General features: G+C 39.0%; 3 protein-coding genes, 1 non-coding gene and 1 pseudogene across 7 annotated transcripts; 2 read left to right on the top strand and 3 right to left on the bottom strand.

Moving 5' to 3' along the window:
* The first annotated feature begins 4,172 nt into the window (after positions 1-4,172).
* LOC105033767 (uncharacterized) lies at positions 4,173-16,696 on the top strand. Of its 3 annotated transcripts, XM_010908682.4 has the most exons (10): positions 4,175-4,800; positions 4,884-4,961; positions 9,773-9,887; positions 10,224-10,450; positions 10,629-10,731; positions 12,062-12,162; positions 12,265-12,439; positions 15,797-15,967; positions 16,041-16,141; positions 16,231-16,696. In XM_010908682.4, the coding sequence occupies exons 1-10, from the start codon at positions 4,501-4,503 to the stop codon at positions 16,297-16,299; spliced, it is 1,440 nt and encodes a 479-aa protein (XP_010906984.1). In that variant the 5' UTR covers positions 4,175-4,500; the 3' UTR covers positions 16,300-16,696. The 3 variants fall into 3 exon arrangements, with proteins under 3 accessions (XP_010906980.1, XP_010906984.1, XP_010906979.1); XM_010908678.4 differs by having other exon boundaries at positions 4,173-4,800; positions 9,773-10,450; positions 15,797-15,962; XM_010908677.4 differs by having other exon boundaries at positions 9,773-10,450.
* Positions 16,697-17,960: 1,264 nt separating this feature from the next.
* Positions 17,961-27,772, bottom strand: LOC105033766 (uncharacterized). The gene is made up of 5 exons (XR_012142073.1): positions 27,183-27,772; positions 26,625-26,774; positions 18,701-18,796; positions 18,443-18,598; positions 17,961-18,349 (listed from the first exon to the last, which is right to left on the bottom strand). It is a non-coding gene; the product is annotated as an uncharacterized protein (transcript).
* Positions 27,773-29,299: 1,527 nt separating this feature from the next.
* Positions 29,300-50,973, bottom strand: LOC105033764 (uncharacterized). 2 transcript variants are annotated; one of them, XM_010908675.4, is made up of 5 exons: positions 50,804-50,973; positions 49,870-50,712; positions 34,406-34,514; positions 32,056-32,191; positions 29,300-29,761 (listed from the first exon to the last, which is right to left on the bottom strand). In XM_010908675.4, exons 1-5 carry the CDS (start codon positions 50,971-50,973, stop codon positions 29,637-29,639), a joined length of 1,383 nt encoding a protein of 460 aa, XP_010906977.2. In that variant the 3' UTR covers positions 29,300-29,636. The 2 variants fall into 2 exon arrangements, with proteins under 2 accessions (XP_010906977.2, XP_073115419.1); XM_073259318.1 differs by lacking the exon at positions 32,056-32,191.
* Positions 50,974-51,303: 330 nt separating this feature from the next.
* Positions 51,304-52,573, bottom strand: LOC105033765 (uncharacterized; annotated as a pseudogene).
* Positions 52,574-59,510: 6,937 nt separating this feature from the next.
* On the top strand, positions 59,511-61,214 carry LOC105033763 (heavy metal-associated isoprenylated plant protein 21). Its single transcript, XM_010908673.3, has 3 exons — positions 59,511-59,661; positions 59,832-59,907; positions 60,743-61,214. Exons 1-3 carry the CDS (start codon positions 59,575-59,577, stop codon positions 61,033-61,035), a joined length of 456 nt encoding a protein of 151 aa, XP_010906975.1. The 5' UTR covers positions 59,511-59,574; the 3' UTR covers positions 61,036-61,214.
* Positions 61,215-62,594: the final 1,380 nt, after the last annotated feature.

The raw sequence follows: 62,594 nt of genomic DNA, 5'->3' as shown, positions 1-62,594 counted from the left end.
GACTCTGCTTCTGCCTTCGCTATGTCGGCGTCGGCCTGGGCGATTGACAGATCCTCCTCAGCTTTGGCGAGCTTCTCCAGGCTGACCCGAAGCTGCTCGCGCTCGCCTTCGAGTTCAGCGGCGACGCCATCCCGCTCGCACCGCAGACGATGCACGGTCCGGCCCTTACGTTTGGCTTCTTTTCTGGCCGACCTTAGCTCGGACCCGAGGCGGGAGACTTCGTCCACCAACTTGGCCTCCCGGTCGGCCGACTGCTTCAAGTGGTAGACCAGTATTGTCCGGTCGGCTTCGGCCGCCGCCGACCTTTCTTTCCAAGCCGCCCGGACGTTCCCGAACCTCCGGTATCCGGCTTCAAGCTCCGACATGGTGTAGATCAGCTGCCGACGCAAGCGTTTCGTCAGGAAAACAAAGTAACGAGAATACTAAGGAAAAAGGAGGCGAACAGGACTTACCTCGACCATGGTCGGATAGAATGAAGACAACATCTCGGTCACTTGCCGAACTTTAGCGCCTCCACGTCGGCTGGGAGGAGGATTCCCTGGCACAGCCTCCTGGCCAGGTTTGGTCGGCCAACGCCGACGCACCTTCGGGGAACCGTGCGCTGGGCGGACGGTGCGACTCCCCGACCTCGTGTCGTCTGCGGGATCCATCGGGGCCTTCCCCCGATCGGCCGCCCCGACCGACGGAACCGGCAGGGAGGGGATGCTCGAGTTTGAACCGGCACCCCCCGTAGCGGCCGCAGACGCCGTCGGATGGTGTTCGGTTTCCCGAACGTCATCCGGCTCTACCGCTGCGGCGAGGCCGCCGATGTCCCTTCGGCTGCGTCTTCCACCGGACCTCTCCTCCAGATGCGCTGCTGGAGCCGCGAGCGCTATCACCGGCTCCGACTGGTCGGTCGCCGACGCTTCGACGGTCGGCGCGTGGAGTGGGCTTCTTCGGTGGATGCGAAGGTCCTGCCCCCGATGCCGGCCTCTTCCTTGCTGCATACTGCGAATCTCGCGTCGGTTGGCCGCATCCTTGGAGGTGTCCCTGCGATACCACAGAAGTGTTAATCTAAGAACCGGAATAAGGACCGAATGAAAAGAGGACCGGGGGATCGGGTGATACCTAGTCGGGGGACCAAGCTCAGGCCGGCGTCATAGAGAGCTTGTTCGGTAACAAGCTCCCTCTGCTTCGGAACCGACATATCTTTAAGTCGGTGGAAGTCCTCCGGTCGTCCGCCTCCACCCGGCTTTGTCGTTTGCTTCGGTTCGGGGCACGCCCTAGTGGGAGGGGAAGCCCCAAGGAGATGGACATGAGATGAAGAAAAATTGGTTTTCCACCGTGGATGGACGATGGAAGATCAGTGATGAAGGAGAGACCCTTCCGGGGGTTGAAGAGCCACCACCCTCGGGCTTTAGGGTGGGGTCGGAGCACAAAAAATGCTCCGGAAGAGCGAGATACGAGGGTTGGTCGGCAGAAGCTGACACAACAACGCGAAGCTGATTATCAGTCGGACAGAGTTCAGTGCCAATTGCGCCGGACAAAGTCCGTAATAATCCAGCAGATTCCGGACGAACTCCGGAATCGGGAGCCGAAGACCCGCGCGAAGATCTTCGACGTACAGCGCCAGCTGGCCCGGCAGAGGATTGTTAACTCGACCACCGGCCCCTGGGGCGGAAAGTTGAAACTGCTCCGGGATGCGATACTGCTCCCGAAGCCGATCAACGTTCGGCCCCGAAAGCGAGGAACCTCAGCTTCCGGAGTCGACCGAGAGTCATCGGTCGGATTTCCCGACCGAGCCCCCCGTGATGGATTTCTGGCCATCACACCAGAACCGAACAAGAAGCAAAGAAGAAGAAGAAGGAGAGGAAGAAGAAGGAGAGGAAGAAGAAGAAGAGGAAGAAAAAAGGGAAGACCACGAACCGGAAATGAACCCTTTGGGGAGCGGGAGGAGAGACGACTGCCGGCGACGACGGAGAAATCGCCCGGACAGAGTCTCTGCAGCAAAAACGTCAAGATGGGGCTCTGAGTGCAGATGTCCTATATATATAGGGCCGTCCGACGGCCAAGATGCCCCCGCGCCGGCCAATGTTTCCCGGATGTGCGACACGTGGCAGCCTCCGGGCCCTCCCTTTGGCCCGATGATTCGGCGCACCCATCCGGACGGCCGCATCGCCTCCATTTAATGCGAGGGGCGCCGGCCCAACCACCTCCGACACGTGGCGAAAGGGGCCGCGGTTCCGAATTAACGCGCCGCGGCGATTCGCGTTCCCGATGGGACACCTGACAGTGCACCGCGCTCCCAGAATCGACGTTGGGCGACGGTTTGCGTTCCCCAGAAGGCGCCGGATATCCGATCGCCTGACACCGAATCGTCCGGCACCCGACCTCCTGACGCCGACGTGACACCTGGCGCCGATGAGACGGGACGTCTGACGACGACGAGACGGGACGTCTGACGACGACAAGACGGGACGTCTGATACCGACGTTACATCCGATGTCAGCGAATCGCTCGGCATTCATGAAGCGTCTGACATCGTATCCACTCACGGTACGGTCAGAATTGGGCACACAGTGATTCTACTCCTAGTCGCCCAGCGTTGCTGTCCGAGCAATAGCATCGGCCAGCTCACCGTCCGACTCAGGAGTGGAGGGGGCAACTGTTGGGAAAATACCCACCGACAGCCGGAGAGACCGACCGATCGCCGTTCAGCCGACCGATCGATCGACGGGCGCCATCACCGGCCAATTAACGGCCCATAATCGACTGAGGATGTGTCGGTCGGGCATACTTTTCCTGTTTTCCCGATCGACTGAACCAGGGAGTCTGATGGCCGACTCACGTAAGACTCGCTGACCAACAAAGGGCCCGAATCTCCATCCGACGCCACACAGCTGGCCACCGACCTAGGGTCGGTCGACTCCTCCGATCGCCGTACAGCCATCAGAGCGTGTCAGTCCTGACAGCAACATGCGACACTGCTACCTAGGGGCATTATCCCGCCTAGGGCATTGTCAACCCTAGTGATTTGACAGCCCTACGGCGATATGACACTTTTACGGCGACTCTGACAGTCTACAGTGAGTTGACAATTCCTCAATTGTCCGCACCATTAATGGCGGCGCCATACCATGCTCCATTATATAAATCGGGGAAGGCAACAGTGCAGGGGAGGTCCACTTTTCGACTTTGAAACCACAGGCTTGCTCCCCTCTCTCTCTCTCTCTCGATTGAGCTCTCTGTCTTCATTTCACTGTTGCCCAACCACCTCTCTGACTTGACCGTCGGAGGGTCCCCGTCGGAGCCGCCTCCGGTCAGTGTGGACTTTCCTTTTTGCAGGTGCTCATTTTCCGATGATCAGGCGACGAGGGGATTGGCCGCAACAACACTCATTTATCTTGAGAGGAGCATGGTTCATCTTATTTTAAAATATTAAGCTCTAACTTTAGCATAAAAACAAGTTCTGCTAGGGTTGGCAATATATAATATAACTTGTCAAGCCGGCTCACGATCAATATGGTTTAAGTGGATTCATATTTAGAATAAATAGGATCAAATCATAAGTTGGTCGATTTGATTTAATTTATTTATTAAATAGATTCGATTCATATTCGTGATCAAAATATGTTTTAACTCATTTTGATTTGTTTAGTAATTAGGTTAGATCATGACCCGAGTTATGCGGATCAAGTTAGGTTGTCGGTCCATATTTGAAGTTAAATTTGTGCCCCATCTAATAAGTTATAGTTGGGGACAGATATTTATGCATTTGATCTATTTTTACCTATCATTGCTATCCTTATACATTTCATGTCCTAAGTGATTTTGCTTTTTTTAGCTGCAATTTTGAATTTCATTTATCGCTAGCTTATCTTTTCACTATTCATTATGTTAGATTTGCTTTTTTTTTATACAAAATTAATTTTAGATATCACAAGTCTTTCGCAAGCAAAACCCACTATGACGGCTCGATGCTTGGATTCAACTCCTTGATTCCACGCGGCAGTGAGGGATTGGTTTTGGTGGAGTAGTTAGGAGGTAGGTGACGATTAGTGGTCAGATAATTTCCAGAACATCACTGTAGCATCCATCGAAAGTGAAATTAATAACAAAAATAAAAAATTAATATCTCCAAAATGAAATATTTTTATTTAGTAATTTATATAGAATAGGAGCTTCAGCCACTTTTCTAACAAGCATCGAAGATACATTTGAACAAACACATGACCGGTGTTCGTGGATGCATCCACAGCCAATACTTTTCTTCTCCATTATTCTGTTCCCCGTGTCTTGCTGCAGCTTCCGGTCTTTGTCTATTCGCGGGCAAAAGCCCTTCGCCATCACCAGTTATAACATGATCTCCACTTGGAAGGGAAAGGGCGAGCGAAGAGGAAAACGTGGGGGAATAGTGCTTATATAGTTTCCAAGAAACTAAACCAGGAATAGCAGCAGCCATTCACCAAGAAAAAAAAAAAAAACAAGAAATAGCAGCACAAGAGAAGGCGATCAGAGGCGATGGTGTTCCTCCTCCACCCCGCCGACGTGCGCTCCACCCTGGCGGCGGTGGCCACGGCCTCCTATCACGTCTCGATCCCGCCATGGGGCGGCGGGAGGAGAGGCGGGCCAGCGGTGTATCGCCCTGTCTCGGCCCGGGCGGATCCCTCTCCGAGGCCGCTCTCCGCCTCGCTGGAGGCCGCCTTCGCCGTGAAGGAGGACAAGAAGCCCGCCGTCTGCACGGCTGACGAGCTGCACTACGTGCCGGTCCCGGGCACCGAGTGGAGGCTCGCCCTCTGGCGTTATACCCCCTCCCCTGAGGTCCCTCTGCTCCCAGTCCCTTCGTCCTCTCTCTCTGTCTCTGTTTTTCTCTTTTCTTGATATCGATTGATGGGGATTTTCAGGCGCCGTCGAGGAACCATCCTTTGATGCTTTTGTCGGGGGTAGGGACGAACGCGATTGGGTTTGATCTCTCTCCTGGGGTGAGTTTTCCATTTATTGATGATTTTAGTAATTTTAGAGGATATTTTGGGTGAAAAATTCCATTTGTCTGGTTAATTACTTATTTTTAGGTTTTAACAACTTCTTGACCACTCTGTCAAGACATGATCTACTTATATAATTGATCAAACCATACCTGTTTGAGTGGTCGCAGATTCTTGCTTTTCCCATAGTTCGCCATTCTTTCTTGTTGTCATGTGTTCATTTCATTACGAAGCTACAAATATGTCCTGGAAATTCTATGATGCATGGGGTTCCCATGCCATAATTGTGGTAAAAGACATCAACGACGAAGTGTCTTTTTATTTCATGAGAAGAAAGGTTCAAGTTCTTGTAAGGGGCCGGATTGTTCGACTGTGATTTTATTGGAGAGAGACTATATCAAAGTCGAGAAAAAAATGCATGTTTTCTTGCTGATTTCTGGGTTTCTTGATTAAACTATGAACACATGGTTGATATGGAAACATAGGCTGGACATGATTTGGCCAATATGTCTTCATCTATGTGTCTGAGAGATGATTCATGGTGGCATTGAAAGTTCAGAGGGATAATTTCACTATATCAGCAACGAAATTTGTATTTTCTTTTAATCCTCGTAGAGTTTATTTTTTGTGGTCTTCAATTCAGCTTCTTGGATGGGAAACAAATTCCTGAGATAATTGCTTAAGAAAAACCCATGGGTGAGAAATCTAAAGAGAAAATTACATGAGGAGAGATTATGCATGGGTGCTGGTTTGAACTCAGAGTATCTCAGTAATGAAGAAATATATAGAAAAGGAGAAGATGGATCACTTCAAGGGGATCCGAACCTCCTAATGACCACTTTGAGAGTGGTTAACCTCAAACATGCTTCTATCCTTTTATTCTTTGAATCAAATTACCTGCCATTATTTATAGAAATTCATGGTCTGATACATAAGAAAAGTAGAGACATAAGACCCTAAATAACCTGCCCAAAATCTCATAATTTTTGAAACATCAAAATATAATTAAAAAAGGGAAAATAGAGGAAGGTGTCATTACTACCCCCTTGAATCCAACCTTATTCTCAATGTTCCAAATTTTCAGTACACTTAAAATAAATAACCTTATAACTAATATAAGTCCATAATGAATTTTCCTGAATAAAAAATGGCAAGATTAAACATACTTCATGCATCTTCAAATATGTTGTCTTTGATCCTTTAGTTTGGAGAACATTAGTCAAGAAACTGAAGTAGATTCTTGTTATCAATTGAGGTGGTTGAATGTATCACCCCAAAACTACTAGGACCACCATTTCCTAGACTACAATGGAGATATTTACCATTCTCTGAACCAGCAAACCTATGGTTTGCTGTTTTGTTAGAAGTTGGAGGGTAAAAAGATTTGGGAATGCTCTTGTTTGCTGGAGTTGCCAAGAGGTTGACAGATGTAATGCCTTAAATGTTTCTAGAAGGAAGTAACATTGGTGAATGAAACTCCAACTTTTTGGACTAGCATTGTTGTTGGACATTTTGGGATGCTGGTGTGTAACATGGAGATCCAAAAGTAAATGGTTTGTGGAAGTCTCTGTGTTAATTATATCAAGAAAAGTGTTCTATTTCTGGTTGGAATGAACTTCAAAATAATACAGCAAATCCATCTCAACTTGGTAGGCTTTTTTCTGAGCTGATTATTTCCGGTCTTCCTTTATCGCAGAAGGTTGGCCTTTGATCTTTGCTCCTGGTGCATCTTTCGTACATCTGCTACATCATAGATTGGCGTTTGATCTTTGCTTCTGGTGCATCTTTCATACATCTCTTACATCATGCAAAGATAAATTGTTTGGGTAAAGTGGTGAAAAGCTTTGAGGTGTCGATGGATGTGTGCATGTTAGATAACACAGTCTTCAATAAATTTGGCTGAAATTTTGTTTTGGATGCCTGATGACTCCCATTTATCTGGGCATTTTATGTGGGAATTTTGACAAGCTATCTTTTTAATGAAAGTGTTCTTGCTTGAAGAGACCCCAGTGGGTTTGATTTCCATGGAATCTAGTGATTCAAAGGTAAAAGAGAATGAGAGGGAACAATTATGTGATATTTGAAGAAAAATGGTTCTACAGAACTCTGCAGGTGTGAGGGAGATGACTTGGTTGTTACATTTATGACCTTTGAGGAGCTGACTTGGAATGGGCCTTATTTGGGCTTGAAGGGTTGATATAATCCCTTGTTCTCTTGGGCTTACTACTTATCTGGGACTTTATAATTGCTATCATATTTCGGTCCTTTGGTTGATCTTGGTTAACTGATGGGGGGTCTTGAGGAAGCCACGGTTTCAAATTCAATTTATACAAGCATTTGTATTAGAGGTAGTAAGGTAAACATACTAGTCACACTATTATGATTGACCCTAAAGCTAAAAGGCAATGCTTTATCAGTCACACTATTAGAAGTGGCCTTGGCTTGGGTTTGCCTTTTATCCTGGCATGAACTCAAAACATTATCGAATTGCATTCCTGGTCTAGTTTTTGGACTTGGATCCAATTCTGAATTAATGGTTTTTGAGTTGGCTTTTGGAAGGGAACATATTTATGATCGAGACCTGAGTTTCCAATATGATTAGATGTAGTTAAATTAGATCTGGTTTAACCTGGCTTCGTTGCGATCCTAGTGAACTCATATGTGAAATTAGTTGAAGAACCTAAATGCACTCTTAAGACATTTTCGGACAGGAAGTTTGATTTTGAATTTAGGACTACTACAAATTGGGTATGCCCATTGTAGTAGGATATGAGGTACCTGATTTCTTCCTCTGTTCTTGCTCAACTTCCTTGTAGTATGATGTGCTAATTCCAGTAAGGCAAAGGTTGCGGGTGTTCTGGCACATGAGGAGAAAGAAAGGGGGGGGGGGCCTGAAGGGATGGATTTGAACTATGCTTCATGGAAAATATATTTATTTGAGTTTTTGTTTAGTTTTCCATCAAGGGTGGAAATGTTCTCTGACTATGTTTGGTTCAAGTTGTGATTGGCTCAAATTATAGTGTAATATCTGAATTCTTCTAGTAGATCAGAATGTTTTAGGGCATGGCATCATGCCTCAATCACTATCTCTTAGATCTGAGTACATACTTCCAAGAGAAGGTCGAACATGAATGTGTTTAATTACCATGTCATTAATCGACCTTGAGGGAACCTTTTGGTGATTGATTTTGATGTTGAAGTAGGGTCATGAGGTATGGAGACTTTATTATGACATATGCTGACATCAACATTCCTGAGTAAATTGGCACTTTGGTTCACATAATGTATGAAGCCCTTCCTTTCTCCTATATGCTTCTTTCCCAGCATTCTCATCTTTGTTCTTCTTTTCAAGTCCCTCAATATGTAAATCCTGGATATTGGCGGTCATGCATCATAGATGGACAAGTTTAATTTAAAACAATGATGATTATTGAAAATTTAGGTGCAGAATTGAAGGATGTCATTTTAGAAATGTTTCTTTGTTTGCTTTACTCTCTCTCTCTCTCCTCTCTCTCTCTCTCTCTCTGTGCATGTGAGTGTGGCTCTTTTTTTTTTTTTTTTCAGGGGGTGGGCTGTTAAGCTACAATCCTTTTCTTGATTCCTTAGTTCTAACACTTCTACAATTTGTTGCTCATTAATTAGAGTCCTTTGAATGTGTTTGTCTAAATTTACAATACTTTTTTTTTATTCTAAGATTCTTAGAAACCAGTAGAGGTTCTGTTAGTTGTACCTCTACATTTTATCTTTAGGTCATGCCATATCCTTGGCCAGGCTAAACCCATCCACTTCACTGGGCTTAGCTTCAGGCCTTGCTTTTGCCCTGGGTGAAGTTCCTGGCCCACCTATGAGCATGTAATCTATTCGACGATTTGTTTAAGCATGTCAAAAGAAGTAAAATAATGATCTTCATGTAACTTTACACCTATGGAAGCAGTTCTCCCTTTTTTGTTAGAACAACTGGTTTATTTACATTGAAATCTCTGGTCCAGCCATTTCCCTATGGAGTGTTTATGATACTGTGAAGGTCTGATAGGCACGACATGTCAAGCCTTCTTAATCGATTTGTTTGGCCGGAACTTAGTAGCAAAGTTTCTAGCTAGGGTGCTATATCTGTTTTGAAATATTTTGAGGAATTTGCTCCTGCATATGCTTCGTAAGCTAGGGTGCTAAACTTCTTTCTGAGCAATTCACTTATTCAGACTTATTCAGACCTGCACTCGCACCCTCATACTCGAATGTGCTCCTGCTTCAGGTAACTAAGGGCCATAATGCAAGCCCAAAAGTTTTTTGTTTCCACATGCCTGTACCCTCCTATATAGGCTAGGCCAAGGCACCTGTTGGACCAGGATGACTGCTGTGTGGTCCTGTTGGTCTTATTCGCTGATTCTTTGTAGATGCAAGTGTTCGTAAAACTTATGGTCATTTTTTCATCTCAGCATATAAGTTATAAACAAGATTTACGTGCAATCTACTATGTTGCCTGTATCGTCTGCATTTCAGATTCTAATCATTGTAAATGCTTGATAATTATTAACCTAATTTTTTTAATGTGATGGTGGTAGTGATCTTGAACTGTTTGATGAGGGTTCAAAGATCAATGTGCCCCTTCCATCAATCCTGCTTTATATGTTCATGTTTTTATTTGCATATCTCTGAAACTCAAACTCAAAATGTAACTAAATTTTCTGCCATAAAATCATAAAAACTTCTTCTTTTTGTGCTTGTGATTATTGAGAGTTGTTGTATTATCATTATCATTTAATCTATCCATTTTCTGCTTTTTGCTGATGCATAAAAACTGTACTCAGGTTTCATTTGCTCGTCACATGGCTAGCCAAGGATTTGATACATGGATTGTGGAAGTTAGAGGTGCTGGCTTAAGTACACGTGTAACTGAATCCGAGGCAATTGATCAGTCTTCCGGTAAACCTGTTATAAGTAGTCCAAATTCTGTTGACAAGTACAACTTAAGCATTGATATGCCTGTAGAGGAATATTCAATTGTAAAAGCTGGTCCAATGCCAGATTCTGAAATCTCCGTGAAAAATGACAAAAAGGCAGATTTAGTTCCTTTGGATGAATCACAATTAGTAACAAAACTAACAGCTACTTTGATGCATTTGGCTGAAAAGCTTTCAGGTTATCTAAATGAAGGTCAATTAAGGGTTGCCTCTGCTAAATTCTTTGATCGAGTTTCCAAACTTCTGGAAGATGCTCGATTATCTGAACGGTTTAATGAGATCACAGACAAAATTTCAGGTTTGTTAGAAGCGAGGCAAAATTCTTCTGTTGCTGGTCAAATCAGGGATCTAAGTCAGCGACTTATAAATATTATTGAGGAAGGTCAACGATCTGTTTCACCACAGCTGTTTGACTTGCAAGAGCGCCTTTCAGCAACCATTGAAGATTTCCAGAAGCAGCTTGATCTGATTGTTACATATGATTGGGACTTTGACCACTACCTTGAAGAGGATGTTCCTGCTGCGGTGAGGTGACACATCCCCTTGCTATAGTAGACTTAATTATGAGAATTTCTGTTGTGTTCTTGATGAAAGTTTTCTTCCACTCTAGCTTTTGTGTTACTTGATCATAGTACCTTTATTCTAGTTTATAACTAACCCTGCGCTGGTATATCTGAGGAATTACACCAATCTTCATCTGCAGATGGAATATATAAAGCTTCAGAGCAAGGCGAAGGATGGAAAATTGCTTGCTATTGGTCACTCCATGGGGGGAATATTGTTGTATGCAATGCTGTCAAAATGTGGTAGCTTTCCTTGCTTATCCGCCTACTGATGGCGTGAGTTTTGTATCATAGTTTTTGTATATTGAATAGCTTCTTGCCAGTTTATCCTCACTTCATCTATGATTTGCATATAAATTCTCATAATTATATCATGCTTTTTTAACATGCAATATATGCATGGAGGTAGATGCTTCAGCTTCAAACATGCACACAAATGCTTATTATATCATTCATTCAATACCTATCTTTCTGTTTTTCTTAGTGAAATAATTGTATTGTGGTCAAGGTAACAAATATTCAGGATTTATATTTGGTTTTGGTAATGGTGAAGTAGCTTTGAGACATAATTGGTTATGTTTTCCTCTTGCTATAATGATAAAGCCACAGAGGTTTTAACCCAATGACATGCCCAGATGAATGGCTTATATTAGTTGCAGCATTTTTTTTTCCTAAATTGGAGAACATATTTTGTTGAACACCAGGTTTTGCTAGTTACTTTACATATAAACCTGTCTAGCTGTGGAAATGTATCTGTTGTCCTGAACTTGGTCACCAACTCTGTCTTGAAGTCAATATCAAAGAGTTCATGCGGAATATTCGTACTTTAGTTGGTATTATTGTATTTCAGTTACTGGTGGAGCTTTTTCAGCACTAATAATAACCCTTGTTCTATGGTTAATGTTCCTGTCATGTTAGTTCATGTTATCTGGTTTCTGACATACACTAGCTCACTTTTTACTATTCCATGGGCGTATAACTCGGTATGCATTCTGATTTCAAACACTGTTCTTGTTCAATCTGAAAGTAGATGAATGAATAGCTCCTACCATATTAGGTGTTTTAATATTTTTAATACAATTACTGTTTTTAGTAATCACTAGATGGAATGGATCGGGCCCATTCTGCTATATATTTCTAGTAAGAAAGTATAAGTTTGTATTTTAATGTAAATCAGATCATGCTATGATTGACCAAACCACTTTAACCAACAATAATTGAAATTTTGGTTTACTAAATTTGAGTCAGCATGGACATTTTATCATGTTCTGAACCCATACTTTTCAAAATCATTCTTCACAGTTATTTTCTCTGTGTTTGTTTCGTCTACCATGTACTATAGGGCTCCAGTCTTGAATCTTGATCATGTGTTCTTTGTAACATTTCTGCTGGCATTGAGAAATTCAACTTGATCTATGAGCGCCACCAATATAAGAGTTGTCCCCATCAAATTTTTTCTTTATTTCATCACTGTTTTGGGAGTTAAGATTTATCTGAGGATCAGTGAATCTTCAAGAAGTTATTGGTACTTTATTTCATCTCATTTTCTTTTTTTGTCTTTTTATTTTCTTAGGTTTTGAAGGAGTACAATCTGGATTGGGAGCAGTTGTGACTTTAGCATCATCTGTTGACTACACATCATCTAGATCTTCACTCAAGTTGTTATTGCCTCTTGTAAGTGGAAGAAGCACTGTTTAATTGGAAAAGCTTGTGTTTGTGTTTTTGATATTGGGAGAGAATGATGGAGAAACTAATCTTAACTGGTTTTTTTTATAGGCTGATCCTGCACAAGCTTTAAATGTTCCTGTCGTCCCATTAGGAGCATTACTGGCAGCTGCTTATCCTTTATCATCTCGTCCACCTTATGTTTTGTCATGGCTCAATCCTCAAATTTCAGCACAGGACATGATGCATCCTGAGTTGTTTGCAAAGCTTGTCTTAAACAACTTTTGTAAGTGGAAACTTTTTATGCCCCTTGCCTTCAACCTAAAATTATATCATTTGATAGTTTTGGTTAATCTAAAGTTCTAAACCCAGTCACATGGTTAGCTCCACCTTAAATTTTTCAATGATGTGCAAATACACTAATTATTTGAGATATTCATATATTTGGGTCCATTTTTTTGCCTCCTAGTGGAAAATTTTCTCCTAGATGTGTGTGTGTGTGTAAGTTTTTCTTCTGAATTTTGTGTTTTCTAGGGAGAATTTTTATTGTGTACTTATCTGTGCTGCTGATTGCATCCATTTTGGAGATGCCCCTTGAATTTTAGAAGGCTTTAGTTTTTTTTTTTTCCTAAAACCATTCTCTGTTATTGAAATGATTAATATTTCTAAACTTGTTATGTACCAAAAAAAATATTTCTAAACTTGTTTACTTCCTATGCATCAATTCAATGAATGATAACTTTCTCAAAAGATGAAAAAAAAAAGGAAAAGAAAGATGACAATCATCCAATTGTTAACATTTGTCATAATCCATATTTTAGGGGCATGTTTTATTCTATGTTACATAAAATATTAGTCAACTCTTTTTTGTCCTTTTGTTCTTTTTTTCATTCTGAGTTGTCTAGAGAGTAAAGAAATTCCCATGTTAAGTAGATCAACTCAACTCAACTAAGCCTTAAACTAACCAAGCTGCTACATGAAGCCTTTTCCTCCATTCTGCTCTATTTAGGGCCATGTTTTTAGAAAGATGCAGTGATACAAAGTTCTCCTTTACTACTTCATCCCATGCAATTTTGGTCTACCTCCGTCCCTCTTTTTCTTTTTTACATTTATCAAATCACACTTCGTCCTAGTGCATCCATCATCCAAACTATCTAAGTCATTCTTCTCTCAATTTGTCTTTAGTTGATGCTACCTCTACTTTTTTACAAATGGCTTCATTTTGTATTGTCTTTTCTTATGTTACCACACATCCATCTCAACAATTTTATTTTGACCACACTTATCTTGTGTATATATTGTTTTCTAACTATCAACATCCTACACTATATAAGAATAACAGGTCATATCTGTCCTATAAAATTTTCTCTTCAATTTGGTAGGTACTACAATCACGTAATATCTTAGTTGCAGTTCTTCATTTTATCCACCTATGGATAACATCCTCTTCAATCTTCCCTTATGAATAATCAAACCTAAATACTGGAAATTTCATGATTCTCAATTTTCAGTCCACCTTTATCTCTATTTTTAATTTTGCTAAAATTTTCCATGTATTCCATCTTAAGCCTATTAACCTGAAATACTTGGAATCTAATGCGCTCCTCCATAATTCCAATTTATGATTTACTTTAACCTTTGCTTCATTTTATAAGACTAGATTATCTACAAATAGCAAGCACCAAAGAATATTGTCCTGAATATACCTGGTAAGCTCATCCATGACAAGCACGAAAAGATAAGGACTAAAAGGCAAATCATTGATGTAAACCTAATGTGATTTGAGACAGTATTATTACCACATGTAGTTCTCATACTAGTAACTGCTCCATCATATATGTCCTTAATTACATTAAAATAACTATGAACATTCCTTTTTTTCTAACACCTACAGTATGACTTTTCTAGGGATTTTTCATATGCTTTTTCTAAAACATAAAACCCTATAACGATTTTGTCTTTTTTCTCAATGTTCCTCTATTAACCTCCAAAGAAGAAAAATAGTTTCCAAAGTTTGACCTTCTTGGCATAAAATGAAATTTGTTCTCTGATATTTCTGTGTTATTACATCTCAATTTATACTCAATCACCTTCTTCCAGAATTTCATAATATGGATTATGAGATTAATACTATGATGATTTGAATAATTTTTTATATTATCGTTGTTTTTATAAATCGGTATTATAATGCTTTTCCTTCATTCATCAGATATCTTCTTGGTCTTTAAAATCTTATTAATTAAATTAGTTAACCAAAGTACTTCCTTGTCATCTAAACATTCCAAATCTGAGTAGAGATTTTGTCAGGTCCAACCACTCTTCAGAGTTTCATTTTTTTCTGTCTCTTTTATCTCAGATACTCTAATCCTATGTGTATACTTAACATTTTTATTTTCAATAGAACTAGTAAGGCATCCTAAATTGTCTTCATGAGTTCTATTCAATAGGTTACCAAAATAACTTCCCTTTCTTTGATCTCATCCTCCTTAACCAAAGCTTTTTGATCTTCATCTTTGATGCATTTAATCTGAGTCAGGTCTCTTATTTTCCTTTCTCTTAGTCTTGCAATTTTATAGATATCTTCCTTTCCATCCTTAGTTTTTGACTTGCAATATAACTTTTCACATGCTTTGAATTTAGCCATTTGTTCTACTTTCTTAACCTCCTTTTTAGTCACCTTATAGTTTTCATATGTTTCTCTAGGTTTATATTTGGATAATCTTCTATAACAGCTCTTTTAGCCTTAACCACCAACTGAACTTTCTTATTCCGACATCAAGTTTCTTTAGCAGATTGTCTTGTTTCTTTGATTCTCCTAGAATCTCTATAGCCACTTTTTTTATATTGTTAGCCATATCTTCCCACGTGGGATTGATTTTTCCATCTATACCCCATTTTTCTTTATCCAACATTGACTCTTTAAAAGTCATTTGTTTCTCTCCTCACATATTCCACTACCTAGTCCTCGAATTCTTATTTTCTCTAGTCCTTTTCCATTTCCTAATTCATATATCTGAAAGAACCAGTCTATGTTGAAAGGTTAAACTTTCGTTGGTATAACTTTATGATCTCCATCAAAAAACTCAATTTGTGAAATCTATTTGACTAGTATTGTACCTACTTTTAAAGTGATCAAGCAAGATCCTTTTTAAAGCATGTGTTAGCTAATACTTGGTCATATGCCATTGCGAACTCCAAAATAGCAATATCCTTTCTTGTTTCTTTATCTAAAACCATAATCTCCATAAATCCTTTCGAAACCTACACCATATTTTCCCATATGCCTATTCAAATCTCCTTCGATAAAAATCTTTTCTCCATTAAGAATTTCTTAAAGTAGTCTATTCATAGCCTCCCAAAAATGTTGCTTTGTAGCATCATCCAATTTTACTTGAGGAGTATAAGCACTAATGATGTTAATAGATTCCTCTGCTAACATCAAATTTATCATGATTATTCGATCTCCTACTCTTTTATTATCTACAATCTCATATTTTAAGCTCTTATCTGCAATAATTTCTACTCCAATTTTGTTCCTATCTTTTCCTAAATACCAAAGTTTTTTTTTTTTTTGACAAATTGCAATGTATCTAGTAACCAGACATTATCTTTTTTTGTGCTTGGAATGAATTACAATTTGAAGGTACTGTACCTGCCAAGGTTGTCCTACAGCTGACAACTGCTTTCCGTGATGGAGGGCTATGCAACAGAACTGGCACTTTTTTTTACAAGGATCATCTGCATAAATGCAATGTCCCTGTCCTGGCATTGGCAGGAGACCAGGATTTGATTTGTCCTCCTGAAGCAGTGTACGGTAAACACGAAGAACTTACAGAATAGTTGTTATACCTAATGGGAATCAACTAAACTTTTCCATTGATGAGCAGGAACTGTCAAAATCATCCCTCAGCATATGGTCACATACAAAATATTTGGAAAAGCAGGTGGCCCACATTATGCTCACTACGATTTGGTGGGCGGGCGGCTGGTATGCTGCTGGTCCATCACTACATTACAAATAGGTGATGCATTTGAAAGTTTGCTCATGCCTTGTGTTATTTTGGTTTCTTGATGCAGGCAATTGATGAAGTCTATCCCTGCATTATAAAGTTTCTTTCTCAGCATGACAAGCTCTCCTTGTCTTAAGATTCACATCGGAACTCAGAGACCGATTCCTGTGTCGATCCAATCGGGTACCTTTCCATATACGTTTGACATATTGAGGGTTTCTCATCATTGGAGTATTGGGATAAAGGTTGGTGATTCTAGACTGACGTCCTTGAATGGGTAGCACTAGTGGTAAAGAACATGAAGCCTCTAGGTGCCCACATATTATGACATACGTTTCATATGTCATCAAAAATTGTTGATCAGTCCACCCTGTAAATTGTTTCTATAGATCAAAACCATGTCATGCTTCTGTAGCTGTCTTGTATATGGTTTAAAAAAGTAAATGTTTTGGAAACAGAACCACAATAATGTGATTGGAGTTGATGTCTTGCATGCATAAGACAATCCATGCAACAATTTATCTTTTTTTCTTTTTATTTCCTTGTGTTTGAGGCCTTGGTGGTGGTGTCTCATGCTACAGGGGTGCCCCGCAAGGTTTTGCTTGGTGCTGCTTAATGGTAGGTTGCTAGGTTGTTTGGTGGTGCCATCACGTGCGGTTGACATGAATGCTTGTGTGTGGAGACAGGTTCCTAGTTAAAAGAGTTACAAAGAGCTGGGCCTAGCAACCAACGTTTTCGGGACCTAAATGTTTAACGAGGTCTTAGAAACCTTTCTAACCAAGTAAACAGGAGTCTGCTGTGATCAATGCAGTTTATCATGTTTGTGGCTTGCTTGCCCTGTGGTGGCTTGGTTCATGGGGTTTAGACCGTTATGAGACCGGTTGCATGGACACTTCACTTTTAACCATTATTTTTATATATAGACTGGCAAAAGAAAGTTGCTGAGGCAGATGAGTAATTAGATGTGGTTTCATAACTCATTCGTAGGAGGCATGATTGATGGTTGCCTTTCTTTCCAGCATCAGCTTGGAGCCAGAGTTGAAAGACGGTTATGAAACAGGGATTGCATTGCTTCTTCAGCCCTTCTCCCATCAGCAACCACGTGCAGCCCTTCGTCACCTAGGGCAGTCGGCAGTGTGAAGGGATTGGCCATAATTGTTTTCCGTTACAGCACTATCATAACAGCAAGCATAACAAATATTATATAAATATTAAAAATTTAAAATGCTAATTTTTGAGGCAGACAGCGTCTGTTTAACCGGAACAACAATCCATCATTGAGTACCCATTTCACCATGGCACGCCTTTGGATGGGAGCTCTAGCAAACACCAATTATTTGAACGGATTAAATTTTATCATCGGCACCTCGTGCATTGAGGTTACCAATCGTGCAAATTATGAAATACTTCCCAACCCAACCAGGTCCCAGCCTTTCCCACATCGCAATCAACGACTTTGGATTATTTAAGCTTAAGGATGGTAGAAAAATAAATATATAATCAGATCTCTTTGGTTATAATCATAGAGACCTAAGCAGAGCTTCAAGCGCAGGCATGACTTGAAAAAGTAGAGGAAGTGAAGAGCACTGTAAAAGACGTACAGTGTGGAGAGGCAAGTGTCTAAAACAGCATCAAACACATACTTTCCCTCTTTGAACTACAGATATCTCATTACACATTGGTGTAGTTAACCTTCCGCAAACAACCTACAGATGTAAAAATCCGAAATGAGTTGCATAATTCAAATGTTCTTTTCTTACAATTTTTTTGGTGCAAGCATTTTGGATTCAAGCCGAATCACAAAACTACATCAAGGCATATATAAAATGGTTGTTTGTTCAAACAAACAGTAAATACATGGATTCAATTTTATCTGAACCAGAACAAATTGAAGGTTATGGCCAATCCAACCAAGGGCCATGGAGCCACCACATTTCTATCACCAAACAAAACTACAAATGAATGTTCTCTTCATCTTGGGGCCAAAGCCCAAAAGCTATACACAGGAGGGAGGAGAAATGGTGATCTCAGTCCTGCTGCTGCATCAGTCTGCACTAGCCTTTAGGCACGGCTGTCTTGCACACAGGGCAAGCATTCTTCTGAGAGAGCCACTGTTTTATGCAACATATATGATAGCTATGACCACACTCCAGTTTTCCCATTTCATCATTTGCGTCATATTCTTCCTGTACCACAGAAGATGAAGCACTCAACCTCAAAATGTGAATGAAATGAAAACTCCAAGGTAACTGAGTAGATCCAAGATAGAAATAACTTACTTGACAAATGCTGCATTTCCATTCCATTTCAGATGAGAATTGTATGGTTGAAGCATCAAAAGTCGAACGTTTAACTTTCCTGAGACTGCGAATGATCTCATCCTCTCTCAACCCGGTGCTCACATATCCAATCCTATCACCTAGCTCAAGCAATTCCTGTTGAAACAGAAAACAAAAATCAGAAATCCAACATCATCACCCAGTGCAAGTGTGCAGCCAGAACAATAATGAGAAATCCAGGAGGAGAAAATTAAGCACCTCATATGACATATTATCAACATCAAGCCGCCAATCCTGGTATCGATCATATACATTCATTCCTCCCAACAATATTCTAGTTTGGAACATCATGATCTGCATATGGACACAATGTATAAGTGATAATTCAATGTCAGTCGATAAGCAATCCTCCTCACAGGTACCCTGCTAGAAACTGATAATATTTGTCCCAAGGCAATTTTTCCATCTCTGAAACCCACAATTTACATCTTCATGTTGCTTTTTGAGTTTAGGAGACAGTTAATACTCTTGTTTCATGACACAACTTGCAGTTAATCCAAATAAGAAATTTAGGCAAAGCTATAGCATCAGCTTAAGCATTAAAGCTGACTGTTGGAGGTTATGGCTTTTGTTGAACTGACCAGAAACTCCTGTAAAGAATTCAATTTTGCTTTAATAAATAAATCCACTGGCAATATATGAAAATACTTGTCAAACACTTGAACATGTGAGAATCCATGAAGATGACCACAAGAGCAAGAATGCTGTTAAAAAAGATAGGGAATGGATATACAAAATTAAAATTTCAGTAGTATGACCTGTCGCATGATGGGTGCTGCTGGTGGTAGTGCTGTGCTTTGAGAAAAAGCAAACAGAAGCCCTTTTTGCAAGTAATTACAGTTTCAGTAGCATGGATACAATATCAGCTTAATGGCTTAAAGCTGCAGTAGGAATTCTAGATAAGTAAGGCCCCTTACATTTTGTATGAGGGCAATGCTTCGCACGTTAGGTTGAATCGACTAATGTCAAGTGACATCATATCTTGATCTGAAGGTTTGTGGACTCAAAGGTGGCTTGACCACAATACTTACCTTGGCTGACCTCACAAACTCTGGCTACCCCTTACCCATCAATTGGCAAAAGCGGTTCAGTAACCTTCTAAATGAACTCTAAAATATAACTGTAATAGTTAATCTTCAACTGACTCTTGTTGCAGGATGCCTAACTGAAGTCTACCCTGTCATGCAACTAGAAAGTTGTGCTGCCTCAAATCATAGCTTTTTTTCTACCGAAAGGGAATGAGACCTACCTACACCTTAATTACCAAGTCTAGTTTTTTGGGGATGCACCATCCAAGAATCGAATCCAGAATCTCTAGTTGCTAGGCAGAGGGGTTTCAATCATCGAGGTAATCTTCAGTTCATCTTAAATCATGGATTTTATGACAATTTGCAGTAAAATATAAATAGACATACATGAAACTAACAAGGACCATTGATTCATTGAGTGGACCCAACGGGCTCTTAAGACTGCTCAAGCAATAAAAAATTGGCATGAAAGAACATAGGCCATGCTCAAAATGCATGTGTTTTTTTTCAACCTTGATGATAATTGAGCTGGTTGCAGGCCTAACAGTCAGTTTGTTAACTATGAAAAAGCAAGGGTTAATATTATCATAATGCATAAGTACAATTCCTAGCCCCATCTCACTAAAAAGGAACAGCCAGACTATATGAATCTCAAACAAATCTACAACTCCAGTTTCAGAACTCAAATCTGCTCTGCAATAGATAATCATAGTAGCTTGGAGCATCAATAAGGTCAAGTTTTGCTTGTCCTACTCTTTTCAACCCAAATTTATCTGTCAAGCTACTTCACTGCCTTCTATTTCCTAATAAATGCAACAAAAAAACTAGATCCTGCATTGTTTCTCAACTAGCAGTCCTTGTTAAAGCCTTGATGTCAACACCAACTCCTGTTTCTTGACCACAGCAACCATGCTGCTACTTGGCTCAGCCCACAGCCAAACAGTTGCCATTCAACAGCCAACCATGCCAGGCCAAGACCCATTTGTTCAAGGGACTAGACCTTGTATTTTAAGCCAAGAACAGATCCAACCTCTTGATCAAGGTTTTATGTCCCGGCGGGACCGGGGCATCCCGGCCGTCGTGTCCTGTCCCTATGAGAAAATGGGATCGGGATAGGGTCGGACTTCAAAACCCATCCATATAGAGCAAGAAGAAGAAAGAGGGAAAAAAAAAAAGGAAGATGAAAAAAGAAAAAAGTGAAAGGAAAGAAGAAGAAAAATGAAAGAAAGAAGGGAAGGGAGAAGAAAAAGAAAGGAAGAAAAGAGAGAAAAAAAGAAAAAAAGAAAAAAAAGGAAGGATGACAAAAAGAAAGAACAAAAGGAAAGAAAGGAAGGTAGAAAAAGAAGAAGAAATAAAAAAAAAAAAGAAGGGAGAGAGAGATGAAGAATATCTATCGGGATGCATGACCGAAATTGCTATCGGGACGGGACAGGATAGGACAGCAGGGCGTCCCATTCCATAAAGATATTGAGACACTTCCGTCCCATGGGATTTAAAATCTTGCTCTTGATAGTACAAATATCAAGGACATCATTACAGTTTATCATGACAAGATTTGTCAGGTCTTTACGGTCTACAATTTAAATCCTGCAACCTGGTTCAAACAGGCCCCTCCTAAATCTGGACCAGACCGTAGGATCAGGATAAAAATAGTATAATCCAATGTTTGATAAAATATAAAACCATTTAAGCTATATCACCAACAAAATATGGAAAGTAAGAGCCATAATGTTATATTTGACAACTCTATACTCTTTACTAATTCATATTAACCATAAACATAACCATCAAGCCATGTGTTAACTATTTGGATTCATCTTTCAGTCCTCATTTGCTTACGTTTCCTACCTAAAACAACCTCTAATGTTACTACAAACTTTTTCATTTCCTTTCTCACAACTTCCAACCATGTTGGCTTGAATCCTCCCTTTCTTTTCCCTTACCCTCCCTCACCAAAGTGCTCCCAAATCTTTGTTGCACATGCACATATCATCTCAATTGCTTCTCTATCATTTTGGTCAGCATCAGTGTAACACTTATAACTCCTCTAATATACTCATTTCTTACTCTATCTACATTAGTTGTATCCAATCCCTCTCAAAATTCTCATTTCTACTCCATTAAACTTGTTTCTTGAATGTTCTTTATTGGACAACCTTCTGAGCTGTAGAACATTCTGACAGCATTGTAATTCAAGTTGCAAAGGCACGCCTTAATGATCCAGTACCCCACCTCTCCCCTTCACCCAATCAGCTATAATTCCGTTACCTGTCATTATGCATCACACCCTTAAACTAATAGATCCTAGAATAACCACTGCGATCGCTCAATTGTATCTATTGTCTCAACTCTCAACATTCTTGTTTGGGGTTTCACCCTCATTTCCATTTTCACAAAATTGCATTCCATGAAATTTACTTTTGTTTTGTTAATTTTTAAGACCTTATCCTCTAAGGCTTTATTTCCAATCTAATTCAACATGCAGTCTTGCTCTTTTCTCATCAATCAACACTACAATCATTTGCGAATAACATGTTTCATGATACATCTTCCCAAAACTCAGGAGTAAATTTATTATGGTTATGAATAAAAAGATATTGATTATTGCATTCTAAGCCCCTTGTGTTAGAAAAACACTTGTGGCACCACAACTACTCTCAGCACTTATAATAGCTCCAACATATGAATACCATCCTATTATAGTGTCAATGTGCCTGGTATGATATCTGATTTGGCATACGAAATGTTGGTATACCTCCCATACCATGTCCTGGTTCAGTACCGATATGGTACAGTTAGTCACCTCGGTACCGACTGATAAGACAAATCTTGATGTATAATCTTTCTTAATAAAAGCAACCAAATTACTTTTCTAGTACCCACCAGGGATTCAAGTTGCAGCAGGACGTCCCATGAGACATTGAGACAGGGTACCATCTAATGTGTTGGGACATGGTCATCTCACTAGCATCCCAGTGTCCCGATCGGGATGCCTTGGGACATTCTCTGTCCCAAGTGTCAAGATGGGGCGAGACAGCAACGAATCCCATTCTATGGGAAAATCGAGATAGCCCTATCCCATGAGACTTAAAACCTTGGTACCCACTATCATAAGTTTTCTCCAAGTTGATAAATACAATTTCTAGACCTTTCCTTTTTTTACATTCTTCTACTTGCACTAAATACCTCCATTGGTTATCCTTGATATAGTTATTGTTTCTGCACATGTTTCCTTCATAAAGCTTACCCAATTATTATTCTAGCATCCTATCAAAAGTTTTCTCGAAGTTGATAACCACCATAAGTAGACCTTTGCCTCTTCAATTATATGTTTCTACAATTGCCCCAAGAACAAACTTCCAATTATTTCCTCCTAAGAAAACCATCCAAGAGGGAATTGGTGTTTCACAAAGCAGGTAATAGTTTCCCTTGTTGACATTTTTTACACAAAACCAAATTGATTTTCAGAAATTGTAGCCACTATTCCTAATGTTTGTTCTAACACCCTTTTCACAACTTTATAGAGTGACTCATGAATTTAATCCCATCACAATTAGAAAAGATTCTTACAAACATTTTATTCTCACAGATGAGTGATATACTACTTTTCTGATCATTCGGCATTTTCTTAGATTTTAAAATCTCGTTAAATAAACTAGTAAGACAAGTTAGCCCATTATCCATCTCCCTTCATGTTCCAAACCTCAATTGTTATTTCATTTAGCTCAAGTGCCTTAACCTTTGCATCCTCTTATATACCTCATTTAATGGTTTTTGAAAATTACCTTTTCATTCTTCTTTAATTTCGTAATGCTTCACAAGGTTCTACATCCTGAACTTCACAAGTTGGCCCATTAATGCATTTTACTTGATCTTATATCTCAAAATACCATCCCCTGTACTTGATTATTAGTACATTTCATTCTTACTTCCAAAAGATGAAATCTATCATATAAATCATTACCATTTTGCATCATTTTCAGCCTTCCTATATCTGTCAAAGTCCTCGATATCACGTATTCTTCAATTCTGATTATTTATCTCATTTTGTCTTAAAACACGCTGCTCATGCCGAGCGGCACTAGTACAACTTTATACTTCTTTCCTAGTCTACTCTCTTTAGCAATGTAACCCTATTCCTTGTATTATTCTTTTGTCCAACTCTATGCACCAAATATCATTAACTCATGACTACAATGGCATGGTTAACCCCCACTCCCCAATGCAAACCCATGACTTCAAACTTTTCCCCATTCAACATTCTGGCAATATCCTTTACAAGGTTTGACATACCATTCAATACCACCCCATATCCACCGTACCAATAAAACATCAAGAAAATAGTAAGGCTCGGTTCACTATATGAACTGAATCAGTCCGTACTAATCTGAACCAAGCAAAGCCATCCCATACCGCCCAATACCAACCCATACCACTAGGTTTCAGGCGATAACATGGCTGGCAGTGAGGAAAATTGTTAGAAGCCTATCTCAATATAAGGTGCATACAGTACCATACCAATGTAGTAACATATTAGTACGATTCTCGGTGCCGATTTTACAGACCTTGATCCTTCCCTTTGCAAATACATAGTTTCCTAGATTCTCCTGTCCAACTTGGAAAAACCATGCAAACAAATAATCAATGACAAATAATCAATGAGTTGGATATGCATCAAGCACTGTAGATACTTATCAAATACTTGAATAATTTAAAGATGATGGAGTTTGTTTCATGGAATACATTACCATCTTTCAGAATCTATTAACAATATCACCAATTTACTAGGTCTTTCAATATATTCATCAAAGATCCTAGAACCATTGAAATTCTGAATATAAAGTAATGAAAACTTGGTTCCATCTCAAATAGGTGGCTCGTCGTATACCATGTGTGCTCCATTGATGGCAAATCTCCCTACACCTGCTTAATGTGTCGCTATCTGGAAAACCTACTAACGCCTTACATTCTAGAGCTACATGCTAATATCTCTTATTCAAGATTCATGATATTGCAAGATCTTTGTCTGGAAAACTTATATGTTGTCTTGAGATGCCAGCATGTGTTTGGAAGCAAGTAGAGTGCAACCAAATTTTGAAGTTTCAAGTTGCTGGAGTTTTATTTTATTTTTCAGTTTTTCTTTAGTCATTATTTAGTGGGTCAATAAATTATAATGAACTGCTCATGGCTACTATTCATGCTACAATGCTGTGAACAGTAACTAGGCTGTTCTATACTTTAGTCATAGTTTTCGAGTTTTCAAGTATGCCTATGTTTAGACGGATGTTTAGGATTAGTATATTTCATATTGGAAAGAGTCCTAGCAAGATTAGCAAAGCACGGCAGCTGAGGTTAAAATAGCTGTGCACACTGCAGTATATTTCTTTTTGGAAAGAGTCCTAGCAAGACTAGGAAAGCAGGGCAGCTGAGGTTGAAATGGCTGTGTACACTGCAGGGAAAAAACAGAGAATATGTGGATTTTATTCTGTGATTGAAAGTGGTCTGGTCATAGACCTCCTTCCTTCTTCTATCATCTTCCTCCTCTATCCTACTCTCTGCAATAATATATTCCCTCTTTTTCACTCTTTGTTTATCAAAACAGGAGACCGCTTCTGTTTTCAGATCTTAAATCAGATATAAAACTATTTACTGTTACTTTTTTTTTTTTTTTTTTTTTTAAATCCTTACGAAGCAGGACAAGGGCAATCACCTCTCACAGGTCAAAACCTTAGTTATATTATTGTTATCATAATTCATTTAGTAAAATAGACCACATAAGCTGATCAATAACGTACATCCTAATCTTAATCACATTAAAATCTTAAATAAAAAACCATAACCATGGTTTTCCATTTGATACTTCCCATGGAACCAAGCTCTAGAACTCTCAACACCAGTCACAATATTGTTCAATTCTTGGATCAAGAACATAAAATCAATGTTATGGAGTGATAACATGCCTTGACCACCTACAAAGCTTATATTCTTTTTGCACTGCCTGAGAAAGTATCCACTTTGATACTTTAATAGCATCGCATAAGAAATTACAAAAATATGTCAGAGGAAATATCTAATATCACTAGGTACAAAATCCAGTCTATATTAAAGTATGATGCGGATCACAAAAAAATCATGTTTTTTATAGGCTTTTCAACAGTGATTGTACTTAGAGTAATGCAAGAACTCATATTTACAGCAACTGATTCCAATGTTTCTGCATAACAATGCCAACCTTTCCAAACTGCTACAATGAAGCATACATCCTATTTAGCTCAACCAAAACTAAGAATTTTGAGACATGGTATCAGGTTTAAGAACTCTTTATCAAAATCAAAACATCAGTGTAGATAAACTATTTCTAATCTTTGGCTTCACCAACACTCCAGGTCACTGGTCACAGTGCAAGAGTGCTTGAAATATGAAAGAAAAATTTGGTAAGTACCAACCATGACTTGAATCTTAATCTGCAAGGAAATGGTGGGAAAAACTATGGAGAATTACAGAAAAAAAGAAGAAGAAATGAAAATAACAAATACTGGTTATTTAAAACTACGTAGAGTATAGCATAAAATGAAGATAGAAAACAAGCAAATATATCCATCGGAAGATGAATGGAATCAAGACCACCTCTTTGAATTTTTAAAACCAAAATGCCAAAATTAATACTTTCCAACAGTATACTGTTGGATCATCTACTATAATTAGATCACAAGCAAGCAATGAAGATGACCGCCAAATGAAGGTAGAGAAAATCAGTATAAAGGAATTTTTCCATGACAGGTGCCCAATTATGAGGTAGGGATCTTGATAGTGATATTTCGGATTCCACAAGAGACCTCCTAGGATTATCGAATATGTGATCGAATAGATTAATTCATGATTGACATGTAAAAAAGTCAATAGTCTAAAATGCATATATTGAAAACTTTTGAATCATGAATGACAAAAGAGGTTCCACTCAGAAACCAATTGAAACAAACCAATAATATGCACATCCATCATCTCCAAAAGATGGTTAGAGGTAAGACCAATAAGAATAAACTTTAAAATATAAATGTAGTTTCAGTCCTCTTAGCATGTGGGGCAAATATTACCTCTTCGATTCCACCAGGTGAACGGCGATATCCTCGCAAATGACGAAAATGCCCTGATGGTGGGAGTTCAGGTGTTTCAGGATTCGCGGGAGAATCCATGAAGGATGAGATCTGTTCTTGGTTGCTTCCCCTTCTAGCAATGAAAGCCCGCTGCCAAAGAAAACTTGTGAAGGTCAAAAATAGTTACCAAAATTTTCCCTTTTTTGGTGCCGAACATATGAAGTTATAAAGGTTGCAGGAACGGATTTTAAGGACAGCAAAAAAGAAATCAGGGTCTTCTGCTCAAACGATTTAGAAACAAGAAAAGAAAACGAGAAAAAAAGATCGAAACCCAACTAACCAATTTTGATGATATGAGCTAAAATCAATAATGTGTAAATTAAAATTAAAAAAATCACAAGTTTCCAAATTGGATAGAAAGACCATGAACCAGTAAAAACCCCATGAGAATTACATCTTAAACAACAAAAAAAAGACAGCAGAAAAATAATAGATTTAAATCCTACAACACGAAAATTAGGAAGAGTCCAGCGAATTCCAAGGCAAAAATATGACTACCTCTCTGTGAATTCTCTCCCCCTCCGGCCTCCCACGACCGATCACCTGATGGTGGGACACGACGCAGTCCACTGAGGCATCGGCTGCAAAGGGGATCCCCGGGGCGCACCACACATCGGCGCCACCTGCCTGGACCCGCCGCTCCTTCTTCTTCTGCTTGGCCCTCCGCCGCCGGGGCCGCTTCCCCTGCCAGTCGGCGGATGACCGGACGACGGCGGCCGCGGCTGGGGCGAATACCTGGGAGGAGGAAGCGGAGGCGCACCCGAGCCCCCGGAAGGCCGCGGCCGCGAAGCCCTTCTTCTTGCCGGATGACGGAGGAGGTGGAGTGCCAGGCAGAGGGGAGGGGGCGAGGAGAATAATGGGTTCTGGTCAGCGGATTTCGGGGAGATGAAGTCCTTCCGGATGGGGAGAAGCCGGCGGAGGCCGCCGCGGCGGTCCAATGACGGCGAGGTGCCTCCGTCGGACGCCATGATCGGGGTTTCGATCGATCGGCGCCGATGGAAGAATAACGGTGGGAATAAATAAGGGGCAGACGGGGATTAGCCCGGAAGAAACTTTTTGTTCTTGCTCCGAGAGCGTACGGCTGCGGAATTAACAATGTATAGAGTGGAGAGAAGGAACGGGACGGAAGTCAAGGCGTTGGGGTGTGGGGTCAAAAAGGTCGACACAGTCATTTTATTTAAGTTTCATTTTAATAATTAATTTTTCACCTACTCGAAGTTTGTTCTGAACTTGGAGGCAGACCAGGACATAATGATGGAGATAGATCGGATAAACATGGAAAGTGTTTTCTGAAGTCATGTCATGTGTCTTAAAAACACGGCTGTTACGTTAGACTATTCGTAGATTTCGTCAGGACATGCACGTGCTTTTTCATTTAGAAAGGGAATGAGCAGTTAAAGGATTGAGAGGCTCACACAATCTAGAGTTAGCTTGAAAATATATTTTTTACGTACTATTTCTTTGAAAGACTAATTTTTGTGGCCTAGTGGATGGAGGCAGGCCAGAGTACACTTCTAACGAATTAATTGAGGTTGGTGGGAAAATTTTGGGTCGTCAGAAAAATGATGAATTAATTGAGATAGATGATGCAAAAAGTGCTGGCGAAAACTTTCGCTTGACTACTGACATAAGCGGCGCTTTTGTTAGCACAATATCAACTTGTTCGTTGGCTGGTTGCCGGCCATTTCGTTCTGGATTTTCTTAAATAAAAACTCCAAGTGATTCGAGGAGATCGAGCAGCCAGCCGTTACAGCTTATCCTATTTTATCAGAATAAAATAAGATAATTTGAAAAAAATTGTTATCCCACCAATATAGGGATTTGCTGGGTTCGCGGCTACTCCATCTCTTCGAAATGCTGTGCGTTATATGCAAATTCAAAATATAACCATAAATTGCTCGCGCATTTGAGTTTATCAAATATTTTCCATAATCATAGTCCAGCGAGCGCTACATCTTTTTGTGCATCAGGAGAAATCCCCTCCTCTTAGGAGTTCTATGCTCACGTGAACTCATCCCTCGAGTCTGTTACAAGGCAATTCTTTTTCTTGTGGCATCACTTGTAATGAAAGTGATTCCTGCATTAGAAATATGGGTTCCAAATTTACGGATCAATAATTTAGTAAAACTTATAGAGGCAAATTATCTTTCAGAATCACTTAAGAAAATCGATAGTTTTAGATTGAAGGCAAATTATGCGCACAAGATAAGAACTTAGATAAAAAAGACAATTAAAATGAATAGAACACAGTGTCCGACAATTTAGGAGCCCATCTTCCCATCTCTTGCTCTAGAAAACATGCTCTTGAGATACCACCACCCTCTAGCGGGGGACGCACAATCATTTAGCAAATAGGATGACCCAATCACTCCAATGCTCAATATTTATATGAAATGCTTACAGGAAAAATCTAACTAGTCCCTAGTTGTCCTCCTGCTCCCAGGTATTGGCCATGTGCCAAGAGGTTTGGGCTCCTTTATTTTGTTTTATTACTATGGTTTCCACTAAGCATTAAAGAAATTGATGCATAAAATTGGAAACCGTTGCATTTGAAATTTTTGAATAAATATTGTTTCGACAAAGAGAAAACTTGAGACTTGAGAGCTATTATAATCTGAGCTAAATGAATAACACTTGTTACACTATGACCCATGCATACATCATGTAAATTTCACCATATAAATGCTTACATCATACCTCCTGAGATTGAGTCAAACTTCAGTTACTACAATTTAAAACTAAACGAATAAACCGAATTCTTTTTCCTTCTCCTGCCACCCTACAGTCATGTGATAAACTTTCTTCAACATATAAATGCTTCTACCACTCTCACGTCAACAGGAAATACAAGACAACCGCGCCAAGCAAAAAAAGAAGAAACAGCAGAATTGATCTGTCTCTCTCTGAAAGAAACTGGAAGCGATGATCTCAAAAAAATGAAAATAAACCATTCTATGTTCTAGATTTCACATTGGAAAGGACAAGAGATAGGATGCATTTGGCAACATCGGCAGCAGCACCGGGCCGTGCAAATTTAAGTGCTTTCTCAGACATCTCTGCCATCAGATGCTCATTCCCTGTAAAGTTTAGAATACATTCAGAACAAACCACACATACGCAGACAGGTCAAAAGATCGAGTCAGATTTGCCTAACATGTAACCAGACATATAAAAATAAGCATTACAATAAAATCAAATTTTGAAGGAATAAAGCTCAATGGATGGAATGATATTTGTGCTGTGCCAGCATATTGCATAAATAAGACAAGATTACAACTGACAGATGGAAAAAATCTAGTCTAACTCCTTTAGAATTCTTCCAACCCTCGATCTATACTATCTTCCAGTTCCCTGGATTTCGATAACAGCCATACAACCGACGCAATCACAAGTATTGGAAATAATAACCTTCACAAGTTCCCTGGCCTGGTTTCAACAACCATTCTTTCAGTTAGACTAGATTGTGCCAAAATCCAACTCAAGAAGATCCAGCTCCTCACCTCACAAAGCAATAATTCAGGGAAACCCTGACAGGTCCTTAACATTCCATTGCCACCTATACCACATCCCAATAATCAATAAGACACAAATTCCTTGTCCTATTTACACAAAGTTCAAAACCTACTGTTGCTAATTATCACTTTGAGATTGGTAACACCAATAGTGACAAATATCAGGTAACACTCAAAACCTTGTTTTGTGATTGTGTCGCCAAATGATTTAATTCAAGTCACATCCTCAAATATCTCAGAGAACATATAATCTGTGAACATGTCTATTAGGTTTATCTCCATACAGCCATAGATGAACATGATCAGATTTATAACTTTAACTCCACACCATTAACAGTCTAAAGCATGGGTATGGGGTTCTTTTTTCCACACAATAATGGACATTCTTCAGCAGTCCTTGGAACCTACGATCGTTTTCAGAACCCCAATCCCACCTGCAAATCTTGAGGTTGTGGGCCAAGAAAAGCAAATGTCCAATACACAGCCCATCAAGAGAAATATACATAATAATCAAACTAAAATGAAGCATATGCATACATGGCTTAAACAAGATGCCTGTATCCATCAATGGCACCGAGAGTTCAACTGTTTGAAAAGGAATAGAAGTGCTTTATAAGAGTCAAATAAGAAAGACTCAAAGATGTCTAGAGATACACCCATCTAACCATCCGAATAACTTGAAGTTTTAAGCTCAGCTAGAGACTCTAGGACTTGCTAACACTAAAAATATAACAGAAATCAAAAGGGAAAGTACAACAATTGAAAGATTAAACTAAATCTACATGCAATTATAATGATTCGCAGTCCTTTAATTCATCATCAATCCTTGTGGAAACCAAACAAAAGAAGGTTAGCCTATAATGAATTTGTTAGAAAGTCATTTTGGTATCTATTAGCAATTACCGTAGCATTCTCGCAACAATTGTATTAACTGAAGCGAGATGTATATTTTAGATTGCAATAAAAACTGTGTTAGCACGTAACATGGTTTCTAACTGAGTTAGTTTATGCAAGCAAGCTACAATAAGTCATGCAAGAAAATCTTAAATTGCAATAAATTTGTTAGCATCATTGCTAGAGATTGATTTGGTCTGAATTGGTACAAATAAGTACAAAAGTACCAACCAATATTTGCAGTAGAGCAATTCTTGCTACTTTGTAGTGCTTGTACAAAGTATGAACTTGCACTATAACTTATAGGCATCTTTATGTCCTTCAAGTTGCTATGATTTAGATACAAGTCAATGAGATTGTGGTCTTTGATTTAATTGTTATGAAAATGTTTTTCCTTGCCAGTGTGCGATCCACCTACAACCAAAGGTTTAGGATTGATTCTAAGGTCAAAGGCCTCTGTCACTGGAAACATTTTCCTGTTGCCCCTTCAGCCTCGTCATTTTCTTCTTTCAGTGATACCATCTTCCTTGCCTGTAAGCTAGACCAAGTATCAATTTCTTGTCTCCAAGCTTTATTTTGATCAGGCATATTTGGTGATAGACTTTTCTTTATTATCATGTCTGATTGTCTAGCAAGAGAGCAAAACACATAGCCTACCTTTTACATCAAGTAATTTGCTGAACTAGACTAAAATGTTTGGAATTCATAGTGCTTGTTAACCTTAAAAGAGTTGAATCCCTGAATTTCACACAAAATGAAGTCAAATCTCAATTGTCAAGGTTCCAAACTTAAATTGCAAAACCCTTTTCTTTTGTCTTTTCCCCTTTGACAATCTGAAATGTACATGGCATTCTATTGTATTTAAAAAAAAAAAAAAAAAGGAAGGCACTTTTAAACTGAAGAACATTGAATAAACTCTTGAACACCTTCAAAAATCATAAAAAATTAAAAAGGGGAAAACATACCTAAAATTTCATCAATTGCAGTTTGAAGACTACTTGAATCAAGTTCATCTTCGGTTAGAACCTTTGATCCAGCTATGTCCGCCATAATATAAGCATTTTTTGTTTGATGATCATCCGCAACAAAAGGTGATGGTATCTGTAAGAAAGGTAAACAAATAGGTTTGGAGACAAAAAAAAAAAAAAAAAAAAGAAAAAGAAAAAAATGCAGGAAACAAGGAGTTAAAACTTGAATTGTAGAACTAGGGATAGTTTTCAATCAGTGGTACAACTTACACATGCGCCTGGTATAATAATTCTCAAAAGCACATAGCAGTAACTAAGATTTATGTGAGAAGTCTGCCACTAAGATGGTTGTAACCAATCTTACATGGTTCAATGGACATCCAGGGTTCCACAGATAGGGTAATTATTGGACTTGAACGTTCCAAATATATTTTGAAAAATTTGGATAAACTATAGTATCTTGGATCATACCTAAATGATACATTCCAGAAGAATCTATTTAATATGATTGTGCTTTTCAGACTAACTATATGCAGCTAGACAAATGCATGCTCACACATATTATATACCACACTTGCCTCTAACTTAGAATAGGTAGGTTGCTGATATGACTGTCAATATTGCAAACTGGAATGACCATGTAAATTCCTACATATAGTGGCACTGATAGTAACCAAGCAGTCAGAGTATCTTTGTTCATTCAAATACATATTTAGATTATCACCAAAAAAAAAAAAAAATCAGCTATGCAAATGAAAGAGCAAGAGTTATATGGTAGCTTGGGGGCAATTGACCTAGTCTATCATATGATATAGTTTATTTTATGGCTATTGCATTAGACTTTATGGCCTAGCAACGGCTCATCTATTATATACATGGGAAACCAAGGCCATTGCTTGCACTAACAAAGAAGGGGGAGAATCTCTCTCTCTCTCTCTCTCTCTCTCTCTCTCTCGTTCTTAGGAGGGCATAGCACGTGCTAAGTACTAGTGTTTCCATGTCGAAATTTTAAGCATAGCATATATTTGGAGTCCCATGATGGATGGAACTCATACAGAGAGGGATCTGCTTATATTTGGTTCAAGTCCCCCTCTTCTCATAGCCAAAAAAAAGCTCATATGTGACTCCCCATCAATGATTGAAAAGCTGAGAATGGGCCGACCATCAGTGGTAGAAGGATTTAAAATCGTCAGGATTCCCAATGGTGACAAATATGCTCAAAACTCTATTCCATTGTCCTACATCATCATGAATTCATGATCAATGCTGTTGTCCTAACCCCATTCAGTGTCAATTGCACAATGACAATTGAAAATCATAAATAACTTGATGATTGTGACAAAATGATGTTAACAAGATTATTCAATATTGTGTCTTTTTTGGTCCATCAAAGCTTTTGATTTATAAATGGCATGCAGCATAACAATCTTTTAATATAACATCAACAAAACGAGAAACACGTGATGCAGAGAGAAAACAATTGGATATATTAAGTGTTATGAGAATAGAAACAAATCAAATCTTAGGAAGTTTCTGATGGTCTATTACCTATTGGTAGGGACAAGTGAGTTTTTTTTTTCTATTTTTGTTTTATTTCTATTTTTTTCCCGTTAGATGGCAAGGAGTTTGACTTGCTTCACTTATGAAATCTAACCTTTTCTTGTAGAGCAACATTTGCAAGTCAAAAGATGAACATGACATCTGCGTTTAATGAATGACAAACTCTTTACAAATATCAGAAGGTTATCACTGATAAGGTAATTTATCTGGGAAGCACAATACTTGATTAATAAAAGTTATATTCTTTGCTAGAAAACTATTTTATACATTTATGGCTATAAATGACAATATTCTTAACAAAATCAGTTAATTTTTTACTTCATATTTATTTCTTAACATTACATTTTGCAAATTCTAAAACCCCTCATGATGCTTCATGATATCACTGGTGTTCCTCTTTTTGCTTCTGTAAGTTCTTTAAAATGTTTATCGATTGACAATTTTTCAAATGAAAATATCAATCATAATGAAAGTATACAATAAATGCCATCAAGCTACTAAAACTCTGTACTGCTTTACCTTGCTAGCAACTTATCTGAAGACATCATTCTTTATTTGTCTCAAAATGTTTAATGACTGGCAATTGTTAAGATGAAAATATCAGTCAGAAAGAAAGTATTCAATGAACGCCATTTAAGATACCGTCATTTTTAACAAATGAAATTTTATAATATTATGGTTGTACACTGAAGAAGCATTTGCATGATTCTTAATTTCCTAATTGCATATTTATCCAGTAGGAGTTTCATATAGTTCAATTTTGTGAAAAGAATAGCATCCTTAATACCAGAATTGATGGTTTTCCAGCAGCCAATATCTCCGTGCAAGTCATTGCTCCAGCTCGAGAAACAACAACATCAGCAGCTGCATAAGCCATATCCATTGCATGCAAGAACCTTCACATATTAAAAGAGCAAATTTTATTACACTAAAATAAAAATAATTTTATATGTACACTAGAAGTTAATATACTGTTAAGATCAGCACTGACTACAACCTACAAACTTATGAATCTCAAGAACAATAGGTCAAAAAGTATAAGCAGCAAATTGAACAAAATCACAACAGCATTTCGCAATAAACTTAAACCAAAATACTACTCTCTCTCTCTCTCTCTCTCTCTCTCTCTCTCTCTCTGTGTGCGCGTCATCTCCTATGAGAGAAAAAAGACATATAGTATTGGAACAGGCTAAATAAAACAGGTAGGTGATCCACAGGAGTTACATGATAGCCACAAGCCTCTGAAACTTTAAAAAACAAAACAATTAAGGCCTGTTTGGGAAACCCAGCAGAATTGGGCTGAATTTCCTACAGGAAGCAGGTCTGTTGCTCTACCTGGCCCATATTCTTCGAAAGGCCCATCTTAATCTTAGCCTAAATCCCATCTATGGGCCTCTTGGCCTATAGGAAGAAAAACATAAAGACCTCTATGGGTCCTTTTTCTTCTTCCAAAGGATTTGGGCTGGGGAGGCATCGGATTGATATAGGCCTACTCAAATAGATAGCCCACTCTATGAATCTCATGGGAAATCCAGCCCAATCCTACTGGATTTCCCAAACAGGCCCTAAAAGGCAGCAAAGAAAGCCTGTAATGTTATATGACTTTCAATCCTGGGAAATAAAGAGGTTCTAAATGCATGAAACAAGTAGGAGGATAATAAAATGAATTTCCCTGTGACATTTCAATAGGCCAATGTGCAATTCCATTGCAGATGCATCTTTTGCAAGCACCAGAAGCAACCAATTCATGGATCATATTTCTTTTGCTTAAGTTTTGCATGTGATTAAACTCAAATTAGGCCTTGAGATACAACCTGTCGTAACTTCAAGGCTTGCTAATCCTTTAAAAGCTTTGTCAAAGACGAGAATCGTTTTTATCTGGTGGATAAGATTTGCTTTAGCAGCCAGTTCCTATGTAGCAATACAGGAATGGCAAAGTTCCAATAATGTTAAGAAATTCATAGCTTTCTACCAGAATTGATGAAGATATCAGAAACAGAAAAAAGATTGCAGAACTCAAGGAAGTGATAGCCCTCAAAGAATGCTGGTCCTACCCAACTGGGATTTATTGGTCAGCTCCAACGTCCAAACTGCAAAATCTTTTAACTGGTAGAAACCTCTGCATAGCTTCATCATATTTGACCAGATGAGGGCATTAGACAGATCAGAGATCAACAGGATATTACTGCTTATCCTAGGTGCATTCTAGGGATCGTCAACATACACATGAAATGAAAGCTTGCCATAAAATCTTGAATATTTTTGGCAAATCAACTGTAAGTCTAATAAAGAAATTTGCCATAAACATGAAAATCAAATTGCCTAGAACCCGATTGAGATATAGGAGACCAAGGAGAGACATCACAGTTGAATATGAATGTTAGAGGCATTGTATTAAATTAGACAACTGGGCACTCAAGCTTCGTAGAGAGGCTGATCACTTACCAACAGAATGACTTGCTTCTGAAAACAAGACTGTGAAACAATTAGCAATACGATTCTAAATGTGACCCTGAGCTCACCACTTTATAAATGAGGACGCTAATGGGCACATATATATCATAGGTGAATGAAATTCTTTAATCAACTGTGAGAGTTTGAAGGAAAACCATATTTTCTTCTTGGGCGGAGGGTTAGCATGCTGTAAAACAATGAAAACCAAAAAAGAGAGTTAAATTTATTATTTTAAATATTTACAAGTCGAACCTATTGAGGATAAAGTGACAGAACCACCATATGGTATAAGCATGTGCAGTGAAGATCCAATATGAGCCTTATTTAGGAGAAAGAAATTCAAGATAGAGACAAAGACCTGTGTTACATGGTTTCCAGTTGCAAAGGAGGACCTGGGATAAGTTAAAATGACAGCAAATGTGACAGGAACAAATTGTGAAGAAATCATTAAGCCCAACCCAGCAATTGGGGAGGCTTGTTTGTTCACAGTCACTATTAGTAAATTTGGGTTCCCACAAGAAGAATACCTGATTCTTTTGAAAAAAACATGCAGATGGAAAAGTATTTCCAAATGAACAGTACAACAAGAAACAGTGTCCTTATGACAGCGCACGGAAAAAAGATAGATTAATGAAAAAACTGTCAGATATCAGGAGATGAGACAACCCGTAGAAATTGGCTAAAACTTTGACATAAAACATATGATGAATCACATGCAAAGATGGAGGACTAATACATAAAGCATAATATTTAGATGATCCCACATGTTTGGAAAGGAACCTGACTAATAAATTTCACAAAGCATGGAAGTAGAAAATCTCAGCTAAAGATAATGCAGATGAAACAATGGCTTGATACCAATCCTCCAATGGTAAGTATGTAGACTCAAGAAACTTTATATCATAAAGGAAAGCCTTCTAAATATCCCACCTTGCCCTTTCTGGAGGAGGGAGAGTTAATCAGGGAGAACAGGTATCGTAAATAAGATGACCAGATATCAGAAACAAATAGTGAGTAAAAAACAATCAGATAATGATATATTATATAAATTACTAAGCATTGCCATGCTTTACATGTGCTTCCTCGGTGGACAACAAGTCAAAAGACTTGGGAGATCCATTACAACCTTTTTGATTTTATTATATGTTTTCATGTCATGGGAATTGACAGCATTTTACCATCAGATTAAAACATTTATAAAACAACTAGAACCTGAGATTTTATAAACAAGATATATACAAATATCATATATATAAATATATCATGAAAACTGCCATAACCACATGGAACACCATTCCCTCTAGCAAAAGAGTATAAAAATGAATAGATATACATGCAAATCCTTGATGAAAAGCTTCAAATAACCTCACATGGTCCAGTAAATAGAACCAAGTCCAAATAATTAATGTCAAAATACTTCCATGGCAAAATAAATACTCCATTGACAAAGCCTTCATACTATTAAAACATTACCAAGTTAACCCTTGCCAGCTTGCTGTATCTAATCAAAAAGGGTCATCTATATTCAGACAGCTTCTGAATTTCATAACTACCTTCTATCAAATGTCAAAATCCAACCATTCAAACTATAATACCCAGTCCTAAAATTTTCCCCCTCGTACGGATTTTAGGGCATGACAAGGAAAAAAAAGAAACAAAACAGAAAATAAAAAAGGAAAAAAAAAGAGAACATTGAAGACTCCCAACGGGAGTCTTCTTCCACGAGAGCAAATCGGAGAGGAAGTCGAATCCGGGAAGGATTCGGCCTCCTCTCTACTCTATAAAAATCCCCTCTCCTCTCCTCTAAGGCTGGCCCCGATGAGCACCGGATTTCCCCTCTTATTTTTCTCGATTTTTTTCATTGAAGCCGTGGATGCCCTTATCGTGTTTGTCTCAAATCCTCGTCGGAGACCTCACCGAAGCCCAAGACAAGCCCATCTCCTGTTCCTCTCTTCCTTCCTCTCCTTCCCATGCCATTACGCATGGCCGCCGGCAGTTGGATTCATCAGAAAACCTAAGAGAATGAAGATCCTATTTTTTCCCTATTTTGAACAAGCCCTTTTTCCTTTTTCCGGCCACCAATGCTGCTGTCTGTGATGCCGCACCCATGGAACATGACCCCCTGACCTCCCTGCTACCTCTCCCAGAGGTCATGACTGTCGGGGATCGGCTAGTGACCGGTGAAATCCAAGAAAGGGATTGGATCCCTGTTTTTCATATTTTTGGCATGATTTTTTTGACCGATCGATCACCACTGTCGGCCTTCCACTGCTACCCATCATCGGCCATTGCTGCCAGACCTCCGATTGTGCCGCCACACCTCGCTGAGCACTAAGCCCCCTTATGTCCCTCCTCTGTTCGGCCAGGAAAAGAAAGAAGAGAAGAAAAGGAAAGAAAAGAAAAGAAAAGAAAAGAAAAAAAAAGAGAAAAAGAGAGAAAATTCTTTTTCTCTCTTATCCCTCTCCCCTAAGATTTTCTCTCTCTACCCTCTCTCTTTCTCTCTTTAACCCATGGACCCTACTATGAATCTGATATGACCTTTTCAAAGAAACCCGGATTCGCTTTAATATCTATGCAATTTGTCGATCCAAGTTGACCCTTACCATATATTTATAGATCCGATCACCGTTAATCCCCATGAGTTACCATGACATGATGCTTGATGATCTTGATCATAGATTCTTCTTTTGAGAAATACGAATATTCTCTCTATTTTCTCTCTCTTTACCCACTTTCTCTCTCTAAGAATACCTATGGACCCCTATCGAGTTGTCTTCCTTTCTAAAAACCTATGTTAACTCCAACAAGAAGACCCGAAGCCGCTTTGATATCCATGCTGTATGTCAACCTCATTTGGCCATATCAAGTATCTTTCAAACACATTATTAATGAACCCTATTGATTGATCTTAACCTTGATCCGATCTATGCTTCACGATTTCTTGATCAAGTCGCTTAAATCTAACCCTCAGCTCGGAGATCCTGAACTGCCCTGATGTCTGAATGGTCCGACACGTCTAGTCAACAGTCCTTTTTTCTTATGATTTAATCTGATTATATTCATCGAATAAAAATTGATGATGATTTAATATTTTAATAGGATTAGCTGATTCTTCTAACGAAGTCTGAAGATCTAAGGCGAACGAGGTAAGTGGATCTTACGCTCCTTATGTATTTTTAAATAACCATATTTTCTATACAAAGAATTATTGTTGATGAAATCATATTTTTCATAAAATAAGAATCAGCATATGTGATATGAAAAAACATGTTTTATTACGAGCATTGATTTCATGAATATGTTTTATGAAAATAGTATGATTATGAAATATAAATTTTATGATTTTTCCACCTACATATATGTATGTTTTAAGAAAAAAATGGAAAGATTTCAAAAGCTCTCAGATAGCTACGAACGAATCTCTATGGAAGGTCGACACCCAGAGCTAGCATCTACACAAAACATGATCTCATCAATGGGTATAAAGTTGGCACACGAAACAAGAACTCCGTCGATTAAAACACATGATGCTGTCACGGATATATAGTGACCTTAGTACGAATATCTGTGAGCAATGTTTTCAAATATGACATGAATACATGATAAGAATGATTTATTATTCATATTTATGAAATATTCATGATTTATGTAAGCATGATTTAATTTATAATTTATTTTTTTATATGCTCTATGAAATATTTATTTTTGTAATATCTATTACTTTTTAAATATTGCATTATCATTGAAAAAATTATGCTTGATCCAATAAGAAAGTGTTGATTCTACTTACTAAGCTAGTGTAGCTCATATCTTTTTATTTTTTTTTTTACAGAGAAAAAAAATTAAGACCGATGAAGGATTTAAGCTTGGAGATCTGCATAGCAAGCTTGAAAATTTTATAGCAGAAGTTTAGTTTATTTTATGATCATGAATTTGTAGTTATTTATTTATGAATTTTGAGACTTGAGTTTGGTATTTTTGGATTTAGTCGCTCTAAACCAATATTGATTTATTTACTTGATAAATAATGGAATTGAATCTTTTATTATAACTTATTTTTTATGGATTTTAGCTGATTATGATTGATTGGCTTCGTGTTATCGTGGGCCCCATAACTCGGTAGCATGACCGTGTTATGTTCCGAATTTGGGGCGTGACACAAACTTTGTCCAAAAAAGTGCCTACCATAAAATTTAGGAGGTCCCTTGATGGGTAAAGAAGACCATGCTATTGGCTATGCCATTCAAGCCCATGCAAACAAGAAATGAGCCTTCAAGACATCTCTTAATCATGAACATGACCAGACAAGGAAACACAATAAAAGTGAAATCTTATCATATAATCTAACATAAAAGTATTTTACAATCACTAAAATGTTTTGTTGCATAGTATTATAACATGTTAAACGAGAACAACTTGATCTTTATGTTATTGAACCACCACCATTTTTGTATTCCCGTTATTAGGAAAAAGAAGAAAATATAATCAGTCAACAAGGCACATATGCAAATCAATGTGACAGCTTTAAAGTTGAAAATGGAAAAGTTTATGGCCATATAGTTATTTGGAATGATATCAATATAACAGAATTTGGTATATGTCTTCATAACTCCATCGTGAAGATAAATATTGCTCATTCCCACACAATGTAGAGATAAGGTCTGTCAATAGATCAGGTTCTGACTTGAACATGGGCCTATTAGTCAAGTAAAGTTATTTTTTTGACCAAAAAAGCCAACTATGACTCAAACAAATGGCTTGACTCAATAATCAAACTGACTTGAAACCCAAAATTAATATAATACACAAATTCCTGCATGCCCTTCTTGCTGCGTATCTGCTTCATTTACACAATCCTACATGACTAAAATTCAGCCATGTGCTTGGTTATTTCAGGTTGGTGTGGACTGCTTCTAAGCAACAAGCTGGCTCCAAATGCTCAAAAGATATTCAGCTTCATGCTTTAAGTGGAGAAGTTCGATGAAAAAGGAAAGTTCTGCTTGTGCCAAAAGAGTTTAAAGGCCCCTCCAGCTCAACAGGGCTTCCATAAGGCTTTATCAGGAAAAAGCACATGAAGCCTAAAACTATTGGTTATGAAGCTTAGCTTATGTGCCTAGCAAATAAGATGGCGCATGATATGGTAGATGAGAAGATTAGTGCAAATATACTGTTTAAGCTGGAGAAATTATGCATAACAAAAACCCTTTCAAACATGTTGTACTCAAAAGATAAAGTTGTACGTGCTCTGCATGAAGAATAACACAGTGATATTGGATCATATGAATGTCTTCAATAAAATCATGAAAGATCACTCAATATTGATCTGAAGTTGGAAGAAGATGAAAAGGCACTTATGTTTCTATGTTCCTGCCACCAATCTACAAGCAGCTAGGGGCAACTATTCTTTGTCAGAAGGAAAAGGCAGTATAAAGATGTTATTGGGACTCTTTTATCTAATGTGATTAGGAAGCGACCAAGGGTTAATGAATCAAAGGCGGGTGGATTGGCAACATGGTGAAGGAATCATAAGAAATGTGCTGGAACCAAATCAAGAATGAAAGATGGTGACAGTTGCAATTATTTCTAGAAAAAAGAGCAAATGAAGGAACAAAAAAGGATTACATAACATTTGAAAAAAGAAACTTAATCCTATGATGTGAAGTTTGCAGCAAAAGATAGTTCAGATGGTAATAAGCAATTGATTCTAGCAATCTCTTATAGCATTGATTTTTTTCACATGATGCAGGATATTGGACTTGTTTTTATCTTGTGCCCTAATAAAGAGTTGCGGATCATTTTGACCCATTATTGGTGGAACAATTCTTACAAGGGCTGCAGGACAGCTATGGTGAAGGAAATACTCTTTTCATGTGAGCTAGTTCACATTCTAGTAAAGTCTAAAAGCTAACTTGTTTTACACATCCCACCCCAAAGTTTGCCATACCGGTTGATACCGTACCATATCAGTATTGAATCAATATGCTGTCTTATACCATACCGATACTCATTACTCTTGTCTCATACTATACGAACCACGTATTAATACTATAATAGAATAGTACCCATGGTTTTCAAAACCAGACCGAACCGTCCGATTCAGGGCGTGTCAAACCGGATCGGCGCTGAACCAGATCGGTTCGGCCTTGATTTTCGGCACCCGACCAAAAAAAAAAAACTGTCTGATTCGGCCTTGAACCATATGGTTTCGGTGTGAATCGGGCGGTACACAACTTTACCGAGACGAAGCACCTGGTTCGGCCTTCTTTAAATATAAGATGAGACAAAGAAATCTTTCGACTTCTCTATTTCTCAGTCTCTCTCTTCATTTCTTACTCCCTAACATCGAGAGGCATAGAAAGACTCAACGAATACGTGGATTAAAGCTTCTTAAGGTATATTTCTCAAAACCATGCTCTCTTTCCTCTTTTTCTCTCTTTTTTCTGAAAAATTCGTGAAAAATGGAAAAACAAAGGGAACCATGTCAAAATTTCTTTTTTTGACATGATTTTAATATATGTTATATATCTATGGATGATCTACATAATAACACTAAAATTATTAATTTTTGTTAAGTATATAATTTTTTAAATTAAAAATATATTTTTAAATAAAAATTTTAAAAAATAACTATAAAATCAGATTATTGTTTAGGAACTTGCAAGCTATTTTTGACATAAATTTGGTGCCCGTTTATCAATGTTTTAACGCATCTTGTGCATAGTAGCCTAGGCGTAAATTTATAAAAAAAATATTTTATGCATGTCTACCATCTAAGAAAATTATGTGTAGTATCTATAATAAAATTCTACATGAATCTAAGATCAAATTATTTTTTCATAATTTTTTAAATTTTTAATATATTTTATTTTAAAAAATTTTAAAAAATATAAAAAAATTAGATAAACGTAATCTATCATTTTTACGTAATTATTGAAGTGATATGCTTATCAATTTTTAAGAATTGATCCATTAAGAAAAAAATGATCCAGAACGTGACATTGATTGGGAGCATGGAGAGATGCTCTCAGGTCAGCATCATTGGAGATGTAAATAGTATCGCATAAAATTCAAGGGAAGAGTTACATGGTTGAAGCAACATTTGATTGGTGGCTATCCAGATATAGCTATGTGTCGTAAGTGTCCACAAGAGATCCGTCAGTTAATAAAGAAATATTTTAATGATTTTAAAGTAGTAAAGGAAAGAAATTTGATGAAGAAGGTAGAGGTGGATCGTCAAGCAGCAGAACCACCTTCTTATCACTCTAGAAAGTCAGAAAAAAGATCTGTTTCAAATGATGAGCAGGCATAGATCGATACTGTCATTCGGACGAGCTTGGATGATCAGTGGTAGCTAGTGGAGGTAGCCAGACACAAAGCTCGATTTGGATCGTCAGCTTATAAGGGCGGATCAAGCTCAGAAAGCACTGCAGCAGAGTCTAAGTCACGATTTAGAAGGACATCCTTAAGTAGAGAGCCCGCCAGTAGAGGCACTAGCCGTCTTACATCCATGTTGAGAGCATTTGACAGTAAAAAAAAAAAATCCTCTAGGAAGATTCCAACAGGAGCCACTATCCACGATTTGGATCCATATGTATTTTCTACTAGAGATTCTAAGCAACAGAGGATTGATACTATGTTGAAGAAAGATAAGAAGAAATATATATGACGAGCTATTGGATCTTGACTTCACTTCAATCACATCCCCACGAACGCAGCAGACAACCCATATTATCGCTCTGTCATTTCATCTATATAGGATGCTAGTCCAGATATAAATCCTCCAAGACCAAGGGATATCCATGCTGAGCTTCTTGACCAGAATAAGAAGGATCTTGAAAAATGAATTGCCTCGTATCAGAGTAAGTGGCCGATATATGGGTTGACTATGATGTGTGATAATTGGATTGGTCCTACTAGACGAAGCATCATCAATTTCTTAATATATTGTGATTGAAAAATATTTTTTTTACAAGTCTGTTGATGCTTTAGCTAAGGTGCACGATGCCAGTTGCATCCTCAAATTGATAAAAAAATGATTGATCAGGTAGGAAAGCGGAATGTTGTGCAGGTTATTACAGATAACGGACCACAGTATAAGACTGCAAGGGAGATATTGATGGAGCAGCAACCGCATATTTTCTAGACTCTGTGTGCTGCACATTGTATCGATCTGATGTTGATGAATATTGAAAAAATTCGTAAAGTGCGAAAGGTAGTAAAGTCAGCACAAAGCATCACTAGATTCACCTACAATCATACATAAGACCTATCATTAATGCGGTAGTTTGCTAGGAATGATATATTGAGATCAGATGTCACACGATTTGCTACTAATTATATAGCACTTGATAGTCTGATTGAAAAGAAAATATTTTTGCATTAGATGTTTGTCAGTTCTAAGTAGCAACAGAGCAGATATGCCCGGACAGGCACTGAGAAGAGCAATGTGGAGAGCTTAGTGACGAGACAGTCATTCTGGCAGCAGGTCAAGAAGATAGAGGCAGCTATTAAGCCTCTATATGAAGTACTTCGGACCGTGGATGGTGAGCAATACTCTCAGATGAACTTCTTATATTATATGATGGAGAGAGCAAAGGAACAAATCAAGATGGTAGATCCAGTACATCAGGATCATCGACCATCGATGGAGCTATCAAATGGGTAGGGAGTTACATTTAGTAGGTAAGCAGCAAATCAAAAACTCTTTCAAAATTTGTATAAATAAACTTAATCAATTATAAAAATCCATATGCAGCTTATTATCTAAACCCGAGATTCCAGTAGTCCATACCTGATATTGGCATGGATGAAGAGCTTTTGTCCGCCCTATGAAATGTAATAGACAAGATGAAGCCCGATCCAGACATTGCGGCTATGTGTCTTCAACAAGTAAGTTAAGTTCAATGATGTTTATGAACTTAGCTACATCTTCAACAATTAAGATTTGATAACAAATATTTTTTTACAAACAAAAATATTTAGGGAGGATATAGAATTATTTGGAAGTAATGTAGCGATCAGAAGCAAATCAAAGATAAATCCAAGTTTATATTAATAAATCTATTATTATATTGATATATTCAATCTTCTTTTTGCTTTTGCTAAATTTCAATGATTTTACAGCTAAATGGTGAGTGTATTTTGGTGGATCCGCACGAAATTTGAAAGATCTTGCCATCAAGTTCCTCTCTCAGATGATTTCATTAAGTGGATGTGAGCGCAACTGATCGACCTTGGTCCTTATCCACAACAAGCAGAGGAACTATCTAAAACATAAATATCTCAATGATCTTGTGTATGTGCACTATAATTTGAAGCTAAGACTCAAATACATTAGGGAGGAAATTCAGCTGAAGTACACAGATTTGACTATGAGTGATTTTGTTGATGAAGATGAAGATCCGATGATCGGATGGATTATGAGTCAGCAGCAGCAGCCAAAGCTTGATGAGTCAGGATCCCCTCCATGACCTGCCAATTTTGTTGCTAGTGAGGCTGGGGTAGACGCCTCTCATTAGACAAGTAGCAACATTCCACATAGACCTCTAGCCGATACGCCATAGCATCCATCCTCGCAGCCTAGGCAATCAGAGCAAGGCATGACGAGAGGGTAGGCAACTACTAAGCATAAAGATAAGAAAAAAAAGCCAGTTGCAACTCCAATAAAGTGAGCATTCGATTTACTCAGATTTAGCCACCAAACAGAGCAATGATGATGGTTCTTCAATCACTCATGAATCTGATGATCATGGAGGGACCAAAGGATAGGATACGCAGCCAGTTGGTGATCTTCTATTCACTGATGAGTCTCAATTTATGCACACCACGTAAGATAGGGACCACGGTGTACAGACTGGTAGAGCCCATGATAATACAATTTCATACAAACGACGGACTCCACGAGATCGTTCAGAATATGATGCAGCTACAAATGACTTGCACGTGAAGTAGAATCCACAAATGTATCAAGTTCGTCCTCGTATTCTGGATCCTCTTATCCGCAGCCACAAACAGCCTATGATCTTTATGGATATCGATATGGATATGCTGCATCGGAGACATCGTCTTCAAGTAGCTGCTATCCTGTGCAACCCAGAGCGTCTTATGGATCGAAATTTGCTATCGGTATATTTGGATAGGCCTCTTCACAACCAGACTATCAGCCCGACGATAGCTCTCAGAGTTAGATCCTCAGTGAGGGATTGAGGATGAGTTATGATCCAACGTGCCTACCTTATGGAATGAGCACAGAGGATTATAATCCTATGTGGCTAAAGGGATGGACTGATGTTCCTCTTAACTATATAGATGATCCTGCTATTTATGGACATCGACGATCGATCAGATTCTGATGATCAGTACATATTGAATATTGTTAGATTTTTTAATTGGTTTAAGTATTTTAGAATCCAATGAAATCTAGTCCATGTATTGATTATTTAGGATGCTAAATAACATAATGTTATGCTTAAATTCATATCACATGCGATTAAAGATGTATCGAAGTGATACAAACATTAATGAATATCACTAAATATCATTTTGAACTTTAAATTATTTAATAATTTATAAAAACTTGATTGGACACCTCCCATCCAAAAAAAGAAAAAAGCAAAAAAAAATTGGTGTGCCAGTTTGACCGGCACGCCGCCGTACTGTGTCGGTATGGTACCAAACTGATACCATACCAAACGGATCGGTGACCGAGACGGTCCCTGATATTGATTTGTAAAACCTTAATAATACCAGTACAGGATCCGGTACCAAGACGACAAACCTTGTTCCACCCCCTTGAAGATGTTTGAACTATTTGCTAGATATCAATTGGACAGTCTCCTTCATAGCTGCTTCATCCAACCCTTAAGTTTGCATTTGGTTCGGATTTAAAGGAGGTCTAAATGGACTAAAGGCTGAACTTTTTTATTCCACATTATCCCGTCAAATGTTAGAACAATAGCTCATTTATTTTGGGGGAAAGTGGATATTTTAAAAGGTTGGTGTAGCTATTTTTTCTAACTAGCTCAGAGTAAACTATTCCACTTTATAGGCTGCATTTGATTCCCGGATAGCTAACTAAGGGGTGGCTAAAGCCTAAAGTAGAATCCACCATTTAACCACCATATAGCTGAAAAAAGTGATATTTGGCTGCTTCTTAAGTAACCTCATGGGGAGTGGCAAGAAAGCTATCTGGTTGCAAAAAGCATAAGTGGTTTAAGGCCCATTTCTATGCAGTATGGACAGCGATCTCCTTATACATTGTTTCCACTTGAATGAAAATGGCTGACTTCATCTATCACATGAATATGCATTCACCATCCAATGTAACATTGCTCACCATATTATTTTGTTACCCAAAAATCATTACAATCTTTTTTTACGACATAGAAATGAGAAAAGTGTCATGAAGGTATTCTTCTCCTGAAGGTAATATCCAAAGATGTCTTATAACCTTCCTATCATGGGGCTTATGACTTTCCTTCTCAATGGTTCATCATGTTAGCATTCATCAAAACACACACTCAACCACTGGCAGCAACAATAATCCACAAGCCTATACAAATATCACAAATTTCATGTATGCTAGATGAAATTAGACCCCATAACAGAGGAAAAAAAATCCATGCATTGATCAAAATCACCATTGGCATCAAGCTAGCCACCATTACAAGATGCCCAAACACCACATGGGACGCATGGATGCGGCTTGATTAAGACACCAAGGCATCAAGCAAAGAACCACATGATAGAGGGGAATAGGATATTATCTCAACAAAGAGGGAGTCAAGGTTCAAGTCGAACAAGATCTGTAACAACCCTCGACCTCACCCAAAAGACTAATCAGAAGGTATTATTTAGATTGCTTGGTCCTGTCTAAATATTCAAGATCTTTCCAGCAAATAATCGATGTAGGACTAAATACAAGTCGCACGGATCCTTACATACTCCTCCCATTTAAGCCTAGACGTCCTCGTCAGATTAAAGGTCCAAATCTATGCATCCATTCATAACACTACGATCGACACATGGTTAGCCCCAATGAATCTGTACTGTAGTATCTCCTAGACCACATAAGCTATGAGCGGGATCAGCTTGATATTATTTTTAACGATTAGGATCTTATCCAAAAAAGCTATTTAGAAGGTATTATTTGGATTTCTTGATCCTATATAAATATCTAAGATTTTTCTGACGAATAATCAATGTGGGACTAAATACACGCCTATATAGGTTCTCACATGATCGACGAGGGCAAGACTAACATCAAGCACAATTGACTACCAAATAAAAGGTCAGGTAATCGATTTGCGAAAGCAGAGGGAGGGATCAAATCACGAAACCTGCAAGATGGCGGGAATGGCCTTGGAGAAACCAAATTGGGCCATCAACCGCCACCACCACCTCACTAGAGAAGATGGTATAGGGAGATCCAACTACTAGGAATGGCCTTGGTGAAGCTGGATTGGACCATCAACCACCACCACCTTGATAGCAAAGAGGGGATTGGGAGATCCAACCACCAAGCAACCTTCGGTGAGGTCGGGAGTGCAGATCCACCACTAGTGACAATGGGAATCTAAGCCAATAATGAAAAATCATGGGGTAGCACCGATGAGCACCAACATAAAGAAGTGGTTATAGCCCACCGACCATCACAAAACTGATGCCATCAGGATTGTGACTAGGAGTCAGCTAGGATGGCGAAGGACTCGTAGTGTTGTCAAGAACAGAAGTGAGGAAGAAGGGTGGGGCATAGTGAAAGAGGACCGTCCCAAAGTTGGACATGGTAATAAATGAGGGAGTTAACTTGACATGGGTACAATGGTAGGAAAACAGGGGGTAGAGGGCTTAAGAATCTTTAACCATGGTTTGTGGGTGTTGTCTATCTAAGTTTAATCAGCTAAAAGTTAAGGTGTTTGGCTAGTCAAATGAATAACCACCACTCAATTGATGGTTATCCATGGATTGAACACAGCCATAGGATGTAATAGTTTATTTTGGAGTCAAGTGGGTGGAGTATGTTAACCCATTTACTTCAGCTTAACTTACTTTGCAATCAAATACAGCTTAATAGAGTTAGAATAAGGCAACTTTTGATTTGATTGACCGCAATACATTAGCAACCTCCTCCATATCAGTTTTGACAGGTCCATCGTTGACAATCTCCTGTTGATCTAGAATCCAAATTATGACTTCATTTAAATGCTCAAATTGTCACACTTGTCATTTAAGACCCTAGCATTTGGGATTGGATTATGATTAAGAGTTAGACTCACAGAAGAATTTTGTTAGGTGTGAAGAAAAGAAGTTGGATGTAGATAAAGGCGATTACTTATCCCAAACACCTGAATTTAGCTTTCTAGGCCATGTTATTATTTTAGGCTTCTATATGATATGGGTCACAACTCTCAAGGAACAATAGTCAAACACAACACACAAAAGACTGCTGCCTTTCAGCTAAGTGGCCCCGGACAATCTAGTAATTACTCCCTTGAATTTATAGGTCTCCTTTTAAAGGCCTCATATGTATGCCTGTTACAGTTCACTTTGCTCCCCTAATTCATTAATCTTTTTGTGCCTCATGCAAATATTAAGCATAAAAAGAGTTTAAACTCTTAATAGACACAAATGATACTAACATCCACAAAATCTTTGGGCTCAAGCCCTTGGTCCACCATTGAACATCCAGGTTGAAGTGTTTTAATTACTTAAACAGTCTGGAACAAGAAAATGAAGCAAGGAATTAATTTTTTTTTTTTAAAGGAAAAAAGAAACAAAGGTGAGTACAGAAAGACTCACGGGGTAAGCAGCAACCGCTTGTTGTTCTTGACAAGGCTCTCCATCTCACTGTATCCCTCAGCCCCTGTCTGCCATATAATGTATCTGTTCTTGTGCTCCAGAAGCATCTCATAGTACATGTTCAGAACAGTAACGTTGATGGCACCGGCACCCGCCGAGCCCCCTAGCACAAGCACCACCTGAGCCTTATCCGATCCAGCCTTGGGGAAGAAATGCGACCGGGCGACTACCTTGGATGTGTACCTCCTCAGCGAAAGCCTGACGGGATTCCCATACACCAGGCACTTCTTCTTAGGGAAATGCTTCACGCAGCCATTGAAGGCAAGGAAGATCTTCTCGGCGTAGGGCGCCAAAGCCCGGTTGGTGAGGCCCGGGAAGCTGTTCTGCTCCTGGATCGCGATCTTGATGCCCGAGAGGACAGCGGCGAAACACACGGGGGCGGCGACGTACCCGCCGGTGCCGACCACGATTTGGGGCCGGAAATCGCGGAGGATCTTCCAGCTGGCGGCGATGGAACGGAGCAGGTAGAAGGGGAGGAAGAGGTTCATGGGGTGGAGCAAGGGCCGGGCGAGGCGGGCGCGGGGGACGGTGGCGTACTCGTACCCGGCGGCAGGGACGGCGGCGCTCTCCATGCTGGTGGCGGTGCCGATGAAGAGGATCTTGGCATCGGGGCACGCGATCTTGAGCTCGTCCGCGATGGCGATCGCCGGGTAGATGTGGCCACCGGAACCTCCGCCGGAGAATACAACGCGGAGTTCGGCGCTGCGCGGCGGGATCGGGGTGGAGCTGGGGAGGTCGGTGCTCTCGCGGTCGACGGCGAGGCAGAAGGTGAGGTGCTGGGCCCTGAGAGGAAAGAAAAAAGAAAGAACGAAACAGGTCAAAGGGGTAAAACAAAGAAGGGGAGAGAGGGATTATATGGGCCGATAATACCTGCCTTCTTCTGTTCGTGGCGGTGGAGGAGGAGGTGGTGGTGGTGGTGGTGGGACGGAGGAGTGCTGGAGTTCTTGCTAGACTTATTTGACTATGGAGGAAGGAAGGGTAATTTCGGAATTTGGCGGAGAGAAGGAAGGGGGGAGGAGGAGGAGGAGGAGCTGGGGTGGCCATGGGAGCTTCCGGAAGCGTGGTAGATTCGTGAGCTCACTGATCACTGCTTATAGAGTCCAGTGAGGCAGCCAGTGCCCGGTAGAGGAAACAGGCGCGGTGTTTCCAGTCGGTACGGTGATTGCACGTTTTGGACAGGCCAGTTGTACAGCCTCTACGGTGCGACTCGCAAGGCACCCGACGACTCCACTAGGGGCCTGTGGCGAGAAATTACATCCTAAACCAGGTGCACCACATAAGCAGTGCACCAACCGGTCAGAATTCACCACCACACCAGCAGTTGAAGGAGAAAAAGGAAATTGTAGCCGTTCGCCCCCCTCTCCCATCGACTCGTCATCGCCGTCGGCGAGGCCTGGATCCCATTATCGCGTAGATGTCCTCCTCGATCTCCTGCCGTGTGAGCACGAGCGAGAACTTGGACTGTTCCCTTCTCTCTGCACTCTCCGATCTAAGCCGGACCGTCCTCTCCCGACCACCTCTCTCTGATGCCGCCGCCACCACAACCGGAGCATGTTTCGAGCTCGGATTCTGTCCCTCGGTCCCGATCGGCCCCCTCGGAGCATGCCGCCCTCATCACCCTCAGATTCCACAGTCTCGCCGCCTCCGCTATGGATGACGAGGACCTGCCTCCGGCGCCATCGCCGGCAGCGGCACATCCTCCACCGCCTCTCCTCCCAAGAAAAGCGGCTGCACGCTGATCTTCATCTGGTCCGCCACCTCGCGGAAACGGCCCACGAGCTTCTCCTTGAGCTCCTCGAGGCCTCCGTCGTCTTCGCCGCCACCCGCCACCTTCTCTGGCCCTCGGATCCGTGCCACGGAAAGAAGAGCTCTCTCTGCCCTTGCGGTTGATGTTGGCGCATCAAGCATCTGCTGGTTGCCCATCTCTTCAAGTTCGGGAAGGATAAGTGGTGGAGGAGGCGGGAGGGGTGCGGCTTCTCGTAGGCATCCGCCGCTGCCGCCATGGGGTGCTCCTCCGCCAGCGGAAATACCATGCACCGGCCGATCTGGAGGTGTCCGGATGCGGCCTTTGTTCTGGCATTCTAGAGGTAAGATTGTGAGAGAGCGAAGACAAGAAGCAGACAAGGGTTGAGAAAACTGTCGGCAGTGGGGGCCACCACCGTGGTGATGCGTCGCTTCGACTTCTGCTTGATGATGGAGGTTGCGGAGAAGCACGGGATCAGCAACATCCCGGCGGTGCTGCCGATGGTGCTGGCGATGGCCAAGGCAAAGAACGGCGGTGGATGGGATTCGTCCTCGCTGATCAGTAGGGTGGAGACGGGGGTGGCGTCGCTGGGGCGCAGTTGGGGAGGGAATTTTAGTGGAGGTACCTGCGGGTGGCGCTGAGGGAGGGGTACGGGCTGACAGAGAGCGGCAGCAGTGGGTACACAGTCGCTGGCCACCGGCGGCACACGTCAATTTGGGTCAACAGCAGTTCGGACCAGATAAGAACTACCGCTGGTCATCCACTCCTATATGGCAAGTGGACACTGCCGTGAGATCGTATATCATTGGTCATCAGCTTAAGATCAATAATACAGATTAGATCACCTGCTTTATTATGGAGCACTCATAAAGATGATGTGAATGCAGATGGAGGTTGCTCCAAGTGGATTTCACGATCTTCTATTTTTTAACTTTTTTTATTATATTTTTATTAAATTTATATATATGCTTTATTTTATCAAAAAAAAAAAAGCCTAATGATTAAGTATTATCAGGGTTAGAGGATGGTGCAGATGGGGACAACAAAAAAGGTGGGAAAGGTGGACTAAAGAGGCATATGACTAGGATTTTTTTCCTCTTGCACCCTAGTCATATGGCAAATTCTAATTGGTATGATGCACTGATGATGTGGTGCAATGATGTAGGATATAATTTTTCCTTCTTAGCTTCTTTCAATTGTATTGGGCTCTAAATCCTATATTGGTCTCTTATGGGTTGGGTTGGATTTCCAGCTACTCCACTAGTTGAAAGTAAGACTCGATGGGATTGAGAACGATTATTTTTGTATCTCGAGATATTGTTGGTTGTTCATGCTTATTGGAAAATATATTCTTTATGATCTAAAATTTATTATTCTATTAAATTCCTTCCAAATGTAATTTGGTGATCCAAAAAATAAGATATTTATTTATTTATTTAATGATAAGTGAATGAACTTGTTTGTGGTTGGAAGGCAAACAGAGTGGCAGATTGAATGGTATTGTTCGTAATGGAGCACTCTAGATGTCGACATCAGAAATGTTTAAAAAAATTTTTTTAGATGTTCTTGGATGTACTCGCATGAGACTAATATGAACATCCATCTAAACAGAAAAACATTATTATTTTTCTATTTTTACTTGTTATTTTTTGCTATAAACCTTTATAACAATTATTACCTATATATTAAAATTTTGAAATGCTACTTGTGAAAGCAAATAATCAGTCAATAATGATCTCAGGGGAGGTCCACTGGGACAATATAATGTACTATTTAAACATTGATTTGATCATCCTAAATATAATTTCAACTAAAGAAGGGAATGACTTGGATATCCTTTTGCTTCTTTCCAACAAAATTTTCTATTAGATTGCTATTATCAACAAGTTCCACGCCACGCTGAGACTTTTCTTGACTCCTCGATTGTTCCAAGAGTTTCTAGACATGAAAAGGGGATAAATTTCTGTTAGGATGGAGATTCGGTTCCAAGTGATTAAGATAGGCAATCATTATGTCACAAAGGATATTCTTAATTAATTATTTTTTAGGGTTTTTAGCGACACTCGTGTGAATATAAATACTGATTAGACCCGAGCAAAAAATGTGCTTAGCCTGCCAATTTCACCCCGGGCATGTTGTTTATCGGGCTTAGGCTTCGATTCCCAGCTCCCTAAAGCTCACACCTTCTCCTCCCTAAGGCCATGGAACTACACCTCCCTTACTCTCTCTCTCATTCCTTAATGAAGCCTGAAGCCGTGACAGGGTTTTTTTTTTTTGGTAGCAAAGCTGTGATAGGGTTCGTGTTGTATCTTACGTGCAAAAGAATGATGATCATCAACTGTTGGATCATGCCTTCTACAAATCTCAAAGCATCCCAAACTTTTTCTTTGATCTGCCTATATAGAACTTATAGTTGCTATTGCATAATCCAACGGTACATATTGTGACAAAAAGATAAATCATTCTATCGTGCAAAAGATACAATTAACCTACCGCAACCTATGAGTAATTGGGACTACCAGACTGGTCTACTTGGTGGCTCCTCCGCGCTCTGGCTTGCATGTTTTGGACCACAAATAGAAGGCTCGGTGCCTACCATTTCACCGGGCGGCTGGAAACAAAACATCAACAAGACAAAGCTTAAGGTGGCACTGCAAGGCAACAAACAACCGGGAACGTTGCATTGTTTATGGTAGATACAATCTCACAGTGTCATTCCCTCTCTTAATCCTTCTCAAATGTAACATTTGAGGGGATTTAACGGTGTAGAGTGACATCAACGTGTAACCCGCCAACCTTTGGTTGATTTTCTCTGGCATTAGATTTCTTGCTATGGAGTCTCGCTGCTAGTTGTCAAGCGATGGTTGGGTGATCATGGAGACTACCAAGCCAATGGCCAATAATATATCTAGTTGTATGAGCCATGCACTGTAGAATATTGTGTATCTATGGATGGGCACCATCAAAAATGGATGATATCCCATCTCTAGATAGTCCTATCCTGATACATGAAATGATATTCCATCTTCATGTCCCATGAGACACCCCATCAAAATTTAGATCTCCTATTTCTAAATGCACAGTCATATATTAAAAAATCTAAAAGATGAAGGGACAATAGATTAGTGCCATTTATAGCTGTGGGACGTTATGCTCTTGCATTTGGTGGGAATTATCCCCGAACAAATGCGGCCAATGACCACCACACACTGAGACTTCTAATTGATATCGAGAAGCAAATAGAAAAAAGGAAGGGAGAAAAAGAGCAATTTGATGATTATACAATTAGGGAAGAAGGGTGCTGTGGGATTGCCAACATCTATATTATATATAAAATGAAAGTTCAGAGTTCTCCTTATACGACATATATCGCCATTTTAAATGGGACATATGTGGGCATCCCGGAGCTCCAATCCCTCTTTCTATAGTGTGCCACGGAATGGGCTGAAAAGATAGAGGTGGTTCAGGCTACACGCATTCAGAGCTCAAAAATTCCTCCTATAGTGTGCCAATGTAGCATATATTGGAGAGAGCCTATTGCTTAGTTGTGGAGTACTACCATTTCGATACTGCTGGCCTGAGCCTTTCATCCCGACTTCTTAAGAATCCTTGTTGCGTCTATAATGATCCGAAAGTTTTTATTTATTTTCTGAGAACCCCCTCCTTCGGAATTTGTTAAGATCAACATAATTTGCATGAGACAAGAGTTGCGGGCTGAGAGAATCTTCATCGAGGATGATTTTGTCATGGTTATTGGCTGAATCTGGGATGAGGCGAAGGATCTAGATGTTCATCCGCTTCTCTGTAACATCTGGAGGTCCCTTCACCATTCCATCAAGATGACTATTCAGTATATTTATCGGAAGGCTAACAGTGCTGCAAATTGGTTATCTACTTTGTTGCCAAGCATACTAGAGACTAGACAATGCACTAAGGCGACATCTGCTCCCGATCCCTAAAAGATATTTTGTACTTTGACTCTTTGGACTGTTCTTGCACTAGAATGGTATGATCGTCCGTTTGTACCAAAAAAGATAAAAAAACTAATAAAAAATTTTTTATCTGCTACAATGTGCCAAAGAGACTGATAAGAAAATACATGTGTTGCCATTTAGATAAGACACATGTGGGCATCGTGGAGCTCTGAAACCCCTTCCTATAGAGTGACACAAAATGTGCTAAAAAAAAAACTAATAATAAAATTTTCCATCATTACATGTGCCAGAGAGACCAGCAGAGAAGTCAGTAGAGGGAAAAATATTGGACATAGAAAGTCAAAGAAAAGTCATACAAGAGGCACGTCCGCATCAAGTCAACGAACTAATCCGCATTTAGTATTCTCATTGAAACCACAACAGCATGACTTATAGAAACAGCAGAAAGAGAAGGGAAGGAGAAAAAAACACAAGTGACAGGAGAAAAACCATTTTAGAGGCCCTCCCTTATCTCTTAATTAGGGGGAGAGAGAGAGAGAGAGAGAGGTGGGACATTTAGAATTTAAAGAAGAAAAGATAAGTCTTCATTTTTTATTTTAATAGAAAGAAAAAGATTTAGAGATGTCTGAGAAAAGAATAAGACTGAACAAAAAATCTATCAAATCTGGATCATTTCAGCTTTCTTTCTTTACCGATTCATTAGAAGGAGCAGAAACAACTAGTTAGAGAGACCAACAAAGGAAGACAGTGGCATTGGAGCAATTTGAAAATGGAAGTAACTAAAATTAGGTAACCATGAAAAGAAATCATGAACGACAATGGCATTGGAGCACTTTTTTTTTGTTTATATTTATTTTCGGATTGGAATTTGATGATTTTCCTCATCAATTTGCAATCAAATAGTGATATGAGAAACCATAAAGAGTTTCTCATCAAGGGCATAGGGAGGGTTGCTGCTTCAATTTAGGCCGCCTTCCTCTCTTTATACAAAACATCATTTGAGAGACATTGGGATGGCTGCTGCTGGAGATGCAGTAGCTTTCTAGTCCCATCAAATGAAGCTCTCAGAGTTGCTTGCATAGGCCAAGCAACCTTCTGGAGAGCTAACAAAATTTATTTGAGAGGCTTTGTTTGGAACGGCTGCTATTGTGGATGCAGTAGCTTCCAAATTTCGGATTAAAGAATAAAAGAACAAAAGAGAAGAAGAACCAAATAAAGGTAAGTGATCGAAATAGGAGGAAAAAAAGTTTAGGCCATCGAGTGAGAAATCAACAGGGAAAGAAAAGAAATAACAAAGTATAGATCTTGTCATGAAAAATAGCCGAGTCCTCATAGGTTGATATCTGATAGATCGATACATCTAGAATTCATAGAAGAAGCCATTTCACAAACTGAAATAGTGTGTAACTCGTCAGTCATATAAAGGTAATGTTTTTACTTAATTTTTTCTCTACTTTTTCCATTATCAGGAGTCTCAATCAAGTGGGAGGCTCGAAGTGGTCAAATAGAGAAATTTAGAACTATCCTTAGGAGTCTCAATCAAGTGGGAGGCTTGAAGCGGTCAAAGTAACTCTATGTGCGATTTTTTTTTATTAAATTTTAATGTTGTTAGATCCTAAAAGGAAAAAGGTCGGTCCAAATCTCTAAAATGAGATTTTGATTAGCAATTTTACTTCGTTAGAATTTTTTATCATTTTTTTATTGTATTTAAAGGTAGTTAGTATTTTTGTTATTATAGTTGTTACCATAGTTTTTGATAAGTAATTGAAATATATGCAGATTAATTATTTTGTAAATTTAATGCATATTCTATTGCATGGATACTTGTTTAATCACCTAAGCTATAGGCAGGATCAATGCCTAGGGTCGCCTAGGCTAATGGATTTAGTGAAGGGTCTGGTATGGAGCTAGGATTTAGAGATTTTTATAGGGTAGTTGGTGACGAGCTCTTCTAATATATTTGTCACTATCACTAGAATTCAATTGATGTTAGGATGATAAGAAACTTATATCAAATTTTGAAAAGAATAAATGAATAATTCAATAAATATAGCAAGCTAGTTCTCTAGTATTTTATTTAACAAAATCATAAAACTTTCATTATGTAGGTATATTTATTATAGATTATCTGGTATTCATGGCTAGGCTGAAATTTATTTTTTTCAAAAATTTCTTTATAATGCTATTTATAGTGTTCCATGTTACAGGCAAGATGGGCATAAGCTATATCATAATAAAGTCATCGACTGCACTCAGTAGATAAGACTGCGAAGCTCATTATCATTTTTTTAATTGTTAACCTTTTATTATGTTTGAAGAATATGTTACTAATTTTATAGCTTTTATTTGTAGAAAAAATAAATTTAAAACCAAAGATAAAGTTCTAGATAGGGATGATACTCAGTATTTTATACTTGATGTATATAGCTGGTTTGTTGAGCCATTTTTAAGTAGCAACTACTTTGTATTGAATGATTATACTTTTTAAAGTGAAGAAATAGGAATAAGATAATTTTTTAAAAAAAATTATATATTTTAAAAAATATTTTTTTATTATTTTTAAGTTTTATTAATTAATTTTTTATCATCATTTAAGTAGAGTCCACTGCAAGCGTGAGTTACTTGCTAGTGTTTAGGTACCAAAGGATAGTTACCTCCTCCCAATTTTAGAAGGTATAATTATTTTTTTGTGAACTGTCCATCAAAGATATAATACAATTAAATATTAAAAATATTCAGAATTAAAAAACAACCATTAATAAAATCACCTCAGTCTGATTTATCTATAACCTCTCAAATAATTTCTGGTTTAGATGAAAGTTTCTACGAATAATTTAATCCACTGACCATGACTCTGTGATGGATATTAACTGCAGGCCACATACTGCTCTGCCAGTGCGCACCAACATAAATTATATGTACGACACCTTCACACATGTATGTATAAATGAAAACAATCTGAATGGCTTGAAACAAAATTTAAGAAACATTAGAAGGAAGAAAAGGAACTATACAGTCCAAGGTCCATGTTGATGGAGAAGGATAGCTCAAAAATTTATGAAAAAGTAGTGCACCCTAGGGATGATGTATCACTGAACATTTGTATTATAACACTAGAGATGGGCCAAGAACGAAGAGGAATTGTTCAGTGCATGACAACACAGTAAAAGATTGTCCTGTTTTTTAAACAAAGGAGGAACCTATTATCATAAGCCAACTGTTTGTTCTACTACCTAGGGAGGACCCATGAGTTAAGAGTTTTATAGGTGGACCTGATTTATAACATCTAAAAGGAGAGCAAGGAAAAAGATTAGTAAAAAAGAACAAGGAGATGGTAAGTTCTAACTCTCAACTTCATCAAGTGTTCAAGATATTTGAAAAATAATCACTGTTTGAGCTATTGAAGACCAATCAGCCTTTGGAAAGAAAATGTTTAGGTGCAAAGTTGGACCATACTGAGTGGCATCCATTACACGAACAGCTATGGTGCCAACAGAGAGATCATGGCAACCTCCCCAAACCCAGCTGCAGAAATTTCCCAAGTCCATCACCTGTCCCCTCCATCATGGTGCCAGGAACCAATTACATCAGGCATCAAAAGGGCCATGTTACCTGTTTTAACAGTAGAGTTTGTGTAAGTGATGGAAACCATTACCAGAATGGTTTGCCATCAAGTGGCTATGAAGGATGGCCTTGGGATTAATTTATAATGACAGTCCATCGATATTAGGCCCCATGGTTTTGATTGAGACTTCACAGGGTTTTTCTTATGGTGGACTTACATCTGTCACTCTTCTATAGTTAAATTAATTCAGATTAAAATATTAATAATTAACAGACAATAGGAACTAATAGAAGAACTTAATTCCTTGTATTTTACTCATATAAATACACAAGTTCTCCTTCCATTTTCCTCAAAACTCTCTCTGTCTCTCTCTCTCTCTCTTTCTCTCTGTGTGGAGCAAAATGGGTGCACTTGACTACCTGTCCAACTTTTTCAGTGTTACAAACACAAGAAGAGCATTGAAAAGGAGAAAAAGAAAACCGCTGCAGGTGAGAAGAGCATCATCAGGGCCATAAACAGCCCTTTGTATTCCTCTCTCTCTTTTTTCTTTAAGAGCATGAGAACTTGAGGAGAGAAATGGAGTTTTCTTTTTCCTCTGCATAACATATTTCAATAAGAATCTAAACAGTTTTATCTGGTTTGTTTTGGGGTCAATCAGACTGTGGAGATCAGGGTGAAGATGGACTGTGATGGTTGTGAAAGGAGAGTGAAGCATGCTGTTCAATCATTAAAGGGTAACAATCTCTCTCTCTCTCTCTCTTTCCTTCATATTGTTCTTCAATAATATTTGAGTGAGTTAGATTTGAGAACAGAATAGTGTGACTACTATTATAGATAAACTTAAATGGTTTCTTCAAGTTAGTGGAAAGGTATCTAAAATTAGTTAATGGGCATTACCAATAATTTTTATTTTTAAGAATAGATTCGATAAGGTGGTGAAATTCCCCTGTTTGCGATACAGACAAGGAAAAAATAAGAAGAGTATGTGAAAACTTTGTTAGAAGAAGAGTGTCAATCATTTATTCCTTACTCATGGATACACTAGCAGAAACTACGCAATGTTTCCTGAACTCAATACGAAACCCAGAATAGGTCAACAGTTTGAGTTTATTATTTTCTTTTATCTCAGCAAGTAATTTATTTGTTATGCTCTTTTCTTTAAGTGGTATACTAGGATCTGATAAGAAGAAGTCAGATAGCCTAATTAAGTCGAATAGCTGAAGAGGTTGTACTTGGATAAGTTCATGAAAGCACTAGATGGAGTCTGTCTTCATAAAAGTAGAGAACAGAAGAAGAAAGATAGATTCCTCTTAAAAGTAGAACAATGATAAAGAACTATAGTTTTTCTTCCCATGGCCATTACCACATACCTCAAGGTGGCTTTTCATTAACTCAATGAATTTTGGGTGGCCTCCAACCTCTCTCTTACTTCAAAAAAAAAAAAAAACAGAGAGAGATCTCCCCTAGATGGCTAATTTCAGATGCTAGACAAAGTTGCCTTTATATCTGGTATTGAAGGGGATATAATATCTGATTTGGACCTGAAACCGAATTGAACATTGTGTTTAGGTGTGACATCAGTGAACGTGAGCCGAAAGCAAAGCAGGGTGACGGTCACCGGCCACGTCGAGCCGAACAAAGTCCTGAAGAAGGTGAAGAGCACGGGGAAGGTGGCAGAGTTCTGGCCCTACGTCCCTTACAACTTGGTTGCCTACCCTTACGTTGCCGGGGCCTATGACAAGAGGGCACCCTCCGGCTTTGTGCGCAATGTGGCCCAGGCGCTGCCAAGCCCTCAGGCACACGACGAGCAATACATGTCACTCTTCAGTGACGAGAACCCAAATGCATGTTCCATCATGTGAAAGTGCTCAAAGTTGTCAGTGAACTTGTTGAAGTATCTCTTGTCGGTAGGTTTTGATCAGCCTGTTACTTCCTTTCAGATGCAACAGAGGTAGCACTTGCTTTCATTACTTCGGAGTTGTGTATAAGTGTGGTGTTGAGTTTCTGTATTTCTTGTTCATTTTGTAATCAATCATATAGCGTTTTGAGGGTGTTTTGTTTTATGTATATTAGCATAATTTATATTTTCTTCGAGCGAGATGTTAATTTGATCTTATAGACACTTAAAAGTGGAGGCTTTGGTCTTGAATGTTTAATTTGAATGTTGTTTGGTTTTATTTTGTCATATTAAGGAAAAATAACATACCCGAGAACCATTAAGGAGAGAACCGATTGTTAATTGATTATTCTGGTCATAATATAGTTCTCTAATGGATATTTATTTGGATGCAGGGCTTTTTGTTGATCAGCATGCCATTAGATTACTTATCGTCTAGTTTACTCAAGTTTGCAATCATATATATGATCACTATCAGATTACCTATATTTAAAGGATATTGGAGGGACTCAGAGAGTATATTAGGTAGCTAAGTGCCATGTTGGCAACTAGGAAAGCTTAGATACCTACAAATTTAACATTGTTCAAGAGAAGTAGGTGACTAATCTGGTTTGCCAAGGTCCATAGGAATCATGAGGATAAATGGAAATAATTATCATCCGAGAACCACACTTTCACTTAATCACACCTCCTTTCATCGCTGGTAGAAAGAAACTCAACTCAAAACGAAGTGAAAACTGCTGTCTACTGCTTTGGCCGCTACTAGAAGAGGAATCACAGCACAAAGATTAAATCATAAGGATAAATGGAAATAATTACCATCCAGGCATACTTCTAATGCACTCTAGTTTTTCCTTGACTTTAAGATCGAAAGGGGAAAGAAGAGATTTAACCTACAACATAGTTACCCGTATTTTTAGATTATTACCAAATTAGGAAGTGCATAAAATTTAAGTAGGGTTGTTACAGTTATTTCTCAAAAGTTTAGGTGATACAGACTATATAAATCCTAATGGTAATTGAAATAGTATAGAGCAGAGTACTGAGAAATCTAGGAGCAAATCTTATTCTCGTTTTACTTAACATCTATTGTTCAACTGTATTAATGAAAAGAAAGTAAAGGAGATAAAAAAATGGTTTTTGTGGTTGCAAATCAAAAAATATAAGAAAAAAGATAAAAAAAAAAAAAGATGTGTGGTGGTCCATCCAACAATAATTCATTTTTTGCACTGCCTATTGGTGCCACTGCAAATGATAAAAGATCGGACGGCCAAGAAAAAAATAGGGCCAAGGGTCCACACCATCAATAGACTATATAAGCTTATGAGGCAACAATACGCCAAACTTTGTTGACAAAGGGATTAAGCTATGAAAATTACTACTTATTTGCTGTCTTTCCAGTGTTGTTTGCTTGCGAGGACAGCTATGCTGCGCCGCTTTGATTGATGTTAATCTTTGATAAAGCAAAACAAGTTTGATTGGAAAATATTATCATATCGAGTTGGGTAATGAGTATGATGGCCA

The sequence above is a fragment of the Elaeis guineensis genome, chromosome 6, assembly GCF_000442705.2.
Source record: "Elaeis guineensis isolate ETL-2024a chromosome 6, EG11, whole genome shotgun sequence".
Taxonomy (NCBI): domain Eukaryota; kingdom Viridiplantae; phylum Streptophyta; class Magnoliopsida; order Arecales; family Arecaceae; genus Elaeis; species Elaeis guineensis.
This window is presented reverse-complemented; position numbering and strand designations above follow the sequence as displayed.

What these genes read in the sequence shown, in the direction of transcription:
- LOC105033767 (XM_010908677.4), top strand. Translation starts at nt 4,501, where the DNA reads ATGGTGTTCCTCCTCCACCCCGCCGACGTGCGCTCCACCCTGGCGGCG. An exon ending in GTTATACCCCCTCCCCTGAG is followed by an intron (nt 4,801 to 4,883) that starts GTCCCTCTGCTC and finishes GGGGATTTTCAG; the next exon opens with GCGCCGTCGAGGAACCATCC. An exon ending in TCAAGTTGTTATTGCCTCTT is followed by an intron (nt 12,163 to 12,264) that starts GTAAGTGGAAGA and finishes TTTTTTTTATAG; the next exon opens with GCTGATCCTGCACAAGCTTT.
- LOC105033763 (XM_010908673.3), top strand. Translation starts at nt 59,575, where the DNA reads ATGGGTGCACTTGACTACCTGTCCAACTTTTTCAGTGTTACAAACACA. An exon ending in GAAAAAGAAAACCGCTGCAG is followed by an intron (nt 59,662 to 59,831) that starts GTGAGAAGAGCA and finishes GGGGTCAATCAG; the next exon opens with ACTGTGGAGATCAGGGTGAA. An exon ending in TGCTGTTCAATCATTAAAGG is followed by an intron (nt 59,908 to 60,742) that starts GTAACAATCTCT and finishes CATTGTGTTTAG; the next exon opens with GTGTGACATCAGTGAACGTG.
- LOC105033764 (XM_010908675.4), bottom strand. Translation starts at nt 50,973, where the DNA reads ATGGCCACCCCAGCTCCTCCTCCTCCTCCTCCCCCCTTCCTTCTCTCC. An exon ending in AAGCGGTTGCTGCTTACCCC is followed by an intron (nt 34,515 to 49,869) that starts GTGAGTCTTTCT and finishes TAATATGTGAAG; the next exon opens with GTTCTTGCATGCAATGGATA. An exon ending in CTGGAAAACCATCAATTCTG is followed by an intron (nt 32,192 to 34,405) that starts GTATTAAGGATG and finishes CCTTTCTTACAG; the next exon opens with ATACCATCACCTTTTGTTGC.